The sequence below is a fragment of the Molossus molossus genome, unplaced genomic scaffold (assembly GCF_014108415.1).
Source record: "Molossus molossus isolate mMolMol1 unplaced genomic scaffold, mMolMol1.p scaffold_m16_p_17, whole genome shotgun sequence".
Lineage (NCBI taxonomy): Eukaryota > Metazoa > Chordata > Mammalia > Chiroptera > Molossidae > Molossus > Molossus molossus.
In genome coordinates this window covers 50,462,968-50,521,318 of record NW_023425352.1, presented here as the reverse complement: position 1 = coordinate 50,521,318, position 58,351 = coordinate 50,462,968, and the positions used below count along the sequence as shown (strand labels likewise).

At 39.4% G+C, this 58,351-nt stretch overlaps 1 protein-coding gene and 1 pseudogene across 1 annotated transcript; one reads left to right on the top strand and one right to left on the bottom strand.

Moving 5' to 3' along the window:
- Positions 1-1,440: 1,440 nt before the first annotated feature.
- Positions 1,441-40,170, bottom strand: VPS26A (VPS26, retromer complex component A). The gene is made up of 9 exons (XM_036265479.1): positions 40,073-40,170; positions 31,515-31,664; positions 16,483-16,558; positions 15,355-15,511; positions 14,581-14,745; positions 12,176-12,282; positions 6,564-6,632; positions 4,293-4,435; positions 1,441-1,877 (listed from the first exon to the last, which is right to left on the bottom strand). Exons 1-9 carry the CDS (start codon positions 40,073-40,075, stop codon positions 1,764-1,766), a joined length of 984 nt encoding a protein of 327 aa, XP_036121372.1. The 5' UTR covers positions 40,076-40,170; the 3' UTR covers positions 1,441-1,763.
- LOC118632400 lies at positions 21,642-21,892 on the top strand (annotated as a pseudogene).
- Positions 40,171-58,351: the final 18,181 nt, after the last annotated feature.

The following is a 58,351-nucleotide window of genomic DNA, read 5'->3' as shown; positions in this document are numbered from 1 at the left end:
TGCAACAAAGTCTCAAGCAGAGTGAATAAGCACCCAATTTATGACAGTATTTTAAGCCACCTAATTGTGTTATATAGCTGTTTAAAACTGAAACTGACAATATTTATGAAAATTTTCAATTGTCATAATTATAGCTTCCTGAACTGTTAAGCAATCCTGGCCTACATAAAACTGAAAATGAGAAGAGATCTGAGAATCGAATTATTTTAATTATTCAAAGCAAGCTCAGTATGTATTTCAAATTCTTTATTATATATCATGGTCACACAATTTGAGGCTAAATACAATTGGTTTATTTTTCTGTGAATATTTTCTAGATTACTACATGCAAGTGACCATGAAAATATTTGGCATTTTTAAAATTTGAAACTCTGAACAGGCACTTACATGAAAGGAAAACATTACTGTTCACAGGTATCCACGTTTAAAATAGATGCTCCAGCACATGGTACATGGAACCTTTTGCCAGTAGAGAAGTTGATTACTGACCATTTCATCAAAGTGCCACAGTAGTAAAATAAGTTTAAAGAAATAATGATTTGGGTTACTTAGCTTACTCATAAAGTAAACTGCTGAGACTTGCACTGAAGTGTATAAAAAATATTGGTACAAAAACCAATGAACCATGAGTGAGTGTAGTTTCACACAACAGGCTTCCTTGTTTTAGCTCCTACACCCCTCATTCAGTGTATCTGAGATCAGACCTTATGCACATGACTGCAGCCTTCTTTTTTACAGACATTGAACAAATGACTTGAATTTAGTATTAAAATTTAAACAGAGTAGGGAAAATTTTAAATTGAGTTTGAATGAGCCAAAGTTCCAATTTAACAAACACGATAGTGTCCAGGACTGGGTAACTACACGCTTATTAACAGGTCCTTCTGAATCACCCCCATCCTCCAATTTGCCTGAGAAGGGAAGACAATATCTGTGAAGTCAAGAAAATTATATTTGCATGTATATGATAAAAAGATTCTTTAAATTAAAAAACAATTTCAAAGTACTGATGGAAAAGTTAAATAGTTTTAACAACTTCTAAAATGCCAACACAGAGTCAACTCCACACTGCAGAAAACATACAGTGGACCTGCTGGATAGTAGCAGCAAAATGGTTCCTTAACATGACAGAAAAAGGAAAAAAAAAAAGGCTGTAATGATATGCCACATAATTACTTGGGGAGAAAAATGAATATTCTTACCACAGAAGACTTCAAAGAGAATAAAATTCAGGAAGCAATGAAATGGTAGACTCAGAAGCACCTACAGTGCAACATTCCATATGCATTTCTCAAATACATATGGAAGAACGTAAATGTACTCAAAATTAATTTGAACACAAAATATTTAATTTTGCACATAGAGAATAAGAGGTAATCATTAGCATGAAAAAGAAATGGATTTATAATCAACATTATGCAAAATAAAAGCAAAATTACAAATACCAGCCTACTCATATGAAAATCTTTAATGTTTATACTGACGCATACATGAGTGCTTACCATCCAAGTGTGCAATAAAAAACAACAAAAAACGGCAGCTTAAGAAAGTTCCAGTGTTTCAAAGAAAGCACTTTTTAAATGTAGTACATGAAGAATATTTAGTTATATCAGAAAATAAATGCAGTGCTATAAAATAAAGGAAGACTATTTATACATGGACTTTTGGCCTTTTCCCCCCTACATGCTGCAACCATCTTTATCCAGCTGAACTTAATCTCATCAGTTATAAGAGTTTGTTTTTCTCTTTTTCTCCTACTCAGTTCACATTTCAGGCTGTTCAGCAGATGCCTGTGATTCTGGTGATTCAAATCGCTGGTGAAAGTTTGTTCTCTGTTTCCTCAGTTTTTCAGGAGCTTTTCTCCATAAAATGATCTCCTAGTAAAAAAAAAAAAAAAAAAAAAAGGCAAGATATCAATAAATTATGCCTGAAATGCTGCCACTTCAATTTTAACCAAAACAAAATGAAATTCTTCCCTACTAAAGCCCTGATTGACCCACTTCCTTATAATTCTTATTTTGAAATGCCCTCTCTGCCATCTCTGCTTCCCGCCACCAGCACCCATTCACACCACCACCACCAATCCCATCTGTCACAAAATTCTAGCTATTATTGATTTAAATAAATCTGGCCTTTGGTTTGCTGTTCCACCACCCTCATCCAAGTTCAAGCCCTTGTCGTTTCAATCTTAGACACTAAAATACTTTCCTGATAGATGAATTCCTTACTTGCCTGAGGCTCCTTTCTAATCCATCCTTCCTATCACTACCAGATTAATCTAAAACAGTGCTTGGATTGCTCTTCAATAGTTCTCAGTGCCTACATGATAACCTACAAGCAGGCATCCAAGGCCCTCCAAAACCTTTATCCAAAGTAACAACATTACTCCCTTCCCTCCCTGAACCCCTTATCTCCCACCAGCCAAACTGAGTTACTCTCTGCCTCCAACACACTCCAAATAAACTTGCCCTACACATCTTCCCCTATATATTGACACTCTGTTCCTCAGCCTACCTAAATCTGACCCTAACCAATCTATCCTGATATCTCTTCTCTTCTGAAATCCTAAAATTATTCGCTTCATAAAATCATGACAGGCTGTTTTTGTTTGTTTTTTTAAACTTTGCAATTTTATTTTTTATTTATTTATTTTTATCCTCACCCGAGGACATTTTTCTATTTTTTGTTCAGATAGAGTGGGAGGGAGAGAGAGAGAAACATTGACATGAAAGGGACACATTGAGTGGTTGCCTCCAGCACGACCCAACCAGGGCCAGGGACAAACTGCAACCAAGGTACGTGGCCTTATCGGGAACCGAACCCGTGTCTCTGGACCGCAGGCCGACGCTCTAACCACTAAGCAAAACCAGCCAGGGCTTGTTTGTTTTTTTAACCAACATATCAGAATTTAAATATCCAAATGAATGCCATAGGAAGCAATATACTTATTCATTAGGGCTACAATCTGTAATTGATTTGGAAATTGTAAAATGTATATAATCTATTTTGAAGTTATAATTACACAGCATATGGCAGCTTAATGGAATAAATTTTCTCTCTTCTAAATTATTACCAAACTATTAAGTTTTCTGTTATTTAACTTATGTAATTTTTCTTTTTCCATATATGTGCAATATGAGAACCTTGAGGACAATCCATGTTTATAAAAGGTAGTTTTTGCAGGCTTCATAGTACTCAGCACAGAATAATTTCTAATTAGTTTTGAACACTTAACTGACATTCAAGTATTTATTAATCTGGTTTGGAATACCAAAAAAAATTCTAATCACAATCTTCATTCAAATTTCACTAAAGGCTTTGGTTTTTAAATGAGAACAAGGTTTATGTAAACATTTTATGTAAAAAAGTATTAGATTTGGGTCATTTCATGAACATTATAATAGAATTAAAAAGAAAAAAGGGAAACTCCAAAATCCATCAAGTTAATACCGTCATTTAAAATGTTAATGGAGCCCTGGCTAGTTTGGTTCAGCGGATGAGCATTGGCCTATGGACCAGAGAGTCCCGGGTTCGGTTCCTGCTAGAGGCAGGTACCACCAAAAAAAAAAAAAAAAAGTTAATGGAGCCTGGCCACTGTGGTTCAGTGGTTGAGCATGCACCAAGAGATCGCCGGTTCGATTCCCAGTCAGGGCACATGCCCAGGTTGTGGGCCAAATCTCTAGGGGGGGGTCATGCAGGAGGCGGCCAATCAATGTTCTCGCTCATCGATGTTTCCATCTCTCTCTCTCTCCCTTCCTTTCCCTCTAAAATCAATAAAGGAAAAAAATTTTTTTAAATGTTAATAGAAATTTATATTTGTTTCCATTAACAAATATAAATTTCTTGATAAAGAAAAGATATTCAAGACACTACTGAGTTAGAAAGTAAAGAATAACATGCATTATATGATCTAAATACACACAATTCTGTCTGAAAAATTAATCACAACCAAGGTGGAATTTTTGATGACCTTTACTTCAATTTGTTCTTTATTGCCTGATTTTTTTTTTTTTTTTTTTTTTTTACAAACAGCAGGTATTGCTTTTATAAAAAACAAAACTCTCAAGAGAAAAGTAAAAGCCCTGATAAACTGTAGCCCATTCTGGAGTCCAGAATGACTGAGAAGAGATCTATCACAGCACAATTCTATTCATGCCTATCTTCCCATACTTTCAGGTTCTCACTTACTTAGTAACCCCCTTGCTCAGTATAATAAAGCTTCAAAAAATGAGTTTGTCCAGGTGTTTTTAGAACTGTCACTGAACAAAATACCAGCCTGGGTGGCACCATACCTGCTGCTTGAAGTACCTTCTGTCTTCCTCATCAACAAGGACTAGATTCAAAAAGTATCTTACTGAAAATTTTTTGTTCACATCTCTCATTGTTGGAGTTGGGTCATATCCCGCTAAAAATAGTCTTATTGGAATTGATTCACCTGAAAGAAAAGCAATTTCCATTGAATTCTAAAAGATTATTAAATATAGTCACATAACTAGCACTAATCATGATAGAGAAGATACCAATGCTTCAGTTCCTCATGGGTGGGCAGCCTAACCAAAACTTTATAAACGAGGGTTTCTCAGCCTTGGCACTATTAACCTGTTAACCAGGAAATTTCCTTTTTACTGTATGCAACGTTTGATGTATTTATACGTCCCGCTCGGTTAACAGGTTAACATTTTGAGCTTGTTAATTCTTTGTTGTGGGTAAGGTCCTATGCTTTGTGAGAGGTTTAGCAGCATCCCTGGCCTCTACCAACTAGGTGCCAATAGCATTCCCCAGGTGACAAGCAAAAATGTCCCCAGTCACTGCCAAATCTCCTAGGGGTGGGGGTAGGGGGGTGGCAAAATTGCCCCTAGATGAGAACCACTGTTCTAAGAGCTAGAACGCCTGGATTCTAATCCCAGCTCTATGGTTTACTGGCTGTGTGACCTTGACTAAGTCACTTAACAATTCTTTTTCAAGTTCCTCATCTGTGAAATGAGGAAGACCAATAACACCCTTTTGTGGAGAATTTATAAGGACTATGGGGGTTAATACTAGATGTAAAAGGCTTAGAACAGTGCCAGCATGTAAGTGCTGCTTTAGTTTTGTTTTCTGATTTCATGAAGTTTACTGTCATTTCTAATCACATGTATAAATTCTTGAATACTTATTACTAATTTATCCAAAGCAACAAACATGTTCAGAATGATGACATTCCTTCATTACCAAAAAAACTGCTATTGAGATTCTTATGGCTTCTCTTTTCCTAGAGGTAACTGTTTGCATATCCTGTTTGGAATCTTTTTATATAATATTTTTCTTGTACATATCTATTTCCTAAGATATACAACCATTACTTTACATAAAAATTTGTGCTACTGGAATCTTACAAAGTAATACTGCATAATATAAGAGTACACACACCCAGGTCTTAGAGTCAGAAAGACCTGGGCTCAAACTCCAACTCTGCAATGATTCGCTATTGAAGGAAACCTGAATATGTCACCACAAAATGTGCCTCTCTGACATAAAAACTATTTTGAGCCGAAGGCAATTAAGATGCAGCAAAAGCAGAAAAGGCTCCCCCTTTTCTGCCTACAGGCAGGATGTAAATTCTTCTTTTACTGAAGACAGACTTATCAGCCAGGAATGGCACCAAAAGAATCATTAGTTTCCTCCCACGTATTTACCTTCCCCCAGTTTGCCAGCCTTTGAAGCCTAACTTTTCTCTGTCTAGTCATTGCTCTCCAAATTTACTGTTCTTTTGAAGATGCTATATAAGCTGAAATTCTAAGCCACTGCTTTGAGTTATTTTTGTTGGGGTTTCTCTTGCCCAATGTGCACTGCATGGATTAAATAAACTTCATTCTTCTATTAATCTCTCTTTTTGTTAAACAGTCCCAGCTAAAAAACTAAGATGGGTAAAAGTAAAGTTCTGCCTCCCCTAAACTGTATCACCTTTAACAGGGTTTTTAACCTCTTTGCATATTGGTTTCATCTGTAAAATAAGGGATACCACCACCTAACTCAAAGCGTGGTAGGGAACTTTAGAGCACCTAAGAGTAGTTGGCACTCAATAAATAGCTACTTTTTGAAGTAATTAATAACAGAGTGAGAAAAAACCAAAGACATACATTTAAAATGATAAAATTGGCTTTATTGTCTTACTGAAGATTATCTAGTAATAGAACTGCTTATTTTCTTGGGGGCTATAAGGACTCTAGAATCCCAAAGGAATTAATGCTCACCTATACTTCACCTTATGTTCGGCAAGAATAAAAAAGATTTACAGAGATGAACTATTATAACAGAAGACAATCAAAATATTACAAATTCAGAACTAGAGAAGAGATATACATGCCTTCTAATTCTAAATTTAAACAAAAAATTAAACCTTGTTTCAGACTAGGAAGTACTATTACAGTGTTCTCAGTATATATACAAAGATGATCTTCAAAACCATCATTAAGAATTCATAAATATTTTCACACTACAGAAATACTTGCAAACAAAATTGCCATGAACACTGCTGTTTGCACTACCTATAACACAAAAGAAACAAATGAAAAGTGTATTACCTTTGACTGGTGCACCATCCATTATTTCATATTTAGCAATTGTTTCTGTCTCTGTTGTGGTACTGGGTCCTAGTGCAATAATGTAAAATATATTAATTTAAACATTTCCAGAATATAATTTCCAGTTATATACCTCCTTCTTATTTTCCTACTATATTATTTGAGTACTAATTTATCTTTCTATTTTTGTGAAAATGTCGATCATTCTTTTTTATTTCCTGATCTACATGTAACATACTTAACACTCAACTGAATGTTTCACTCCCTTCCTCCCAAAGATAATATACAGTGCAAGAATCTTCTTCACAGAGTTCCTTCTATAGTTTCCAATATCTGATAAGTTGGAAACTAGCAACATACATCAGAACCAACCACTGACTTACTAGTTTTCTCTGCAATACCCAAACTGTCTTCTCTTGGAGTGTAAATTAACTTTAACATAAACAAAATATCAAACTGAATATTTGATTGACATGTACTTCTTTTAAATTTGGGGATTCACCCACTAAGGAATTACTGGAACCAGACATTTTTTAAAAGGTCAGTGATATGGTAAGTGAAAAAAGCATACCAAAACATATAGTAATGATTCCAAGGTTGTAAAATATACAACATGCAAAGATTAAAGTCTGATCTGAATTATGAGTACAGATAATTTTTTATTTAAAATTTTCTAAAATCAAAACGTTTCTATACTTAGAAAAAAATGTTTCAATAAACATTTTAAAAAAAATAACAAATAGGAACCTGAAGTTTGATTTTAATGTCTTTAAATCACTAAAACCTTTATTAGCAGCTGAAATATGGCAATTAAGAAATCACAGATGTTTATAATTATGACTACCAATGATAAATTCTTAAAATATGTTGCCTAAACTTATTTTCAGGAAAAAAAATCAACAAAGCTAAAGGAGACAAATTAAATCTATATATTAAAATTAAAAGGCAGTTTATGAACCAATAAATGATTTGGGGACAACTAGTCAGCTATATGGAAAAAATATATATTGGATTCATACTCATATCTTACATCAGGACAAATTCCAAATGATTTAAAAATTTACACAAGCCCTGGCTGGTTTGGCTCAGCGGTTAGAGCGTCGGCCTGCAGTCCAGAGAGACCCGGTTCAGTTCCTGCTAAGGGCACATATCCTGGTTGCAGTTTGTCCCCGGCCCTGGTTGGGTCCTGCGGGTGGCAGCCACTCGATGTGTCCCTTTCACGTCGATGTTTCTCTCTCTCTCTTTTCCTCTCTCTCCCTCCCACTCTATTGAACAAAAAATGAAAAAATGTCCTCGGGTGAGGATAAACAAAACAAAACAAAAAATTAAACAAAATCCCTAAACTACAAGTCTTTTTTTTTTTTTTTTTTTAATGAATTTTTATTTATTTTTTTTGTTACAGACATTTTACCTTTTTACCCGTTGGCACCCCCCCCCCCCACCCTGTCCCCAGCTTAGTTGTCCATGTCCATTGGTCATGCATACATGCATATAAGTTCTGTGGTTTATCTCTTCCCCCCCGCCCCACCCCCCATCCCCTCTTCTGAGGGATGTCAGTCTGTGCCCTACTTCCATGTGTCTGGGTCTACTGTATTCCTCAGACTGTTATGTTCATTATATTCCGTATATAAGTGAGATCATGTGGTATTTGTCTTTTTCTGCTTGGCTTCTTTCACTTAGGATAATACTTTCCAAGTCCCTCCATGTAGTCTCAAAGGATAAGAGATCTTTCTTTCTTACCGCTGCATAGTACTCCATTGTGTATATGTACCACTGCTTTTTTATCCATTCGTCTACTGGTGGACACTTGGGCTGTTTCCAGATTTTAGCTATTGTAAATAGTGCTGCTATGAACATGGGGGTACATATATCCTTCCTGATTGGTGTTTCAGGCTTCTTAGGATATATTCCCAGCAGTGGGATCACTGGGTCAAATGGAAGTTCAATTTTTAATTTTTTGAGGTAGCACCATATTGTTTTCCATAGCGGATGCACCAGTCTGCATTCCCACCAGCAGTGTATTAGAGTCCCCTTATCTCCACACCCTCGCCAACACTTGTTGTTTGATGATTTGTTGATGGCGGCCATTCTGACAGGTGTGAGGTGATACCTCATTGTTGTGTTAATTTGCATCTCTCTGATGATTAGTGATGTTGAGCATTTCTTCATATGTCTCTTGGCCATTTGTATGTCCTGTTTGGAGAGGTGTCTATTCAGCTCCTCTGCCCATTTTTTAATTGGGTTCTTTGTCTTCCTTTTGTGGAGTTGTATGAGCACTCTATATATATTGGAGATTAACCCCTTATCTGATACATCATTGGCAATGATGTTCTCCCATACAGTGGGTTGCCTTTCCATTTTGATGATTGTTTCTTTTGCTGTGCAGAAGCTTTTTAGTTTGATGTAGTCCCATGTGTTCATTTTCTCCTTTATTTCTGTTGCCTTAGGTGATGTATCAGTGAAAATTCTGCTCCGTATGATGTCCGAAATTTTGTTGCCTACATTTTCTTCTACTACAAGTCTTATTTTAGTAGAATAAAGCAAAAAAAAAGTATTCACATGTATGCATAACCAATGGACATAGACAACAATGCTGGGTGGGGTGGGGTGTGGGGGGGTGGGGAGGAGGGTGTGTGTGGGGGGAAACATCTGTAACAAAAATAAATTAATAAAAATTGAAAAAAAAAATTATTCTTAGAACCCCAGTATAAAAAAGTACTTTTTAACTGTGGCACAAAACCCAGAGTCCACAAAAAGAAAAACTAATAAACAATACAGAAATGGCAAGAACTTCCACATGGCATAAAGCACCACAGCAAGACAATCTGGGGCATTTTTTTTCCTGCTCTTAACAGAAAAGGATTGACTTTCCTATATATAAAGTTTCTTTTTTTTTTTTCTTTATCCTCATCCAAGGACATTTTTCCATATTTTGTTCAGATAGAGTAGGAGGAAGAGAGAGAGAGAGAGACATCAATGTGAAAGGGACACATCAAGTGGCTGCCACCCACACAACCCAACCAGGGCCGGGGACAAACTGCAACCAAGGTACATGCCCTTAGCGGGAACCGAACCCGGTCTCTCTGGACCGCAGGTCGATGCTCTAACCGCTGAGCCAAACCAGCCAGGGCTATATATAAAGTTTCTACAGATAAGAAAAGACTAATAATCCAACACAGATGGGGCAAAGGATATGGATAGGCAGTTTACAAGAAATACAAATGGCTTTTATACACATGAAAAGATGCTCACTCTCAACCAGAATGACAAAACTAAATTCAAATTACAATGGAGAACTTCTTCCCTCTACCCATCAGATCAGCTAAGTTTTGTAACCCTGTGCTGATTAGAACAGAGGAAAAAGAGGCATTCCCAACATTCATTGCCGGTACATGCAAATTGTTACAAATACTAAAGAGAACAAACTGGAATTAGTATCAAAATTAAAGATGAATATACCCTTTGAAACAGCAATTCCACTTCTAAGATTTTATCTTGCACACACAGGCAAAATAGTATTAACCGAAACACTTTTTGTAACAAGACTAGAAACAACCTATATGTGCACCTATTGCCAAGTGGTTCGATTCCAAAACATACATCAAAGGGAATAGTATAAAAAAAAAAGATGAGAAAGTGTTCTTTCTTATATATTGATATGAAAAGATCTCTAAGATATACTACTAAGTGAAAAAGCAAATCGGTATTGTAACCATTTAACTAAAAAGGAGAGAGGGTATAATATAGAGGTACTTGCATACACTATATGCATAAATAGAAGGGTTTTTTTAAATTTAATAAAGTCTTATTTTTCAAAACATATAGCTGGTGGGACAGACCTGCTGTTCATGCATCTTCACCAGCAGCTATGGCATTCCCACCTTTCATGTTTCTGGTGTAAATTACTTGAGCTCTGTGCTTTGAAACTAGTTCTTTTTTGTTGTTGATTTTTAGATATAGGGAGGGAGGGTGAGAGAGAGAAACATTGATTTGTTGTTCCACTTATGTATGCATTCATTGGTTGCTTCTTGTATGTGCCCTGACCGGACATCGAACCCACAATCTTGGCATATCACAACAATGATCTAACTAACAGCCACCCAGCCAGAGCAGGAAACTAGTTTAGTAAGTCCTTTACTAAGGAGCTCCTGAAGGGCTGCCCTGGACAGGCATTGTGGATCTTCAGTTTCTCAGAGACAAGAGTTGGGGTTATAAACTTATAGTTGTGAAATTCCTTACAGAGTTTGTCATACATTGCTTTGTCAAACAAGACTAGGTTATTGAGTGTGTCCTGAACTTTGCCTTTGGATATTTCTTTTTGGTCTTGTCCTTAGATTTATTCACTGGGTCTTTGTCTTTCTTGGCCAACTTTCCAGCATCTTTCTTCTTCTTGATGTCCTTGGGGGCCATAGCAAAACCCGAAGAGCAGCTACTACCACTGTTGCCTTGATAAGAAGTCTAGAAGAATTTTAAAACTTCTAAACATATTACCTATAAGCAGCTGGAGTACAGAAATAGGACATTTTTTACTGTATAATGTCTTATACTTTATTTTTGAATCATGTGAATTTATTACCTATATAACTCTCCCCTTATCCACATTTTCAGTTACATACAGTCAACTATGGTCCAAAAATATTAAATGAAAAATTCCAGAAATAATTAATGTTTTAAATTGCTCACTGTTCTAAATAGTGTGATGAAATCTTATGCCCTCCCGCACCCTTCTGCCTGAGATGTGAATCATCCTTCCTTTTTTTTTAATGTTTTTATTCACTGTTTTTATAAAGAGAGGGAGAGGGAGAGAGAGGAACATCAGTGAGAGAAAAATAACAATCAGCTGCCTCCTGCACACCCCCTACTGGGGACTGAGCCTAAAATCAGGCTACACCTGGGCTTGTGCCCTGACCAGAAATCGAACCAGCGACCTCTTGGTGCATGGGTCAACACTTAACCACTGAGCCACACCGACCAGGCTGAATCATCCTTTTGTCCAGTGTATCTGAACTATATAAGCTGCCTGTTCATCTCTTAGTAGTAAAGTCAGTTATCAGATCAACTGTCACAGTACTGCAGTGCTTGAGTTCAAGTAACCCTTATAGTAACCTAACGCTATGTCACCATGTGTACATCATTCACCGTACTTCATCTCATCACATAAGCACTGTATCATCTCTCATGATCTCGAGAAGGGTGAGGACAGTACAAGTTATTTTGAGAGAGAATGAGACCACATTCATATAATTTCATTAGAGTATAATGTTGTAATTGTTCTATTTTATTGTTAATTAATCTCTTACTGTGCCTAATTTATAAATTAAACTTTACCATAGGTCTGTATGTATAGGAAAAAAACAAAGATATATAGGGTCAGTACTATCTGTAGTTTCAGGCATCCACTGTGGGTCTTAAAATGTATACCCCATGGATAAGAGGGAACTACTGTATTCAAAATTCAAATTAAAGAAAAACATAAATGAGTAACGTACTGCCAGCAATATTAAGTATCAAAAGTTAGTATCTAATGTGAATATTTATGTTTAAATAATATTTTAAGATTTTAAAATTTCAACTATAACAGGAATTTTCATTCAAATACTCTTTCAACTTACCAATTCCTGTGATCTCTTTTTTGATCAGCTGTAACTCCATATGTTGGATTTTTATTCTTACTAATAAGAAGTAAATTTTTCCAACAATCACATCCTTTAAATGATACCTTTGGAGAAAGAATATATCTCACTTATACCAAATATTTAAAAACAAGAAAAAGAGAGAAATATGTCCTGAAAGGCTTTATTAGACATCTTTAGATTAGTAACTATTTAAGAATACCATTTTGACTATTTATATTGTTTACTGTTCCTCTTTTTCAAAAAATTATTACTCATAGTACAATATGCACTGCTTAATGACAGGGATACGTTCTGAAAAATGCATCATTAGCCCTGGCCGGTTTGGCTCAGCAGTTCGAGTGTCGGCCTGTGGTCCAGAGAGACCCAGGTTCAGTTCCTGCTAAGGGCATGTATCCTGGTTGCAGTTTGTCCCCGGCCCTGGTTGGGTCGTGCAGGAGTCAACCACTCGATGTGTCCCTTTCACATCGATGTTTCTCTCTCTCTCTCTCTTTTCCTCTCTCTCCCTCTCACTCTACCTGAACAAAAAATGGAAAAATGTCCTCGAGTGAGAATAAAAATAAATAAATAAATACATAAATAAATAAATAAAGCATCATTAGGCGATTAGATAATGTTGTTGTGTGAACATTATAGGGTACACTTACACAAACCTAGATGGTATAGCCTACTACTCACTGAGGCTTGTGGTATCCCACTGTTGTGTATGCGGTATGTTGCTGACTAAAATGTTATGTAGCACATTACTGTACTATAAAAAAAGGAAATCAAACTTTTGCCCAGTCGATGTAGCTCAGTGGTTGAGCATCGACCCATGCACCAGGAGGTTGCCGGTTCAATTCCTGGTCAGAGCACATGCCCAAGTTGTGGACCTGATCCCCAGTGAGGGGCATGCAGGAGGCAGCCAATCAATGTTCTCTCTCATCGATGTTTCTATCTCTCTCTTCCTCTCTCTCTAAAATCAATAAAGAAAAGAAATCAAACTTTTACTTGAGTATCAACATACCTCAGAATAATTAGCCTTATTGTTTGTTGATTCTTACTTAGAGGTTAATGTAGTTTCCAAAGAACTTAAGCATGGAAAATTAAGATTCTTATGCTTGAAATATTAATTTGGTATATGAAGATGTTTTGAACAATAAAAAGTCTACACAAGAGTCTAGTGTCATTATTACTCCAAGTGCTAGAACAGTGTAGCTAACAAATCACCTGCCTGGAAGAGAGACTCCCTACTTGAGTTTGTTGCTATAACATCTAATAATTAGAGACCTTTCTCAAGTACCTTGAAATGAAGTGGTGATACAAAATTCCTAAAATACCCAAAGGGCTTTTTAAGCCTTCTCCCAGGCTTGGAACTCAAAATAATATCCCAGGAGTTGATTAATTGCAATTAAGTCAGTCTGAAGCAAGGCTCCCAGCTGACAAGTATTTAGGTCCTAAACTATCTGATAATTTCATCAACAATATAATTTAAGACTCTGAAGGCATGTATATCACATTTTCAGTGATATAAAGTAGAGAGTAACAACTAATAAAAATAATGTAATAGAAGAAGGAGATAAAAGAGTGTGTACATTCATTTCTTCAACAAATAAACTTTAATGAAAAAATAGAGGGGGGAAACTATAAATTAGATTTAAAAGTCAAACAACAAATTGCAATGTGTTTAGATGCACTGGATCTGAACAAATCTTGTTTGAATACTGATCTGAACAAACCATGTATGAGACAATTTAGGAAAATGTGAACAATGACTGGATATTTGATGATATTAATTAATTATTAATATTTTTATATATAAGAGTATTGCCATATTAAAAATGATACCTAAGCCTGACTGGTATGGCTCAGCGGTTGAGCATCAACCCATGCACCAGGAGGTCGCCGGTTTGATTCCCAGTCAGGGAACATGCCCAGATTGTGGGCCAAATCCCCAGTGGGGGCATACACGAGGCAGCCAATCGATGTTCTCTCTCATCGATGTTTCTCTCTCTCTCTCCCTCTCCCTTCCTCTCTCTCTAAAATCAATAAAGAAAAAAAATAATTTTTAAAAGACAGTATTTTTGTTTAGTTTTAAAAAGACAATGTGATCCAGGCCAGTAAAATAAATTTTTAGACATAAGGGATTAGGGGCCTTCTTAGATGGTGAGATGCTCTATAAAAAATGATCAAGCAGAGACTTACCAGGAATAGAATATGAAAGACACTTGGATGGAGTCAAAAGTCAGAACAAACTCCTAAAAGTTTCTTCAACCCAGAGATTCTGTGGGTCTGTCAATATCAGATTGATGTCAATTCTATCCTCATTTTGACCAATTTACAAAAACCTGAAAAGCTTACTTCCCAATTCTCCTTGAACGTTTATGTTTGTGAAAAGTACTTACTTTGATTTATTATATTCAAATTCTATGTGTAGACAATCTTCAATGCCCACTTCCATCTTAATAGAGTTGTTAACATCGGGATAGGTAGCAAGCTGGTGAACAATAAGATCATATTCTTTTACCAAGTCTGTCAGTCTTCTTACTATTGTCACTTTAAGAAAATACCTACAAAGTTAATGGAAAGGTCAAGTTAAATCTCTTATGACAAATTCCAGTGTTTTTAAAAACCACACATTAACTGTTTACTCAGCTTTCTCTTTGCTGGAACTCTTTTTGGATCAACTTCATTTATTTCATGATGGAGTTCTAATTTTTAAATAAATGCCCCTACCATGAAATAAAAAAAAAAAAAGTTCCATTTTAAGAATAGTGTACATACTTTTTAGATGAATTTGGGGTACTATCATCAAGCCTAACTGGGGGAAATCACTCTAGATCACTCCTTAACCATAGAGTAAATGAGATTCTGTTGGGAAACAGATTTAGAGAGTAATTCCATTTACAGAACAAATAAAGTACCTAAGAGGCAATTTATACAAAGGAAGTATATGACTAAAACTTCTCATAATGAGGTTCTCTAAATCTATAATGATAGAAGGCTCTTATTACCTCAGATCAGCATTAGCCAGACAAAACAGTGTTTGACAAAATTTTTTTAAATCTTAAGTCTTCCAGTCCAGAATTATAATGAGAAGTTCTAACAAGATATTCAGTAGTAACAATTATTTTCTAGTTTTGACTCTGTCTACAGTTTGTAATACACCTAATTCATACCTCAAGCGGACATTGGCACCGATGTAAGATTCATATGGCTTTTCAACTTGCATAAATTCAAAATCATAACTTCTGCTCTGGGTCAGTTCTCCAGGTAAGGCTAGTTCTTTGACTAGGTTTACAAATTCATGAGTATTACTCTTGTCATTGAAAAGTTCTAAGAAATTTTAAAAAGCAAAAAGACCAATTATATTTCATATCATTTCATTAAAACCCAAACTTCTACCTCCAAAGCAAATAAAAATAAATTCATTCCTTTAACGTAGTTAGGGTTTGCCCAATATGAAACTGTTTTAAAAGACATATTGCCAGCAATTATTTGAACTTCCTCCCTTCAAGGCAAAAAAAAGTGTTTTATTCTTTTGTGTTAGACAAATATATTACTTGGATAAAATTATAATATGCCAAAAACTAAAATCAATTATTAATTACTATAATTTGCCCTTCAGGTATAATCTCATCTAGAATAGATATATAAATAAACATCTACCCATTCCAATTTTAATAATTTAAAAATGTAGTCAAACTTGGCTAGATGTTAAAGCCTAGTTATGTATATAGTATTATAAAGACATATATTCTCATTTCTGAATCTGCAGTACCAAAAAGATTTATACAGTTAAACACCTGCTAAATCAAGGATGTCTCTGAAAAACATGTATGGAAATGGACACAAGTTGATCTAAGTCAAGAAGAAATTACACCTTTTCCTTTTCACACAAAACTTTCAGTTGACAGGTAAGTGGTTACAGGCACACACTAGGTTAGGAAGACAAATGGCTGATGAAGGTGACATATAATTGTGAGTAAAGCTGGTGGGAAAATGTAGGCAGATGGAAATTTCAGTGAGTCAACTAATTTACCTGAATTATTTTTCAAGACTAGTAGCTTACATAACTCCTTTCATTTTTAGTAATTAATTTTAACAATAAAGGCAGGATAAGTCAAATATAATTTAAATACAATTAAAAGAAATATGATTTAATGTTTATAAAATAAATCCCTTTATTATGCAAAATCAATTCCTTCCACAAAGCTAAGCTCTAATTCAATTATTCAAGTGCTAAACCCAACCCTCTTCAAACTCAATTATCAAAGAAAAAAAAGTAATACTATTTTACAACTCACCAATTTGCCCTACAAATTCAATTCTAATTCCTTGGTGTTCTAGCCTCTTTCCAGGTTGCTTAAAGGCTAGGTTTACCTGCCAAAACATGAAATTGTAAGAAATGTTAATCCTTTGAGTGGGCCTACCAGTTGATTCCTTCCAGATGAATGCAATGTATACATATTTCAAATATTTATTTCTGAAGTTTGAGATACCCACATACCTAGATCATGACGACCTTTATAACACCAGAGAACGTATAACTTACTCACATATGATCACTAGTGAACTTATTACTTATACATACACTTAGAGCATCTCCTTTGTTAGGAAGGAATCCTTCTTATAGCTGGATAACTATAAATACTCAATTTAAAAAATTTAAAACTTTCAACTATTCAAATGTGTTTTCTGGCCAAATAGTTAAACAATCTTACAACAATAGTATATTTTCAAAAAAAATTTTCTTTATTGATATTAGAGAGGGAAAGAAAGGAAAAGGAAGAGAAAGATAGAAACATCAATGAGAGAGAACATGGATTAGCTGTCTCCTGCATGCCCCCCCAATGGGGATCAGGCCCACAACCTGGCATGTGCCCTGACCAGGAACGGCGACCTCTTGGTGCATGGGTCAATGCTCAACCACTGAGCCACATCGGCCAGGCAACAATAGCATTTTAATATAAGGTAATCACGAATTCCAAGAATTAATCTAAAAGATCACTTTCAGCATTTTGTAACTAAGACTATCTTGTTATAATTCCTATAAAGCAATGCTTTATAGGAATAAAGCAATGCTTATTGTCCTGAGTCTGCTACTAATCCTAAAAATGTAACTGCTAAAGATTTAAATTTTGAATATGATTTATTTTATAAACTTATGAAGTAAAATGTATAATCAGGGACTCAAAATCCCTGAATTCATATCTGCCAAATGAAAACCTTAAATTTTATAAATTTTTAATTTGACAAAATATCTGTAAAGTACACACATATTAAAAATAAAATTCCAGCCCTGGCCAGTTTGGCTCAGCAGTTAGAGCATCTGCCCGCAGACCAGAAAGTCCCAGGTTCGGTTTCCACTAAGGGCATGTATTTCTATTGCAGTTTGTCCCCGGCCCTGGTTGGGGTCGTGTGCGTGACAGCCGGTCGATGTGTCCTCTCACATGGATGTTTCTCTCTCTCTCTCCTCCCCCACCTTTCCCTCTCACTCTATCTGAAGATAAATGCAGAAATGTCCTCCGGTGAGGATAAACAAACAAACAAACAAACAAATAAACAATTCCAAATGTTTAAGCTAACAGCCAGGCTTGATGTGGCTGAGTGGTTGAGCATGGATCCATGCACCAAGAGGTCGCCAGTTCGATTCCCGGTCAGGGCACATGCCCAGGTTGTAGGCCAAATCCCCAGTGGGGGACATGCAGGAGATGGCAAATCTACGTTCTCTCTCATTGATGTTTCGATCTCTCTCTCTCTCTCTCTCCCTCCCTTCCTCTCTCCCTAAAATCAATAAAGAAAAATATTTTTTTAAAAGGATTAGCTAACAAAAAAATACTCTTTACTATAAAAAATATTGCTAATATAACTCTTAAAAACTTTTCTTCCCAACAGTGCTTCTCAAAAGATAATGGAAATCGAGGACCAATAAAAAAAGGGGGGGGGGAGTCTAATTACTTGTTATAAATTATATAAATTAAAATAATCAATCTTCTGCATCTTCCGTATTTATAACCAGGAGGAGTTAGTTACTTGCCTTCCAAATTAATATCTCAGAAAAAGAAGTAAATAATTAAATTGTGGTATATCATATAATGGAATATTATTAAATTTAAAAATATGGCCAAAGAATTTTTAATGATGTGGGAAGATGTGCATGATATGTTATATGAAGGAAGCATGGTCAAATTGTTTACAATTACAATGCCAATAATACTGTTTAAAAACTACAGAAAAAAATTCTCTTAATAGCAGTTACTTCAGGAATGTATAATTATGAGTAATTTTGTTTTCTTCTTGGTAGTTCTCAAGAATGGTTTTCTTTTCACTACACACACACACACACACACACACATTCATTCATATATGACAAGCAAATAATACTTTCAAAGTCAGAAGAACGCTTTTAAGAAAAAAAGGTAGTACTTAATTAAAGATGTTACACATACACTACTAACAAGTTAAATTTTAGGTCTGAACCACAAATAAAACAAGCATAACACCCAACTGTTTCGTTATGCCAGGCAGTAATTAGAGCTATTATCTAATTTGTACTAACAAAGCACACAGAAAATAGTATACTTCAAACAATATCTATTTGGCAACAGTTTATAATAATGTCTTTGTTTGAACATGGCTGTATCTGATGTTTTTAAAATTTACAGTACTTCAAAAAACACTTTGAAACCACACTATTAAGGTAGAAAAGCAAAGTTGTTCCATTTTCCCACCAAAATGCCTAAACTCTGAAATTTTCCTTGATTTCCACTGATGTTAAAATGTAGTTGCTTTTTAAGCCTAATTCAAACTACTCTGGAAAAATCCCAGGATAGGAAGGTATAATTGAGTATACTGGTTTAATAACTATTCTGCAAGGGAGCATAAAAAAATAAACAAATTGGGCCAGTGTGGCTCAGTGGACTGAGCAAAGTCCCATAGACTGAGAGGTCCTGGTTTGATTCCTGGTCAGGGCACATGGCCAGGTTTCAGACTTGATTCCCAGTAGGGGGCATGAAGAAGGTAGTGGATTGATGTTTCTCTCACATTGATGTTTCTGTCTCTCGCTTTCCCTCTCTCTAAAAAAAAAAGACAAGAACACATATATATATTTTTTTCTTTTAAAGTGAAATTATGATGGTGAACTGACTGGGTTAAATAATTTTAACACCAACTCAGTGATACTTTAGTAACTTTTATTATAACTTCAAACTGACATAAAAGTTGCAAGAATAGCACAAGGAAATCTCACATAAGCTTTACTCAGACCCATCAGTTATGTTTATATTTTGTCCCATATGCTTTATCATCTTCTCTATAAATACACATATGCATTCATGCATACACACTTTTTCACAACCAAGAATAAATTGAAGACATCATGCCCCTCCTACCCCAAAACACTTCATGTGTACCTGCTAAGAAAATGCGACTTTCTCTTACATAATCACAGTGCAATTATTAAAATCAGGGAAGTTAACATTCCATAGTCTATATTCAAATTCCATCAATCATCCCAATAATGTACTTCATATCCTTTTTTCCTCCTGTCCACCCTCCAATCTAGGATTATACATTACATATAGTTGTGTCTCTTTAGTCTCTTAATCTAGAACATTCCTCAGTCATTGCCTTTCTGGACCTTCATGTTTTTTTAAGAATACAGGTCAGTTACTTTGTAGAATGTCCCTCAATTTAGGGTTCTTTCATATTTTATCACAATTAGACTCGGCTTATACATTTTTGGCAAGACCACCACAGCAGTGAAGTTGCGTCCTCCTTCAGTGTATCTTGTTAGGAAGCACATGATGCCAGTTTGTCCTAATACTGGTGATGTTAACTTTGATCAATTGGTCAAGGTGACTCTCCAGGTTTCTCCAATTTAAAGTTACTATTTTTCCTTTTGCTGTTAATAAGTAATCACAGTAGAGAAACTTGAGACTATGTATATATGTTTAAAAGTACATGAAAAGAGAGGGTAGGAAAACAATCTATATATAAAACACATCTACTACTCTAACAAGCCAGTCTCAAAGCTCATTCTTCAATATATAATATTCTACAGATGTCTCAAATAATGCTGTCTTGAGGATCTATTTAAGGAGTGAAATTCATCTATTTTGTATTTAAGACAAATATATATCAGTGTACTACATGCCATTTATATAGGGTCATTTACAGAGGATACCAAGATACATTATTGTTGCTGAGATTGTGATTATCTAAGATTAGTTTCCAACTGCTGCTAGAAGAATATGGTACATATTGTGTTAACATGAGATACTACAATAATAGTCCTTGCTTAAAGATATAAACTATACACTTCTAGAATCTCGGACTTTGTTCATTTTTGCAATAAGGAATAGATGCACAGTTCACTATAGGTGGCTAGGCCCCGGTATCACCACTTCAAGAGAATTTACTCATCATCATTGCCACTTTACCACCTCCTTGAATCCTGAGATTCTAGGATACAATAAGAGACATCCCAAACTGACAGAAAATTCAATGAACAGTGTGTCAAAGAGGAAAAAGACATCTTTCTTATTCTTTTGTTTCAAAGGGCATAGCCAGACCAACAAACAGAAGCTATAAGGAGCCCTCCCCCCAAAAAATCTAAAAGTGTGTCCTGGTTAAGAAATTATAACTTATGATCCCGCCCCCCACAAAATCACCAGATAAATTAGGTCAAATTTTTCACAATTCAAAAAAAAAAAAGAGAGAAGTATCTCAACTATTAAATACACAGCAAAACTCCCTTAGTCAGAAGGTATAGTAATGCAGTCCAACTGTTCTAGACTTAAGGAAAACTTGTCACATTAGCCAAAGCAGTAAATATTCTAAGGATAAAAAGAACCTGAGTGAGTAGCTTTTAAGACTTTCCCTATTTATCTTGTGATAATATAAGTATTTCCAGTTGTGTTAAGGAATGCCTCAAAAAGTCTCCAAAACATTTTTGACAAAAAGCAACTAATTTTAACTCTAAAAAGTATATGCTATAACAGTCCCAAGACAATTCAATGTGGAAAGAATATTTTTCTCAGCAAACAGTGCTGGAACAACTAAATATCAACATACGAAAGAATAAAGTTAAATCCCTACCTCACACCATACACCAGAATTAACTCAAAATGGATCAAAGACCTAAATGTACAAGCTACAATTACAAAAGTCTTAGAAGAAAAGATAGGTGTATCTTCATTATGTTGGATAGGCAATGCTTTCTTAGATAATACCAAAAACATGCACAGCAAAATAAAAAAATAATAAACTGGATTTCATCAAAATTTAAAACTTTAATGCTTCAAAAGACAACATCAAGATAGTAAAAAGACAACTCACAGAATAAAAGAAAATATCTGTAAAACATAACTGACAAAGAACTGTATCCAAATTATATTAAGAACTTTTACAACTCAACAATAAAGAGACACCATTCCAATAGTAAAAACCTCTCCACAACAATATGCTTTTCACTAAAGATCTCCTTCATCCCTCTCCAGAAGAGAACAGGAACATAAGAAGAAGCTCCTGGTGCAGAGCCCCAATTCCTACATCATGGATGTGAAATGCCCAGGGTGCTATAAAATCATCACCATCTTCAGCCATGCACAAACAGTAGTTTTGTGTGTTGGCTGCTCCACTGTCCTCTGTCAGCCTACAGGAGAAAAAGCAAGGTTTACAAAAGGATGCTCCTTCAACAAGAAGTGGCACTGAAACTACCCTGAATCAAATCGACACATTTTGAATACAAAAAACACACACACAATAAAAAGACAAATAACTCAAATTTTTTTTAAAGTCAAAGAATAGGAATAGACTCTTCTCCAAAGAAGATATGTAAATGGCAATAAGCACACAAAAAACTGCTCAATGAGTCATTAAGAAAATGCAAATCAAAACCATAAGGAGATACCACTGCATACCCACCAAGATGGCCATAATAAAAAACACAATCATAAGTATTGCCAAGAATGTGAAGAAACTAGACCCCTCATACATTGCTGGAGAGAATGTAAAGTTTAGCATTTCCTCTAAAAGTTAAACATCAAGTTAACATATAACCCAGAGATTCTACTCCCAGGTGTACATTCAAGAGAAATGAAAACATACATTCACACAAAACTTATTCACAAAAGTATAACATTATTCATAAGAGTCAAAAAGTAAAAGCCCAAATATCTTCAACTGATTAATGAACAAAGAAATGTGGTATATCCATATATATCAGAATATTTTCTTTAAATATGTTTTTATTGATTTTTTAGGGAGAGACAGAACCGTCGATCAGCTGCCTCCTGCACGCTCCCTACTGGGGATCAAACCCACAACCGGGGCATGTGCCTTGACCAGGAATCAAACCAGGACCTGTCAGTCCATGGGACGATGTTCAATCCACTGAGCCACACCGGCCAAGCTATATTAGAATATTATTCAGGCCCGGCCGATGTGGCTCAGTGGTTGAGCATTGGCTCAGTGGTTGAACATCGACTCATGCACTAAGAGGTTGCCAGTTCTATCCCTGGTCAGGACACATGCCCTAGTTGTGGGCCCGATTCCAGTGGGGGGCATGTAGGTGGTGGCTGAGCAATGTTCTCTCTCATCAATGTTTTCTATCTCTCTCTCTCCTCCTCCCTTCCTCTCTCTCTAAAATCAACAAAGAAAAAAAATATATTAAAAAATATATCTCCCTGGCCGGTTTGGCTCAGTGGTTGGAGCGTCCGCCTGCGGTCCGGAGAGACCCGGGTTCGGTTCCCGCTAAGGGCATGTACCTCGGTTGCAGTTTGTCCCCGGCCCTGGTTGGTCGTGCGGGTGGCAGCCACTCGATGTGTCCCTTTCACATCGATGTTTCCCTCTCTCTCTCTTCCTCTCTCTCCCTCCCACTCTATCTGTGCAAAAAATTGAAAAGCGTCCTCGGGTGAGGATAAAAAAAATATATATATATATATATATATATATATATATATATATATTATTCAGCCATAAAAAAAGTATGGCATTTTGATACATGCTACAACATTAATGAACCTTGAAAATACGCTAAATGAAATAATACAGGCACAAAAGGACAAATCTTGTATGACCACTTATATGCAATGTCTAGGACAGGCAAATTTATAGAGTAAGAAAGTGGACTAGAGGTGTCCAGGAACCGGGAGAAAAGAGAAATGGGTAGTTATCACTTAATGGGTACAAAGTTTCTGCTTGGGTTAATAAAAAAATGTTGAGAACAGTGGTGACAGCTGTACAAAATTGTGAATATAATTAATGCCACTGAACTATACATTTAAAAATGGTAAAAAGGGCAAATTTTTTTTTTTTACCAAAATTTTTAAAAAGGTCTGAATCTTAAAAACATCATACACTAAGTGAAAGGAGCCAGACAAACATATTTTATGATTTCACTTACATAAAATGTCCAGAATAGGCAAATCCATAGTGAAAGAAAGCAGATTTGTAGATTAGTGGTTGATAGTTGTCTTAGTCCATTTGGGCTGCTATAACAAAATACCATAGACTAGGTGGTTTATAAAGAACAGAAATGTATTGCTCACAGTTCTGAAGGCTGAAAAGTTCAAAATCAGAGCGCCAGCAGATTTGGTGTCTGGTGAGAGCTCGCCTTCTGGTTCATAGACAGCTGTCTTTTCATTGTGTACTCACATGGCAGAAGGTGCAAGGGATTTCTTGGGAGTCTAAGGGCACTAATTCTATTCATGAGGGCTCTGTCATCATGGACTAATTACTTCCCAAAGTACCCACTTCCAAATATTATCACACTGGGGATTTGGTTTCAATACATGAATTGTATTAGGACACAAACATTCAGTCTCTGGTACGAAGGAAGTAATTGCTAATGATATAGTGTTTCTTTGGAGTGATGAAAATATTATGGAATTAGTAGTGATGGTTGCACAAATCTGCAAATACAGCAAAAATCATTGAGTTGTATAATAGGGTGGATTTTGTGGTATATAAATTAAAACTTAATAAGGCTGTTTTGTTTTATTTATTGGGGGGGGGGGGTATGTGCCCCTAGCGGGAACCAAACCTGGGACTCTCTGGTCCGCAGGCTGACGCTCCAACCGCTGAGCCAAACCGGCCAGGGCTGTTTTGTTTTGTTTTATTTTTTTTTTTTTTTTTTTTTTTTTTTTTTATTTTACTCACATAGAGCGGGAAGGAGAGAGAGGAAGAGAGAGAAACATCGATGTGAAAGGGACACATCGAGTGGCCGCCACCCACACGACCCAACCAGGGCCGGGGACAAACTGCAGCCAAGGTACATGCCCTTAGCGGGAACCGAACCCGGGTCTCTGTGGACCGCAGGCTGACGCTCTAACCGCTGAGCCAAACCGGCCAGGGCTGTTTTGTTTTGTTTTAAAGAAAAGAAAGTATGTCACAGATTACTGGAACAGAACAGAGAGAGGTTGAAATAGACCCACAAAACCTCTGATTTATGACAAAGGTGATACTGTAGTGAAGTGGGGAAAGAGTGGCTTTTTTCAATAAATGTCCTGGGTTAATTAGAAATCCATATGTACAAAAACAAAAACAAAAAACAAAACTAACCTTGATTCCTATGTCACACAGACAAAATCATTCCAAGCAAACTTGGAATGTCCAGGATCTAAATGTAAAATTTTTTAAAATTTATAGGAGACATAAAGCAAGAGACTACCTTCATGCCCATGACATAGGCAGATTCCTTAAACAGGATACCAAAAGCACTAACAGAAAGGAAACATAACATATGTAGTGTATTAAAATTAAGAACTGTTCATCAAAAGATATGATTAGGATAGTGAAAAGTTAAGCCAGAAAGTAGAAGATATTTACAATGCATATAAAGATCAATGACTCTATATTGAGAAACATAAAAGACTCATCAAGCATATACAAAAAAAAAAAAAAAAAAATCCTAAATATCAATGAGTAGAAAAATGAGCCCAGAAAATGCATGAATAGATATCAAATGGTCAATAAATATACGAAAAGTTGCTCAATCTCATTAGATGCCAGGGAAATAAAAATTAACACCATGTAACAATCAAGAAAACGAGACGATGAGGAAGACAGCCTTAGATGGGGAAAAAATATTTGCAAAAGACACATCTGATAAAGGATTGTTATCCAAAATAGACAAAGAACTCATAAAATTCAACAAGAAAACCACCCACCCAACTAAAAATTAGGCAAAAGATTTGAACAGGCACCTCACCAAAGATATACATTTGGCAAATATATAAAAAGATGCTCAAGCCCTGGCCAGTTTGGCTCAGCGGTTAGAGCATCGGCCTGTGGACCAGAGTCCCAGGTTTGATTCCGGCCAAGGGCATGTGCCTTGGTTGCGGTTCATCCCCGGTCCCAGTTGGGGTTGTGAGGGTGGCGGCCAGTCAATGTGTCTCTGTCACATGGATGTTTCACTCCCTCTCTCTCTCTCTTCCTCCCTACCTCCCTCCTTCCTTCCCACTCTGTCTGAGCATAAATGTAAAAATATCCTCAGGTGAGGATTAAAAAAAATAATAAAATAAATTAAAAAGATGCTCAACATCATGTTATTAGGGAATTGCATATTAAAACAAGATGTCACTGCCCACTTATTAGAGAAACTCTAAAATATTGACAACACCAAATGCTAGCAAGAATATGGAGCAACAGGAACTCTCATTACTGGTAGAAATGCAAAATGGTAACACTACTTTGTAAGACAGTTTGGCAGTTTTTCACAGAGCTAAAAACAGGCTTAACATATGACACAGCAAGTACACTTGTAGGTAGTATTTATCCAAACAAGTTGAAAATGTTATGTCCATACAAAAACCTATATACAGATGTTTACAGCAGCTTTATTCATAACTGCCAAAACTTGGGAGCAACCAAGATGTCCTTCAGTAGGTGAATGGATAAAACTGTGGTATATCCAGACAATGGAATATTATTCAGCACTAAAAAGATATGAGCTATCAAGCCATGAAAAGACACAGAGGAACCTTAAATGCATATTATTAAGTGAAAGAAGATAATCTGAAAAGGGTACATACTGTTATGATTCCAACTATATGGCATTCTAGAAAACGCAAAACTATGATGACAATGAAAAACATCATTGGTTTTGTGGGCAAGGGAGAGACAAATAGGCAAAACAAAGAGAACTTTTTAAAAAAATTTTTTTCTTTATTGATTTGAGAGAGAGAGAAAAGGAGAGATAGAAACATCAATGAGAGAGAACATAGACTGGCCACCTTCTGCATGCCCCCACTGGGGATCAGGTCCACAACCTGGGCATGTGCCCTGATTGGGAATCAAACCAGCAACCTCCTGGTGCATGGGTCAACGCTCAACCACTGAGCTACACCAGCCGGGCCAAAGAGGATTTTTTAGGACAATGAAAGTTCCCTGTATGACATTATAATGATGGATATATGTTATATATTTGTCCAAACCCACAGATACACCACCAAAAGTAGTATGATTATGATATGTCAATGTAGGTTCATTGTTGGTAAAAAATATATATATATATATATATTCTGGGGAATGATGTGTGGGGAGACGATGCATGTTAGGGGGTAGGGTGTAAATGGGAAATATCTGTATCTCCCTCTCAGTTTAGATGTAAACCTAAATCTGCTCTAAAAAAATTAAGTCTTGCCCTGGCCAGTTTGGCTCAGCAGTTAGAGTGTCGGCCTGCGGTCCGGAGAGACCTGGGTTCAGTTCCCACTAAGGGCACGTACTTCGGTTGCAGTTTGTCCCCGGCCCTGGTTGGTCGTGCGGGTGGCAGCCACTTGATGTGTCCCTTCACGTCGATGTTTCTCACTCTCTCTCCCTTCCTCTCTCTCCCTCCCACTCTATCTGTACAAAAAATGGAAAAATGTCCTTGGGTGAGGATAAAAAAAAAAAAAAAATTAAGTCTTTTTTTTTAATCTGAAAAAGAAAAAAAAGTGGGTTTACAGAAGCTCACGTCAGAAATATAAAAGGAATTTGTTCTTGTTTTGGGTGGGATGTCAGACCCCTCAAGTCTCCAAGATTATATCTAACATATGAAGGATTTTTATGCAGAGAACCCTACAATGAAAAGTCAAGTTTGGAAACCAATAATTCAGTCCAGCCTTCTCAATTTACAAGTGAGATCCAGAAAGTTAAATGACTGCCCAGAGTTATCTGCTAACACAGTGGTAAAATCAAGGCTAGGTCTCCCAACTCTATCCCAATGATCTTTTTATTATACTCAGACATTTCAGAAAGCCTAGATTGGTGTGGTAAGGCATGTTCTTAGTGACTCATGCTGGATCACAGATAACCAATGCTTGTTTTCTTCTTTTTCTGTTAAGCTTTCTTTTCAAAGTGCTCATAAAATCATATTTAGTAACCTGTTCTAGAGGTATGCCAGGAATAAATATTAACAACTGTTACAAGAGTTGCAAAAAAGAGAAAAAAGAAAGTGAAAACCAGATGACATGCAGTCCCTGATGAAAAAACACATCATCACCCGTATTTTTGTCAAAAGAAATCAAACTTGAATCTGATCAAGCCTCTAGATCCAGCTGCCAATTAACAGGCAATAACCGTATCATGAGCATGCAGTCAGAGAGAACTCTCCAGTTCAAATGGCCCAGGTTCTTCAACAGATAAATTATAAGGAAAAGAAAGGCATGAAGAGGGAACCTGAGATTAAAAGAGATTTAAACTTCCTATCAAATTTTTTTAAAGCAAGACTAAACAATTAAGAAACACAATTTAGCCCTGGCCGGTTTGGCTCAGCGGTTAGAGTGTTGGCCTGCGTTCCGGAGAGACCCGGGTTCGGTTCCCGCTAAGGGCATGTACCTTGGTTGCAGTTTGTCCCCGGCCCTGGTTGGTCGTGCGGGTGGCAGCCACTCGATGTGTCCCTTTCACATCGATGTTTCCCTCTCTCTCTCTTCCTCTCTCTCCCTCCCACTCTGTCTGTACAAAAAATGGAAAAATGTCCTCGGGTGAGGATAAAAAAGAAACACAATTTAGCTCAGCTGGTGTGGTTCAGTGGTTGAACGTCAACCCATGCACCAAGAGGATGCCAGTTCGATTCTCAGTCAGGACACATGCCCAGGTTGTGGGCCCGATCTCCAGTGGGGAGCATGCAGGAGGCAGCCAATTGATGTTCTCTCTCCTCGATGTTTCTATCTCTCTCTCTCCCTCTCCTTTCTTCTCTCTCTAAAATAAAAAAAAAAAAAAAATTTAAAACGAGACAGTTTATTATTTTAAATGTCAGCACAGGGTTACTTTTGAGGGGAAGACGCTGTGTTGGGATGGAATATATAGGGTAGCTAGCAAAGTTCCACTTGACTTGAATGGTGATTATAAGAAAATATGCCTTATAATTTATTTTTTTATGTGGTTTTCTATATGTGTTTTATTCACAGTAAAAAGGTTAAAAATGAAAAAAAAAATCAGGTAAATTAATAATCAGATTCCAGATATAACACCCTTTGAGCAAAATATTTACCTATAAGAGGTTTATCATTTTTTTAAATGTACTCTATAGTTATTGATTAGGCCTACATACGATCCCTAGCAATTCCAGAAATGTAATCTGAATGCCAACTATTTTTTTAAAAACCACACTGAGGTAGTTTTATCTCCTTAAACATTCCCTTTTTTCTTTATCCCATAAACATTAGCCTAATTGGCCCTGATGACATAAGATTTCTTTAAACCAGACAGGGAATGTTCCCTATTAGATTTAAAAATAGTAAAGAAACAAATCAAATAAATATTTAGTGAGAGCCTATTATATGAATAAATTATAACGTACTTTATGGAGACTGCAGAAGCACACACTGATTCTCTGATCTTAAAAAGCTTTTAACCTAGCCCTGGCCGGTTTGGCTCAGCGGTTAAGAGCGTGGGCCCATGGGCCAAAGCATCTTGGGTTCGATTCAGTCAAGGACAAGTACCTAGGTTGCGGTCCCCAGCTCCGATAGAGCTCATGCAGGAGACAACCAATTGATGTCTCTCTTTCACATCGATGTTTCTCTCTCTCTCCCCGCCTACCACTCTATCTGAAGATAAATAGAAAATTATCTTCAGGTGAAGATTAAAACAAAAAAATTTTTTTAAGCTTTTAACCTAGCAGGAGAGGTATTTATTTACTTGTCATATCTATAAAGTAAATATCTGAAATATTAGCAGGTTCAATCTCTCCTTAGAGAGACTAGGTTGGTATCCCTACCCCACCATAATGTCTTCTTTTCTATAAGCCAAATACTATTTCCTTTACTCTTTCTTATATTTGACATGTTCCATCCTTTTGATAATTTTGTCTGCTCTTTTTTAGGCCTCTTATCTTCCTCTCCATGTTTTTAAAGGAAGAGTACCAGAAAAGTAAAGTTGAAAAACAAAACATTTATTTCAGATATAACACTAAGACGGCAACAGAAGTAATTTGGCAAAGGACCAGATTAGGCAATGCAGTAAAATGGCTAATAAATCTAAGTTCAACCTATCTCGTAATCAAAGAAATGTTAATTATAAGAATGATATAATTTTGCCCGGCCGGTGTGGCTCAGTGGTTGAATGTCGACCCATGCTCCAAGAGGTCGCTGGTTCGATTCCCGGTCAGGGCACATGCCCAGGTTGTGGGCTAAATCCCCAATAGGGGACATGCAGGAGGCAGCCAATCGATGTTCTCTCTCATCAGTGTTTCTCTCTCTCTCTCCCTTCTCCTCTAAAATCAATAAAGAAAAAATTTTTAAAAAAAGAATATCATTTTACCTATCAAAATAGCAAAGATTAAAAAGTGATCATATTCAGTGCTACTTTGGATGAAACAAAACATTGTAAGTAGACATGATTTGATGCAAATTTTCCAGATTAATATGTATCAACATCCTTCTAATATTCATGTTTTCTGGTCCAACAACTCACTTCCAGGAATTCATTCTAAACAAATAATCTTGCCCTCGCTGGTGTGGCTTAGCTGGTTGAGCATCATCCTGTGCACCGAAAAGTCGTCAGTTCAATTCTTGGTCAGGGCACACGCCCAGATTTTGGGTTGGGTCCCCAGTTAGGGTGTACATAAGAGACGACTGATCAATGTTTCTCCCTCACATAGATGTTTCTCTCTTTCTCTCTCCCCGCCTCTCCTTCTTTTTCTCTCTCTAAAAGTAATGAAAATAGCCCTGGCCAGTTTGGCTCAGCGGTTAGAGCGTCGGCCTGCGGTCCGGAGAGACCCGGGTTCGGTTCCCGCTAAGGGCACGTACTTCGGTTGCAGTTTGTCCCCGGCCCTGGTTGGTCGTGCGGGTGGCAGCCACTCGATGTGTCCCTTCACATCGATGTTTCTCACTCTCTCTCCCTTCCTCTCTCTCCCTCCCACTCTATCTGTACAAAAAATGGAAAAATATCCTCGGGTGAGGATAAAAAAATAAATAAATAAATAAAAGTAATGAAAATATATATTTAAAAAAAGATATTATCATATCTTACAAAAGTTTGGAGAAAAATGTATGTATACAAATGTCAGTATTACCAAAGATATGGTGAGATATTACAAGCCATCTGAAAAATAAAAACTACTTAAATATCCAATAATAGGGGAAAAGTATGCTTAATATACTATATATACATAAACAAACATACCCAAATTTTAACAGTGAATTCTTTCCATATGATAGAATCGTGGGTAGTTATTTTATTTTTCCAAACTGTCTAACATGTGTCTATATTACTTTAACAAGCAGGGGAAAAAAACTCTATTTTATATTTAAAAAACTATTTCAAATGGTTTATGGCTTGACTTTGTCTATGGTATTACCATTCCTCAGTATCACAGACTAATGAATACAGATCATATTCCCTAAGGTATAACAATCTTATACATCATTTGATAAGGAAAAGGAGAGAAAGGGAAAACTTTTAGGAGGTATCATAAATATATCTGACCATGCAGAGACACATTCCAAACATAAGTCCTCTACAGGGTACCAAGAAATGACAGATACAATGGTGGTAGTAGTAGAGAAGATAAGCTACGAAGAATGAGGAAGAAACTTTTAAAAAGGTATACTAGAGAATTATCCTTAATCTCTATAACAACTTTATGTTATAGGAGAAACAAACTACATGACTGCAGCCCTATTGGCGCAACTGTCGGAGGCAGATAATCAGAAACACAAAATTTTGCACACAATTTAGACTCTGCCCCTGTAACCCTTCTAGTTTAAGAATCTTTCCTATAAATGTTCTAATAAATTAAAGAGTTTAGCTACCCCTCCAAAAGAATGAATTACATCTCTAAGAAAATCATTCAAATTTAGAAACAGCACATACCACTTTGATGACTAATTCTAGCATCCTACAAACTATTTACCTTTCCTGAAACAGATTCCCCATCATAGAAAAGATAGTGTTTTTCTACTTTGCCATCTTCAGTTTTCATTTCCGCCATTTTCCTGGTCTCCCCATCATTAAGGACAACATCGATCTCACAAATGGGACCAAAAAAGCCGCCAAGAAAACTCTGAAATATAAGAAAATGATCATGTTTTGTCAGTCACTATGTTTTGTAATTCAATTAATTGCCTATGACCTACAGTTAGAGACTGCAATCTATGAATTCATGGGAAATGAGAATTTAAATTTAATACAACGTAAATAGTTAATACTGTACACTAAATAATTTGTTAAGAGGATAAATTCATGTTAGATGTTTTTTACAATAAAAAAGACAAAAACTACACAAACTTAAACATGCTGTAATTTCGATCATTTCCATTGGTAACCACTATAAATAATTAAACAGATATACCAGAAATATAAAAAATTAATTCTTAACATCTGGATTTGAAAAGTTACCTTTGGTTATACTTCTAGAAGGTTCTTTCATTATAGCAGAACTCATAAATCCAAATTACTCATACAAATCCAAATGAATAATTACAATGTACTACTTCCTGTAAAATTTACTGCTATAGATCTGAACAGAATGTGTTACACTGTATAAGCCCATATATATAATAAAACTGGCTCTAATGAAAGAGCATAAATTTCTGTGAATTTTTCCAAAGAAAATGTATAAGCCTTGTTCTGTAAATCCTGGCTACGACAGATTATAAGAGACAAAGATCAATTGCTTATGAATGCCAAAGCATATTAGTAATACAGAATCCATTAGTAATTCAAATATCAGATATAGTTGTAGATTATTTTTGTCATTTATGAAAGTTAGTTTTCTAGTCTTTTTAAAAATTTATAGAGAACAGTCTCCTATCCTGGTGTCCTACATCCATTCTTATTCTTCCCTAAGAACAACCAGAGTGATTTCAGAGGGACTGAACTTCATCCCATGGACTTAGAGGTCGTGGTTTGATTCCCTGTCAGTGTACGTGCCTGGGTTACAGGCTCAATTGCTAGTAGGGGGCATGCAAGAGGCAGCTGATAGATGTTTCTCTCTCCCTTCCTCTCTTTTTAAAAAATCAATTAAAAACATTAAAAAAAAAATTTGATCATCATTCTGTTTAAAATCCTTCAATGTGCTGGTGATAGTATAAATGGGAACACCTATTTAGAAAATAAGTGGCATTATCTGTAAAGCTAAACATATCCCACAACCCAGCAATTACACCCCTAGGTATCTACCCAAATAGAAACTCTTATACACATGAACCAGGAAACAATGTAAGAATGTTCACAACATCTCCAAAAAGTTAACAACCCAAATATATATCAACAAGAGAATGGATGCATAACTTTTAGTCTTTATTCATACAGTGGGCAGTGGAACAAGATGCGACCACAAGCAAGAATGAATCTCACACACATAATGTCAAGTGAAAGCGGCCAGACACAGAAAGAATGCACACTGTATGACTCCATTTATTAAAAAGTAAAAAACAGCCCTGGCCAGTTTGGCTCAGTGGTTGGAGCGTTGGCCTGCAGACCAGCGTCCTGGGTTTGGTTCCTGCTAGGGGCATGTACCAAAAAAAGTAAAAAATATGCAACATACGTTAGTTTTAAAAGTCAGGGATTGGTGGGAGAAAGCACAAAGAGAACTTCTGGGTGCTGCTAGTCATGTTGTTTGTTTTTAGCTAAGTGCTTCATACACGGGTATTCACTTTGTGAAAATTCATCAAGCTATACAAGTATTTGTGCATTTTTATATAGCTAATGTTTACTTCAATGAAATGTTAAACACACACATTGTATTTCTTAAAATGGCCTTTATATTTGGCTCTATTCATCTCTCCAGCCACACCAGCCTCAAATGATCCAAGTTCATCAAATCTGCCAGTCTCCTTCTCGTCCTAAATCAAGTATCAAGTATCCTTACCCTAACTATTTCATCCTTTGAGTCTCAGTTGGACTCATGTCCATAAGAGGCTTTCCCTAACTTCCTAATCAAAACTGGATTCCCCAAATTTAGGTCTCACTACTCCAAATCGTTATACCTCATCCTTTATTATAATCTGTGTGCTCATTTAGTACCTGACTCCCTGACTGTAAATTCCATGAGGTCAGATACCTTACCCTTTGCTCATCACAGTGGCTAGGGGCAGTGTGTGGCATTTAGTGGAAGGCATTCAAATTCCTGTTCAATGTTAAATTAATTTTGAATGAAACACATACTGTCTTAATAACAATAAAACAAATAGATACACAAAAGAAATGAGCTAAAATCTGAAATATTTAGTAAAACTAGTCCTCCCCCCAAAAGTCAGCACTGTCGGTAGCAAAGTCTAGAGGAAGGATTTGGATTAAGTCTCAGTTCTGTCCTCAGGTGGGAGGGTAACGGCAAACAGGCTAATAATCTTCCTAAGGCTAGCTATGTAGGTCACAGGGTGACATGCTATGATCAAAGGAGACAGTGTTTTCCTAAATTCAGAGCTTGCTTCTTTTATTAATCCTGCATTAACAAAAGGATTATAATATCAAGACATCAACTAAAACAATTGTCAGTTAGTATTTTGGACATATTTCAAAGGCACAAACAGCAAATTTTCCTACTGACAAAATGTTTTCATCTTTCTTGGCAACAGTACAAACAAAATACTCAATCTCAACCAGAAAATTTCAATTAGAAAACTATTCTGAACAAATTTAGCGAATGAAAAACATCAATGATGGGTCACATGCATTGTCCTTTCCTAGTTAGCCTTTTTTTTTTTTTTTAAGATTAATTGATTTTTAAAGAGAGGAAGGGAGAGACAGAGACAGAGAGAGAAACATCGATCATCTGCTTCCTGCACAGCCTGACCAGGAATCGAACCAGCAATCTTTGTGGGCACAGGATGACGCCCAACCAACTGGGCCACACAGGCCAGGGATCCTAGCTTTCAGACCCCAAGTTTTAAACTCAAAACTTGCTCAAAATAGTGTATTTTGTCATATCTATAAAGTAAATATCTGAGCGCTACAGATATGAGAATGTACAGCATCTCAATATTAGTCATCTGATATTTACTAATAATCAACAATGTGCAAAGCACTGAGCCAAGGGTGTGTGGGGGTGTGTGTTTGCAATTATGACAGGGTAGAAGACAACAGCCTCATTTGAGTTATATTATAGAAGCAGGACAATAAATTTAATTTTATCATTCCCCCTTAATACTTTGCCAGAGCTACTTCCAGAAAAAAATGAGATTTAAAAACTATAAAATGTATATTACATATAAAAAGGAAATACAATGGTAACATTTTTCCACATACATATATTTAATACATAAGGCTGAATTTTGAATTTGAAGGCTGATATTAAAAGATCAAGTAATTAGCCCTGCCCAGTTTGGCTCAGCTGTTAGAGTGTCGGCCTGAGGACTAAAGAGTCTTGGGTTCGATGCCCAGTCAAGGACACATGCCTGGGTTGCAGGTTTGATCCCCGGCCCCAGTGGTGGTCATGCGGGAGACAACCAATAATGTGTCTCTCTCACATCCATGTTTCTCTCTTCCTCTCTCTCCCTTCCACTCCATCTAAAAAGCAATAGAAAAATATTCTCAGGTGAGGATTAAAAAAAAAAAAAAAAAAGACCAAGTAATCAAAAATAAGATATCAAAACTGCCCCTAATTAAAATGTTAAATAGACTTAGGAGTCTTATAAAACTTCACAATTAACTAATAATATAATTAAACAATGTCTTATTTTGACAATACATAAAAATAAAAAATTCCTACACATTTAAAATTTGTAAGAACTACCCTGGCTGGTTTTCTCAGTGATTAGAGCATCGGCCCACAAACCAGAGAGACCCAGGTTCGGTTCCCACTAAGGGTACATACTTCGGTTGTAGTTTGTCCCCAGCCTTGGTTGGGGTTGTGTGGATGGCAACCAGTCGATGTGTCTCTCTCTCTTCCTCCCTCTCTCCCTCCCACTCTATCTGATAAAATAAAAATAAAAATAAAAAGAGAAATACTTTAAAAACCTATTACTGTAGCGCTGGCCACTTTGGCTTAGCGGTCAGAGCATTGGCCCATGGACCTGTGTGTCCCGGGTTTGGTTCCCACTAAGGGCACATACCTCGGATGCAGTTTGTTCCTGGCCCCAGTTGAGGTCGTGTGGGTGGTGACCACTCGATGTGTCTCTCACATTGATGTTTCTTTCTCTCTCTTCCTCCCTCTCTCCCTCCTGCTCTATCTGAAGATAAATGCAAAAATGTCCTCGGGTGAGGATAAAAAACAAAAAACCTATTACTGCATATGCAGAATAATAGGCTGAGAAATAAACTATAACACTTTAACAAGGTTTAACTAATGACACCATGAGAATTTAGCACTGGGTTAACATCCAGCTTTTTACATTAGTATGTATCCAAAATGAATTTAGTCTTACTAAATGCCTCCATAAAATTTGGATGTCTTACATTTAACAAGTAGACAACAGAAAGAAAAAATTATCTGAGGAAAAAAGTCTATCTTTTTTGTTTTCCTTCTAAAAAGGGTTGAAAGATTTTCTACCCAAAGTCTTACTTTTGAAGTTTTTATTTCAAAATGGGCATCTTCTGTCATTTCAAACAAAAAGTCATAAAATTAAAATCATTCAGCCCTGGATGGTTGGAGCGTAATCTCCTACACCAAAAGTTTGCCCTGGCCGGTTTGGCTCAGCAGTTAGAACACCGCCCTTGGACCAATGAGTCGCAGGTTCAATTTCGGTCAAGGGCACATACTTCAGTTTCAGTTCATTCCAGCCCTGGTTGGGGTCATGCAGGAGGCAGCCACTCAATGTGTCTCTTTAACATTGATGTTTCTCTTTCCCTCTCTCTCCCTCTTCCTCCCTCCCACTCTATCGGAACAAAAATGAAAAACTGTCCTCAGGTGAAAATAAAAAAAAGTTTTCAGGTTCGATTCCTGGTCAGGGCACATACCTAGGTTGCAGGGTTTGATCCCCGGTCAGGGCCTGTATGGGAGGCAACAGTTCCATGCTCTCTCTCACACTGATATCTGTCTATGAATTTCTGTCTCTCTCTCTCTCCCCCCTCTCTAAAATAAAGAAAAACGTATCCTCAGGTGAAGGTTTAAAAAAAATTATCTAAAAAAATAAATAAATAGCCCTGGCCAGTTTGGCTCAGCGTTTAGAGCATCGGCCTGCGGTCCTGAGAGACCCGGGTTCGGTTCCCGCTAAGGGCATGTACCTCGGTTGCAGTTTGTCCCCGGCCCTGGTCGGTCGTGCGGGTGGCAGCCACTCGATATGTTCCTTTCACGTCGATGTTTCTCTCTCTCTCTCTCTCTGTTCCTCTCTCTCCCTCCCACTCTACCTGAACAAAAAATGGAAAAATGTCCTCGGGTGAGGATAAAAAAATAAATAAATAAAGTCTGGCTAGTGTGGCTCAATGGATTGAGCATTATCCCATGCACCAAGATGTCACTGGTTTGATTCAGGGTCAAGTCATATGCCAGGGTTGCAGGCTCAATCCCCAGTGGGGGGCACGCAGGAGGCAGCTGATCTGTTGTTCTCTCTCATCGATGTTTCTATCTCTCCCTCTCCCTTCCTCTCTGTCTAAAAAAAATCAATTAAAAATTAAAACGTTTAAAATAAATAAATAAATAAATAAAATCTTTTATTTATTCAAAATCAAATTAAAAAAGTAATTCTCCCTCCCTGGCCATTTTGGCTCAGCAGTTGGAATGTCAGCCCGTACCAAAGAATCGCAGGTTCAATTTCTGATCAGGAGCAAGTACCTCAGTTTCGGGTTCAATCCTCAGCCCCAGATGGGGTCATGGGGGAGGCAATCAACCTATGTGTCTTTCTCACACGGATGTTTGTTTTTCTCTCTCACCTCTCCCTCTCTCTTTCCTTCTTTCCCTCCCCCTCCCTCCCACTCTTTCTAAAAGAATTAATGAATAGCCACAGGTGAGGATTAAAAAAAAACAACTCCCAATATGTAAAGAGGAAACAAAATACAGAATTGTCAGGATGGTGAAGACTTGAAGAAGGAAAGGGAATAAAAACTGAAAAGAAGGTCAGGATACATTAACAGAGACTTTTGCTGAAACTACAGAAGGCAGTTTTGAGATCTTTAAAATCTGTTTTGGACATTCTCATAGATACAGAGAACATTTTGTTGGTTGCCAGTTGGGAGGGGGGTTGGGGGAATGGGTGAAAAAGGTGAAGGGATTAAGAAGCACAAATTCATTGCTAGACTGACAAACCTCAAAGGGAAAGGGGTTGGGGGGGTGGGAAGAGATAAACCAAAGAACTTATATGCATAACCAATGGACACGGACAATAGTTTGGGAAAAGGTGGGAGGGGGGCGGGATGTGGGAGGAGGGGGTCAATGGGGGAAAAATGTGGAACATCTGTAATACGTTTTACATCCAACAATAAAGATGTGAAAAAAATAAATAAATAAAATCTGTTTTGGAAAAGATATCTTCAAGTAAGCATTTAGAATATGAGATTTTCAGGAGCAATAGTAGGCAATTAATATACAAGTGACAACTCTTGTAGACTTTAAATAACCAGACTGAAATAAATGACTATTAAAACTTGATAGCAACTGTTTTTACAGTTTTCTAATCATGGCCTAAACCTGGTATCACTGACTTTAAGATAGTTCATATAATTTGTAAACCCAATATTAAGTATTATTACCATCTAGCAAAATTACACGTGGCTACATTAAAAGACAAACTTTTTAGCTCTCACTGAAGAAATTTAACTAGGTCCAGTGGCTGTAAAAAAAATGCAACTCAAGGTGAGTAGAAGGAAGGCCCTCAAAATTTATTCACTTAGCCCATACACATCAATGAAACAGCAATTTTCATACACACATTACATGTGTGCCCATTATAAGGTCATAAAGCCTTAGAATTTAGTTTGACGACTAACTTGAAAATAAAAATAGCCCTGGCCAGATTGGCTCAGCGGTTAGAGTATTTGCCGGCGGTCCAGAGAGACCCGGATTCGTTCCCGCTAGGGGCACATACCTGCAATCTGGCCCTGGCCCTGGTTGGGTCGTGTGGGTGGCAACCACTGGATGTGTCCCTTTCTCCTCGATGTTTCTCTCTCTCTCTCTCTCTCTCTCTCTCTCTCTCTCTCTCTTTATCTCCCTCCCACTCTATCTGAACAAAATATCAAAAAATGTCCTGGGGTGAGGATAAAAAAAAAAGAAATTGCTCATGAACATACTGTAATTCAAAAGCTTATTACACGTAACCATTTTAAATGTAAGCAAAAAAGGAAGGCCTTTTAAGTTTTCTTTGCAAATTATATTCAGTTAAAGAAGACTTCCCTAACTCCTGACTAGCAAGATCCCCAACACTTCCTTCTTAGTATTCATCACAACTGTTAATTCCCACGTTAAACACAAATAAGTATCTCCCTCCAGATTGTGAACTTCTCACGAGAAGAAGGGCTATTTCAGTCCCGCTCAGGCCCCTGAGCACACCAAAGTAACTATTTGCTGAAGGAAGGGAAAAAAAGTTTCCAAGTTTAAGAATAAACATGCCTGTTCTTTACTTGTATTTATTCAAAGTTAACTTTTAAAAATAAACCTAGCTTTGTCTTTAGCCAAGTGTCATGAACCGTTGAGCTTTGGGAAAGCAAGTAGTGTATGGAGAGTGCACAGTAGGCGCTCAACATATGCTCGCTACCTGAAACGACAAATGAATAGTAGCATAAAATGAGCCAAAGGAGATCAAATCCAGAGACTCCAGCACACCCAAGTTAAACACCACCGTACCCACGCTTGCCCTTCCCACAGTTTGGAGAACATACTCCGAATTTCCCTCCCCCTACTCCTTAGGCCATTTCAATATCCCAAAGCGTTAAGTTTCTAGAAAAGGCTTCGGGAAGGAAATGAAAGCCAGTCCTTAAATCAGCGGGCACGAAACTTGGTCCTCTGAGTTAAAGACGTCTCCCATTCCAACGTCTTTCTCTTCTTCTCCCTCATTCTACAAGTGTCAGTATCAGACGGAACTGGCGTCAGGAAATCTCAGAATGTCACCATATCCCGATTTTTAAAAAATCACGGAGTTATCAAGCTAGTGACCCTCTGGAAGAGACTGACCACGTCCTCTTCCCCCGAGTCCGGAACCGGGGGACTCACGCGTCACCCCACATGAAATAAACCAAAGCTGCCTGGGCAGAGCGAAGGGACTGACTCTACCTTGGAAGGGGAGGCGGCGGCGAGCCCCCGCAGAGGCGGGATCCGTGTACCCTGCCACGGCCCCCACAGCCGATCGAGGAACCCGGGCTCCGACATCGCCGGGAGAGCGCCGCCGCACGCAGGTCCCAGGGCCTTGCCAAGACTAGGAAGGGACGGCGCCGCCCGCACTTTCCAGACCCCGCGGTGGCCCGACCGGCCTAACCTGGCTCCCCGCCCCGCTAGCCTGCCCCCGGCGGCCGCTCCCTGCGGCCCCGGGCCCGCGGTTGGCCGTCCCACCGCGCACTCCCGAGCAAGACTGGAAGCAAGCGCGCGGGGTGCCGCGTACTCACCATTGTCAGCCCCGCGCCGCCACGTCCCCCCAACTTCGCTCCTCTTCCCTTAGGAGAACTCCCTGCCCCCGCGCTCCGTCACGTGACCTCAGGCCGTGGGCCGCACGTGACCCCTTCCTTCCTTTCCTCCCCTCCCCCTGCACCGGCCTCCTGCAGGTCTCTCGCCCCGCCCTACTGACCGGAGGGGTGGTGCGAGACAGGACGTTTGGGGCGGGGCTTCGCGCTCCACCCTGCGGCGGGGGCGGGGCCCTGCGATGTCGTAAAGTGGGAGGGGCCTGGGCGGTCGTAGGGTCCCTATGTCCCCTCGCCATTCTTGCCGTCACGTGACGGGTGGTTGCTGACCTCCCTCTTAGCCCGAACCGGTTCTTCTTTCCAGTTCAAGTTTGTAGTCCGGAAAAGAGGGAGGTTGGGAGGGTTCGTTCGGCAGGCGCTGTTCGCAGGGGGATATTGGCCCCCGAGGGGAAGGGAAGCAATTACTCGAGGCCCTGCTTCCTTAGGCCTCGAAAGAGACGTGCCCTCTAATAACCAGGGATGGGGCAGCCTTCCACCTTCTCGAACTCGACCCAGCTCTCCTTCCCTCTGAGGACTTGCAGGTTTTAAGACCTTGTTAACTTTGTTGCCTCTGAAGAGACGGCCGGTTGAAAACACTGGTAGGCTACCACCTACGTAGCTCCCTAAAGTACACGGGCCGTGAACGCTCCACCCTGGGCTGTGCGGGCTCTCGGATGGACCGGATCGACCGGATGGACCGGGCGGCGAGGGAGAGCCTTCCCAGCGTCCGCTGCTGCTGAAGCGTGCTCTGGCTGGACCCTCACCCAGTCTGTGTGTAAGCCTGAAGGACCCCCAGAAGGTGGAATACTGTTTTAGGATTTCAGAGCTAACCACCACAGTGCACGCTATATATGCATAGCCAAAGCAGGAATAAAAGTCTGCATGCACGATAATAATCCATCATAACAAAATCAAGTTTGTGAAGCAAGGCCATAAAGCAAGTCTCAAATTTAAGAGGCTTGAAATTAAGAGTATGGACACTAACCACAATAGAATTAAACTAGAAATACAAAGATAGCCAGAAAATCCACAAATACTTGGAATTCTAAACCTCTCTATCAAGATGTCAGTACAACTTTAAAAATAGTTTTAACTAAAAGATAATGAAAATATAACAATTTATGGGATGCACCTGAAGAAGTGTTAGAGGGAGATCCATCACTTTAAATACACATATGTGTAAAGAAGATTTAAAATCAGCAATTTAAGTTCACATGAGGAAGCTTTTAAACAGCATATTAGCATGTGGAGTGAGCAAGGGGTATATGGGAACTCCGTACTTTCTGCTCAATTTTTTTTAATTTAATTTATTTTATTTTTTAGGGAGAGGGAGAGAGAGATAGAAACATTGGTGAGAGAAAACATCAATTGGCCACCTCCTGCATTCCCCCCACTGGGGATTTGGCCCACAACTTGGGCATGTGCCCTGACTGGGAATCCAGCCTGTGACCTCTTGGTGCATGGGTTTATGCTCAACCACTGAGCCACACTGGCCAGACCTTTCTGCTCAATTTTGCTGTGAACTTAAAATTGCTCTAAAAAATAAAATATTAAAAAAATAAAAAGCCCTCACAAATATGATCAAATGATCTTCTATAAAGGTGCCATGATGACTCATTGGGAAAGGAAGTCTCTTCAACAAATAGTGAAAACTTGATATCCACATGCAGAAGAATGAATTTGGACCCTTCTCTTACACCATATACAAAAGTAACTCAAAATGGATTAAAGATCTAAACGTAAGACCTAAAACTATAAATCACCTAGAAGAAAACATGGGGAAAACCTTCATGATATATTGGATTTGGAAATGATTTTTTTTAATGAAGACCAAAACACAGGCAATAAGACCAAAGATAGATAAATGGGATTACATCAAACTTGTGCATCAAAGAATAAATGGAATGAGATAAAATATTAGTAAATCATATATCTGATAAGGTATCCAAAATATATAAAGAACTCCTACAACTCAATAACAAAACATCAAATACCCGATGAAACACAGAACTAGAATAGACATTTCTCCAAGATGATATGCAAATGTCCAACAAACATCTGAAAAGATTCTCAACATCACTAATCAGAGAAAGGCAAATAAAAACCACATATACCACCTCACATCCATTAGGATGGTTACTATAAAAAAAAACAAGTGTGAGTGAGGATGTGGAGAAATTGGATCCCTTATGCACTGTTGGTGGGATTGTAAAATGGTGCAGCCCATATGTAAAACAGAATGAAGGTTCTTTGAAAATTTGAGATTATAACTGCCATATGATCCAGCCATCCCACTCCAAAAGAATTGAAAGGAAGGTCTCAAAGAGATATTTGCATACACATATTTATAACATGCATGAACACTCATGTCCATTTATAATAGCCAAGATGTAGAAACAACCCCAATGTTCATAGACAAATGAATGGAATATTATCATATCTAAAAAGTAAGGAAATCTGCCCTGGCAGGTTTGTCTCAGCAGTTAGAGCATCAGCCCATGGACCAAAGAGTTACAGGTTTGATTCTGGTCAAGGGTACATACCTTGGTTGCAGTTCAGTCCCCGGCCCTGGTCCTGGTCAGGGTCATGCAGTAGGCAACCAGTCTATATGTCTCTGTTACATCAATGTTTCTCTCTCTCTCTTTCCCTCCCTCCCATCCTACCTGAAGATAAATGGAAAAAAAAAAAAAAAAGAGTATCCTTAGGTGAGGATTTAAAAAATAAAAAGGAAGGCCCTGGCTGGTTTGACTCAGCACTTAGAGCATCAGCCCATGGACCAATGAGTCGCGGGTTTGATTCCGGTCAAGGGCACGCACTTCAGTTGCAGTTTGTCCCCGGCCCTGGTCAGGTTGTGCAGGAGACAATCAGTCGATATGACTCTATCACATCAATGTTTCTTTCTGTCTCTCTCCCTCCCTCCCACTCTATCTGATAATAAATGGAAAAGTATCCTCTGGTGAGGAAAAAAAAAAAAAAAAGGAAGGAAATCCTGTCACATGCTAAAACATGGGTGAACCTTGAGGACATTATGCTAAGTAAAATAAGCCAGTCACAAAAAGACAAATACTGTACAATTCCCCTTGAATGAGGTAGCTAAAGTAGTCAAATTCATATAAACAGAATGTAGAATGGTGGTTACCAAAGATTTGGGGGTAGGAGGAAAGTGGAGTTGTTGTTTAATGGGTATAGACTCTTGGATTTGCAAAATGAAAAAGTTCTGGAGATCTGTTTCACAACAATGTGAATATACTTAATGCTACTGAACTTACAAATGGTTAAGATGGACCCTGGCCGGTTTGGCTCAGCGGTTAGAGCGTTGACCCGAGGACCAGAGAGTCCCGGGTTTGGTTTCCACTAAGGGCACATACCTCTGTTGTGGTTCGGCCCCAGCCCCAGTTGGGGTCTTGTGGGTGGCAACCAGTCGATGTGTTTCTCTCACATCGATGTTTCTCTCTCTCTCTCTTCCTCCCTCTCTCCTTCCCGCTCTATCTGAAGATAAATGCCAACATGTCCTTGGGTGAGGATAAAAAAATAATAATATTTAAAAAATGGTTAAGATGGTAAATTTTATGTTATGTATTCTTTACCACAATAAAAAAAAAAGCAAATTAATAAGAGGAGTAGAAGAAGGGAAAATAGTAAGAACAGAAAATAGGCAAACACAGGAGATCAAGAAATCCAAAAGTTGGGTTCTTTGAAAAGGTTAATATAATTAATAAGCCCTTAGCAATACTGATTAAGAAAATAAAGAGAAAACACAAATTAACAATATTAGGTATGAAAACGAGGATATCATTTCAGATCCTACAGATATCAAAAGAATCATAAGGAATATACGAACAACTTTTATGCCCCTAAGTTTGACAACTTAGAGGAAAAAGATATATTCCATTAAACACAACTTCTTGAAATGAACATAAGAGGAAATAGAAAAATCTGAGCAGTTCTATGTCAGTTAAAGAAACTGAACCTGCCCTGGCCATTTGGCTCAGCGGTTAGAGCGTTGGCCTGCGGTCCGGAGAGACCGGGATTCGGTTCCTGCTAAGGGCATGTACCTCGGTTGCAGTTTGTCCCCGGCCCTGGTTGGTCGTGTGGGTGGCAGCCACTCGATGTGTCCCTTTCACATCAATGTTTCTCTCTCTCTCTCTCTTCCTTTCTCTCCCTCCCACTCTGTCTGTACAAAAAATGGAAAAATGTCCTCGGGTGAGGATAAAAAAAAAAAAAAAGAAAGAAACTGAACCTTCCCACCCTCAAACACTTCTAGGCTGTAGAATTCACTGGTGACTTCTACCAACATGTAAGGAAGAAATAATACCAAACTTTTACACAAACGTTTACAGAGAGTATAGGAAGAAGGAACACAACTTTTTGAGGCCAGCATAACCCTGATACCAAAATCTGACAAGAAAAGAAAATTCCTTCTCAATATCCTTCATAAACTTAGCTGCAGAAATCCTAAATCCTAAACAAAGTTTATTTCACAGAAATTCTGTGAAAACAGTGATCTGTGGATTGGCCCCACATTGTGATTAAATGTGTTCCTTTGTGTACCTGTAAAATTCCTATTTACTAGCGTGGGACAACAACAAATTTTTAAATTTATCTTTAACGGTGGGGGCCACGTTATTTAGTTCCAGAAGCGTGGCGCTCGCGGGTGACCTTCCTACAAAAGATGAAAGGAGAGCTTCTGTCATCTGCAACTGTAGTTTAACTCAAATTATGTGTAACTGGTTGTAGACAGACAACTTGTTAATAATGCCTTTGTCTTACCAACCATCTGAGGTCCCTTCAAAAAGGGACCGAAATTGGATAGACTGTATAAATGTGTGTGAACCCTTTGAAGACACTGATTTTATTTCAAGTACAGTTTGTTTTGTTTAAATTTTAGCTTTTTATTAAAGAAATAAAAGTGATAGCATGAAGACAGATTTTTGGTAATCACAAACAGATAATGAGGACCATTTTTATGTACAGTGAGGAACCTGTATTAAAATATATTAGATATCCAAAAAAATAAAAAAAATTAAATTAAATTAATCTTCATTATTGCTGTTGCTCAGGTCAGCATTATATATAATATATAAATAAAATGTGAAATGAAACAAGTATAGAGCCCTTTTATCTAAGATTGTAAAGAAAACAAAAATAAATCAAAGGAGAAAGAATGTTTCTTGCTTTGCCCTTCTTAGATTGTGTTTATTATAGCAGTCTCTGTCAAGTAACTGAGAGTATTTACTGGAGGCAGATATTTGCATTCAGGGATCCTGACATTTATTCATTAAACACATATTTATTGAGTTCTCATTAAATGCCAGGTGTGGTAGGCTGTGCAGATAAAGCCAGTTACTACTACTAGTAGTAGTAGTAGTAGTAGTAATAATAATAAAGGTTCTTGCCCCCAAGGAGCTTAAATGTTAGTGTAGGACATAGTCAAAGAGACAAGTAATGAAATAAATATTTTCAGTTGGAAAAAAGCACTAAAAAGAAATAAACATGGGGACATAATGGGCTGAAAAGAGCTATTTTTAGATAGATGATAGGAAAGTGACATTTAAACTGAAATCTGAAAGGATGAGTCACCTATTAGAAGAACTGGAGGAAGAAGCCCATACCAAGCAGAAAGGACAGCTAATGCAAAGGTCCTGAACTAGGAAAAGGCTTGGCTCTTTCCAGGAACAGGAAAGACAGTGTAACTGATGCCTACTGAATGGCAGGGACAGTTAAGTAATACAGGATGAGGAGCAGTTAGAGAACAGTTAAGTATGAGATCCATAGATATTACTCTACTTATCTCCAGATCCAGGAAAATTGTTGGGTCAAATTCCTTTTTTTTTTAACCCTCACCAGAGGACACTGTTCGATATTTTGTTCAGATAGAGTGGGAGAGAGGGAGAGAGAGAAAGAAACATCAACGCGAAAGGGACACATCGAGTGGTTGCCACCCACATGACCCAACCAGGGCCGGGTGGGGTGGGAGGGACTGCAACCGAGGTATGTGCCCTTAGCGGGAACCAAATCCAGGTCTCTCTGGACCGCAGGCCAATGCTCTAACCACTGAGCAAAACTGGCCAGGGCCAGAATTTCATTTTTTTTTAATGCTTTCATTTAGTTAGTTAGTTAGTTAGTTAGTTAGTTAGTCAGTCTTCACCCGAGGATCTTTTTCCATTGATTTTTAGAGAGAGTGGAAGGGAGAGAGAGAAACATCAATGTGAGAGAGAGACATTAACTGGTTGCTTCCCACACGACCCCAACCAGGCTGGGGATTGAACCTACAACCCAAGTATGTGCCCTTGACCAGGAATCAAACCCAAGATCCTTTAGTCTGCAGGTGGGCGCTCTAACCACGGAGCCAAACTGTCCAGGGCTGGGTCAGAATTTTAAAGCAACACGTTCTAATTTTGCCTGTGTATCTCTTCACAACCATGAGGAGAACTGTTGTCTTCCATCCTCAGTCCTACAGAGCACCTCTCTGACGAACCATAACACTTAAAACTCAGTAAATGCACAATAAATATTTTGTTTTAATTTTTATTTATTTATTTTTGTTACAAATATTTCTCCTTTTTTACCCCCACCCCCGCCCCATCCCCGGCTTTGTTGTCCATGTCCATTGGTCATGCATACATGCATATAAGTTCTGTGGTTTAGCTCCTCCCACCCCCCCACCGCCTCTTCTGAGGGATGTCAGTCTGTGCCCTACTTCCATGTTTCTGGGTCTACCATATTCCTCAGACTGTTATGTTCATTATATTCCATATATAAGTGAGATCATGTGGTATTTGTCTTTTTCTGCTTGGCTTATTTCACTTAGGATATTACTTTCCAGGTCCCTCCATGTCGTCTCAAAGGATAAGAGATCTTTCTTTCTTACCGCTGCATAGTACTCCATTGTGTATATGTACCACAGCTTTCTTATCCATTCGTCTACTGATGGACACTTGGGTTGTTTCCAGATTTAAGCTATTGTAAATAGTGCTGCTACAAACATAGGGGTACATATATTCTTCCTGATTGGTATTTCAGGCTTCTTAGGGTATATTCCTAGAAGCGGGATCACTGGGTCAAATGGAAGTTCAATTTTTAATTTTTTGAGGTAATACCATACTGTTTTCCATAGTGGCAGCACCAGTCTGCATTCCCACCAGCAGTGTACTTGAGTCCCCTTTTCTCCACACCCTCGCCAACACTTGTTGTTTGATGATTTGTTGATGGCGGCCATTCTGACAGGTGTGAGGTGGTACCGCATTGTTGTCTTAATTTGCATCTCTCTGATGATTAGTGATGTTGAGCATTTCTTCATATGTCTCTTGGCCATTTGTATGTCCTGTTTGGAAAGGTGTCTATTCAGCTCCTCTGCCCATTTTTTAATTGGGTTCTTTGTCTTCCTTTTGTTGAGTTGTATGAGCAATCTATATATATATTGGAAATTAACCCCTTATCTGATATATCATTGGCAGTGATGTTCTCCCATACAGTGGGTTGCCTTTACATTTTGATGATTGTTTCTTTTGCTGTGCAGAAGCTTTTTAATTTGATGTAGTCCCATGTGTTCATTTTTTCCATTTTGAGTTTATTTTTGTGTATGGTGTAAGTTGATGGTCTAGTTTCATTTTTTTGCATGTAGCTGTCCAATTTTCCCAACACCATTTATTAAAGAGGCTGTCTTTACTCCACTGTATACTCTTGCCACCTTTGTCAAATATTAATTGAGCATATTGCCTTGGGTCCATTTCTGGGTTTTCAATTCTGTTCCACTGGTCTATATGCCTGTTCTTGTGCCAGTACCAGGCTGTTTTGATTACAGTCACTTTGTAGTATAACCTGATATCTGGTATTGTGATCCCACCTACTTTGTCCTTCTTTTTCAAAATGGCTGTGGCTATTCGGGGACTTTTTTGGTTCCATATGAACTTTTGAAGTATTTGTTCTAGTTCTGTGAAATATGTCGTTGGTATTTTGATGGGGATTGCATTGAATCTATAGATTGCTTTGGATAGTATGGACATTTTAATGATGTTAATTCTTCCAATCCATGAACAAGATATGTGCTTCCACTTTTTTATATCTTCCTCTATTTCTTTTTTCAATGTCCTGTAGTTTTCTGCAAATAGGTCCTTTACTTCTTTGGTTAAGTTTATTCCTAGGTACTTTAATTTTTTTTGGTGCGATGGTAAATGGGATTGTTTTCTCAGTTTCTCTATCTGTGATTTCATCATTGGTGTACAAGAATGCCATCGATTTCTTGACGTGAATTTTGTATCCTGCCACTTTGCCAAATTCATTTATTAAGTCTAGTAGATTTTTGATGGAGTCTTTAGGGTTTTCTATGTATAATATCATGTCATCTGCAAATAATGACAGTTTCACTTCCTCCTTTCCAATTTGGATCCCTTTTATTTTTTCTTCATGTCTGATTGCTGTGGCTAAGACTTCCAGTACTATGTTAAATAAGAGTGGCGAAAGTGGACATCCCTGTCTTGTTCCTGTTCTTAAGGGAAATGTTTTTAGTTTCTGCCCATTGAGTATGATGTTGGCTGTAGGTCTTTCATATATGGCCTTTATTATGTCAAGATATGATCCCTCTATTCCCACATTGCTGAGCGTTTTTATCAGAAATGGATGCTGGATTTTGTCGAATGCTTTTTCAGCATCTATTGATATGATCATATGGTTTTTATTCTTCATTTTGTTTATGTGGTCTATCACATTTATTGCTTTGCGAATATTGTACCAGCCTTGCATCCTTGGAATGAATCCCACTTGGTCATGGTGAATAATTTTTTTGATGTATTGCTGGATCCGATTTGCTAGTATTTTGTTCAGAATTTTGGCATCTATATTCATCAGGGATATTGGCCTGTAGTTTTCTTTCTTTGTAGTGTCTTTTTCTGGTTTTGGAATTAGAATTATGCTGGCCTCATAGAATGTGTTTGGAATTCTTCCTTCTTCTTGAATTTTTTGAAATAGTTTGTGGAGAATGGGTGTTAGTTCTTTTTTGAATGTTTGGTAAAACTCCCCCGTGAAGCCATCCAGGCCTGGGCTTTTGTTTGCTGGGAGAGTCTTGATTACCTCTTCAATTTCCTTAGTTGTTATTGGTCTGTTCAAGTTTTCTATCTCTTCCGGGAATAGTTTTGGGAGACTGTGTGTTTCTAGAAATTTGTCCATTTTGTGTAGATTGTCGAATTTGTTGCCATATAATTGTTCATAGTAGCTGTTAATGATCTTTTGTATTTCTGTGGTGTCAGTTGTTACTTCTCCTCTTTCATTTCTGATTTTGTGTATTTGGGTTCTCTCTCTCTTTGTTTCTTGGTGAGTCTAGCTAAGGGTCCATCAATCTTGTTTATCTTTTCAAAAAACCAGCTCTTTGTTTCATTGATTCTTTGAATTGTTTTTTTGGTCTCTATGTCATTTATTTCTGCTCTGATCTTTACTAGTTCCTTCCTTCTACTTGCTCTGGGGTTTTCTTTTTGTTTGCTTTCTAATTCTTTAAGTTGTGAGGTTAGGCAGTCAATTAGAAATTTTTCTTGTTTTTTTTTGAGGTAGGCCTGTAGTGCTATGAACTTCCCTCTCAGAACTGCTTTTGCTGCATCCCATAGATTTTGTGTTGTTGTGTGTTCATTTTCATTGGTTTCCAGGAAGTTTTTAATTTCTTCCTTGATCTCCTTGGTGACCCATTCATTGTTTAATAACATGCTATTTAGCCTCCATGTGTTGAAATGTCTTTGCATGTTCTTGTTGCAATTGATTTCTAGTTTCATGCCATTGTGATCTGAGAAGATGCTTGATATGATTTCAATCTTTTTGAACTTGTAGAGATTTAGTTTGTGTCCTATCATGTAGTCTATCTTTGAGAATGTCTCATGTGCACTTGAGAATAATGTGTATTCTGTAGTTTTGGGGTGCAATTCTCTGTAGATATCCATTAAATCCATTTGGTCTAGTGCTTCATTTAGAGTCTCTGTTTCCTTGTTAATTTTTTGTCTAGAGGATCTATCCAGTGGTGTCAACGGGGTGTTGAAGTCCCCTGCTATGATTGTATTGCTGTCGATTTCTCCTTGGAAGTCCTCCAGAAGGTTTTTAATATATTTTGGTGCTTCTATATTGGGTGCATGTATGTTTATCAAGGTTATATCTTCCTGTTAGATAGATCCTTTCAATATTATGTAGTGGCCTTCTTTGTCTCTAGTTTTGGCCTTCATTTTGAAATCTATTTTATCAGATATGAGTATTGCTACCCCAGCTTTTTTTTCTTTCCATTTGCTTGGAAGATCTTTTTCCATCCCTTCACTTTCAACCTATGTGAGTCTTTTGTTGTGAGGTGGGTCTCTTGTAAACAACATATAGATGAGTCATGCTTTCTTATCCAATCAGCTACTCTGTCTTTTTATGGGAGCATTCAATCCATTTACATTTAAGGCGATTATTGATATGTACTTATTTATTGCCATTTTTGTTTAGTGTGGTTCTATTTTTCTTCCCATTTCTCCTGCTAATTACAGCAGTTTGTGTTTTTTTTTAACATTTCTTGCAGTGCTGGTTTGGTGCTAATATATTCCCATAGCCTTTTTTTGTCTGGGAAGCTCTTTATTTGGCCTTCTATTTTGAATGATAGCCTTGTTAACATGCCTAACTGCTCTACATTGATCTCATCTTCGGTGGAGGTCTCTTGCTCTTTCATTTGTCTTCTGTTTCTGTGTTTCACCATTTTGGCTATCGCAGTGGGCTTTGGAGCCTGTCAAGTTTTCCCTGTGGGTGTTGGTGTTCTGCTGTTTGTGGCTCCCTCTCCTGGGTTTAGATGAGCGAGGGGGGACCCACGTTACACACCACTGTCAAGTCTTACTTTCCTGGTTAAAGTTGCTAGCCCAGGAAAGGCACTGTTATCCTCTAGCTTTTTGCCTGGAGGCTAGCAGTCGAGGTTACTTGATGAGTTTTGGGGTGTCAGTTGATCGAAAAACTCCCTCAGGTGCTCAGCTTAAGGGGATTTCCCGAGGGTGGGGCAGATGCTGGTTGTTACTGAGCTTCAATTAGCACTTCAATGGCCCACAGGGTGGGGTTGAATCTCCGAGGGAGGGGCTGCTGCCTCTCCCCAGAGCCCTGGGAAGGAGCAAGATGGCCACCGTCCTGCGTGGCTGCACTCAGCAAAAGTTCTGAGTGCCCTCCAAATCCCGAGTGTCCCGACACAGTTCCAGTCCAGTCTGCCCTCCCTCTGCCGGAGCCCAAGGTGAGTGGCTGTGGCTGTTTCAGCCTCTGTCCCGGCTGCGCTGTGGAGCCGCCTGGGAGTGTGACCCGAGGGCGCCGCTCCCAGCTGAGGCCGCTGCCGAGCTGCTGACCGTGGGCTCCCAGCCCCCGTCTCGCGCCTTCGCAAGCCTACCAGGATGGAGTCAGTGTCCCTCGTTGTATGGTCCTCGCAAGCTGCTTTTCTGTTGGTTTTTCCTGTCGATTTGTCTGTGTTATAGTTGTAATTCCAATTTGGTTCTGGGAGACGGTCTGTGTAGCTCCGTTCACTCCGCCGCCATTTTGGAATCCTCTCTGTTTTAATTTTTAATGAGAGCTGTAGATCTAATTGGAGATCAACTAGTCTAACTTTTTATTTTACTAGGATTAGAACCATATAGAACACCGATGTCCTGACTCCAAGTACAGAGTTCTTTTCAACTCTATCAGACTGCTTACTTGACATTAGTAAATAAGTGTAAGGTAGCCGGGCGCCGCCGGTGGGAGGTGGGAAGAAACAGAAGAGCCAAACAGCCGAATAAGCAGAAATCAGGCTTTATTGGGTACACTCGGGGCGGGTTCACAGACTCCAGGGGTCGAGTTCGAGAAGTCGCGCCCGATGGTGGGGTTTGTGATTTTTATATCTGCGCCTGTGGCAGTGGGAATTTGTTGTTAGGGTTAGGTCCTGAGGGGCTACGCATGGGGGCCCCTGGAATGTGAGTCTATTGTCCCGGAGCAAACAGTTCCTGGATTAGGACAGGAGAATGGGACAGGAGTTGATCTATGAGTTCGGGGCAAACAGTTCCTGAAACAGGGAGGGAGTTTAGGTTGGGTAAGCGAGGTAATGGCTGAACAGTTTGCCTGGTGCCAGTTCCCAGGCTATCGGACATTCCCGACTCTGTGATATAGGAATAGGGGCCAGGTCGTCTTTCTGACTACTTCCTGCTGGACGGGGGCGGCATCAGAGGTGGGGGGGGCGAGTCGGTGTGGTCCGAGTCTGGGGGACTGGTCAAAGGCTGGTAATGTTGTAGCATCATTTGGTGGACCTCTATTGTCCATGTGAGCTGTGCGAATCGGTCCAGACGACTGAGGGTGGTAGACCGCATGCAGTTTCCACTGTATATCGAGGGAGGTGGAGACAGCTTCTGTGATCTTGGAGATGAAGGCGGGCCCGTTGTCTGACTGGATGGAGGTAGGCAGGCCAAAGCGAGGGATGATGTCCCGGACCAGGTGGTCAGCTACAGTCCCCGCAGTTTCTGAGGTGGTGGGAAAGGCCTCAATCCATCCTGAAAAGGTATCAACCATAGTTAAAAGATATTTAAGATTTTTGTGTCTGGGCATGTGGGTAAAATCGACCTGCCAGTCCTGTCCGGGGAGATGGCCCCACATCTGGTGAAGTGGGCGACAGATGTGGCAGGCCCCCTGGCTGTTTGTCCTGGAACAGGTAGAGCAGGAGGAATGGACGGCTTGAATGGTTTGTTGGAGGTGGTTGGGGTGGAAGAGGGGGGGAGAGAGGAAATGGTAAAGAGCCTTAGGTCCAATATGTAGGGACTTGTGGATGTCAGAGATTATCTGGTATCTCTGAGAATCTTGGAGGATGAGGACGTTGTCCTTGAATGCCCATCCATCCTTGAGCTGGATCTCCGGGGAAGATTGAAAAAGGTCTTGTTCTGTGGAGGAATATTGTGGTCTGTATGTTTTTGAGAGAAAGCATATAGCAGAGGTGGGGTGTGTACGCGCTATGGAGCGAGCTGTCTCATCGGCGAAGGCATTTCCCTTAGCAACAGGGGAATTGGAGGTCTGGTGGCCCTTGCAATGCATAATGGCCACCTGCGAAGGGAGTTGGATGGCCTGAATGAGCCTAGAAATGAGTGTGCCATTGAGAACAGGTTTTCCCTTGGTCGGGAGGAAGCCTCGTTCCTTCCAAATCATACAGTGGGAGTGTGCGATGAGAAAGGCATATTTGGAGTCTGTGTATATGTTGACTGTCTTATTTTTGGCCCAGATGAGGGCCCAGGTCAGGGCGACTAGTTTGGCCTGTTGTGAGGTGGTCCCTAAGGGGAGGCTATTAGCTTCTATGACCTGGGTGTCAGAGACGATGGCATAGGCGGCCTGCCGGGGCCCCGGTGGTTCGGAGATTGAGCTGCCATCTATGTAAAGGGTATGTTGGGCTTCTGGCAGGGGATGGGTCATTAGGTCGGGTCAGGGAGATTTAGATTGCTCTAAGATTTCGAGGCAGGAGTGTGTAGAGACGGGCAGGTCAGAGACAGGAAGGAGGGTGGCTGGATTAAGAGGGCTACAGTTGGAGAGGGTGATAGAGGGGTTTTCTATAAAGAGAAGGTGGTACAGCTGGAGTCGGGAGGGCCCAAGATGGGCCAGAGCCTGGTGTGAGAGAAGGTCCGTAAGGCGATGGGGGGAGAAGACCTGTAATGGTTGTTGGAGGTTGGTTTTCAGAGCCTCGGTGGTGAGATCGGCTGCAGCTGCAAGAGCTCGGAGACAGGGTTGCCATCCGCGAACTGTGGGGTCCAGCTGTCTGGAGAGATAGGCTACCGGGACCAGAGTTGGACCCATCGGTTGGGCTAAGACTCCGAGAGCTAAGTGGTGTCTCTCTTCAGTACATAGGACGAAGGGTCGTGAGGGATTAGGTAAGGCCAGGGCCGATGCTGAGTAGAGGGCCTTCAGGAGAACCGAGAAGGCCTGGCGAACACCTTTGGGGGATGTCAAGGGTCCCTCGGGTGTTTCTTTGGCTGTCAGATAGAGGGGTTTGGCTAGAAGGGCAAAGCCTGGGACCCAGTGGCGAAAGAAGCCTACCAGTCCCAGAAATGACTGGATTTCAGCCTCCGAGTTAGGGGGCTGCAGGCCCCGAAGAGCCTGTAGCTTGTCGGTGGTAATGGCTCGATGGGTCAGGGTGACTAGGAGGCCAAGGTAAGTGACAGACGAGGTGGCTATTTGTGCCTTCTTGGCGGATACCTGATATCCCTTGCTGCAAAGGAAATTCAGTAGGAGGGTGGTGGCCGTGAGGCAATCGGCCTTGGTTGGTGAGCAGATCAGAAGATCGTCTACATATTGTAAAAGGGTGGAGGGAGTTAAATTGCAAGCAAGTAGGTCTGCAGCTAATGCTTGTCCAAATAGGTGAGGACTGTCCCAGAATCCTTGGGGGAGGACCGTCCAGGTCAGTTGTTGAGCGGTATTGGAAACAGGGTCCTCCCAGGTAAAGGCAAATAGGAAGTGGGAATCCGGGTGGAGGGGTATAGTGAAGAAGGCATCCTTGAGGTCAAGGACCGAAAAATGGGTGGTGGTAGGGGGAATGTGAGAGAGAAGGGTGTAGGGATTGGGGACTACTGGGGAAATGGGGACGACCGCTGCGTTGATGATGCGGAGGTCCTGAACAAGGCGGTACTGTCCTGAGGCCTTTTTAACGGGGAGAATGGGAGTATTACAAGGTGAATTGGTGGGGATCAGGAGGCCTTGTGTCCTAAGCCTGGTGATGATGGGCAGGAGTCCCATCCTATGAGCATGTGAGATGGGGAATTGCGGGCGATTAGGAAAAGAAGATGGGTCTTTGAGTTTAATTAAAACAGGAGTGTGGTGGGAAGCAATGGTGAGGGTATCAGTGTCCCAGACCTCAGGGTGGACTCCAGGTAGGAGCTGGACTTTGGGGTCTGGGTTAGGCTCAAGGTCGGGACCTGGCACCAGTGCCAGCAATAAGGTCTGTTTCGGGGAGAATGAGGACATGAGGGCATGACTAGGAAGGAGTGGGAGAACGGGTGACCCTCAAATAGGCAGTTAAGGAGGGTCGTCCGCTGTGGGGTCGAGGGTGATCCGTCAATTCCCATGACCGAGACCTGGAAAGGAACCGTAAGGCCCGAATGAGAGGGAAGGACAGAGTAGGTAGCCCCCGTGTCTACCAAAAAGGAGACAGACTTACCCGCTACCTGGAGCATGACCCTGGGCTCGGCGAGGGTAACCGGAGTCGAAGAGCCAGGGCCCCCTCAGTCGTCCATTAGCCCCAGCAGTTCTAGGGCCAGGAACGTCTGGTTCTCAGTCCCCCTGCATTGAGGTGCCGAGGGCTGAGCCAGGGTCGGGCAGTCCGATTTCCAGTGGCCCATTTGTTTGCATTGAGGGCAAGGCTTGGTGGGGGGCCTAGGCTGCGGACTGGCCTTCGCCCAGTGGCCTTCCTTCCCGCATTTGAAACAGGCGCCCGGGGGCATGCGCTGTCCTCCTTTGGAGGTCAGTCTTTGTGCCGGTTCCCCTGCCGGCCGGAGGGCCGCTACCAAGGCTTGGGTCTGGAGGCTAACTTTCTGTTGCAGCTGCGCCTGTCGGGCCGCTTCCGCCGTCTCCTCTCGGGCGTTAAAACTTTAAAAGCCACTTTTACCAGGTCTTGGATGGGAGTCTCAGGGCCCTCATCAGCCTTTTTTAGTTTTTTCCTGATATCTGGGGCGGACTGAGAGATAAAGTGAGATGCTAGGACTGTGGCCCCGTTGCGGGACCCTGGGTCTAGGCGGGTATAGCGAACCAGGGCCTCCTGCAGGCGGTTGAGAAAAAGGGCCGGGTTCTCTTCGGGGAGCTAATTTCTCTCAATTTGTCATAGTTAACTACCTTATTGGAGACTGCGTCCATACCCCGAAGGAGGTATCGGAGCATGAGGTTCCGGCGCGGAATATTAGATCCAGGGCCGGCCTGATAGTTCCATGCAGGATCGTCCTGGGGAACTGCTTCACTGCCGAGGGGGACAGTATTGTCTACCAGGTGGTCCCTGTCTGCCTGCTGCCTGGCGGCAGAGAGGATATGCTCATGTTCCTCAGGGGTGAGAGTGGAGGTGCAAATTACTGTGATGTCATGCCAGGTCAGGTCATAAGTCTGGGACAGGTATCGGAACTCTCTGATGTAGGTTGAGGGGTCAGCTGAGAAGGATCCTAACTGTTTTTCAATCTGAGAGAGGTCCTGGAGGGAGAAGGGGACATGTACCCGCACCAGTCCTTCTGCCCCAGCCACCTCGCGGAGAGGGGCCAGGACAGCAGGCGGGGATTGGGGAGTGCGAGATCGGGTATGGGCTGCTTCCGGAGAGCCCAGGGGGTCAGCGGGAGGTGGGGCAGCCGGAGCCCCGGTCAGGACCCGGGGGTCTTCTCTGAGGAGGGTTGGGGGCAGCGATAGGTGATCAGGGAGGTCATCGGGCAGAGAGTAAGGAGGGGGGTCTATAGGAGGTGCCTTTGGAGGAGGGGAAGTCTGGGCTCGGAGAATCTGGAGAGTGGAGCAGTGTGATAATTAATGATGTCAAGCAGTTTTTCATGTGCTTTGGGCCATTAGTATACCACCCTCTTGAAGTGTTTGTAAAACTTTTGCCAATCCTTTTTTTTCTTTATTGATTTGAGACAGAGAGGGAGAAAGAGGAACATCGATGAGAGAGAAGATCAATTGGCAGCCTCCTGCACGCCCCCCACTGGGGATCAGGCCCACAACCTGGACATGTGCCCTGACCAGGAATTGAACAGGCCACCTCTTGGTGCATGAGTTGATGCTCAACCACTGAGCCACACCAGCTGGACTGGTTGTTCTAAGTTCTTTGTATGTACACATACATTTTTGAATCGTTAATTTACTTCTACCAAAAAAAAAAAAATCTGCTGTGGTTTTTATTGATATTGAGTTGAATTTACAGCTCAATTTGGGGAAATCAACATTTTAACAGTATTGGGCTTTCCAATCCATGAACATGGTATATTTCTCTATTTATTTAGGTCTTTAATTTCTCTCATCAGTGTTTTGTAGTTTTGCGTGTAGAGGCCTTATAAATTTATCCCTAAGCATTTATGGTTTTGACACTTGTAAATAGAATTAAAAATTTTTATTTTCCAGCTGTTCAATGCTGGTGTATACGTATGTGTGTGTATGATTGATTCTCTGTATTGGCTTTGTATCTTGCAACCTTGCTAAATTTCTTTGATAATTTCTTCCTATCTCTTTTCTCTCCTTTGTCTTCCTGGATCTTTAATTAGTTATATTTGACTAATAACAATCGGATGCATCTAGGATTGATTGTATCGTTTTCTTACTTTTTCTTTTCTATTTTCCATCTATTTGTCTTTTTCTTCTCCTTTCTAGGTAATATTCTCCAATTTTAAGTTCCAACCCTTATAATTATTTTTTATTATTGTGTTATGGTAGCCAGTTTCTAGGATGGCCCCCAGTGATTCATACCTCTGTGTAGCCCCTTATCAAATTCTATCATAGTTGATCTGTGCATCCAACAGAATAAGGTGGAAGTGATAGTGTATGAATTTTAAGGCTGCTTCTGACTTGCTCTCTCTTGGATCACTTACTCTCAGAGAGGTCAGAAGCTGTCATGTAGCCCAATGGAATGGCCCACATAATGAGGAACTGAGGCTTTCTGTGAATAGTAGTACTAATTTGCCAAGCATGTAAATGAGCCATCTTGGAAAACTGATTTTCCCACCCCCATCATTTTCAGATGACTGTTGCCCAAGATAACATCCTAACTGCAATCTCATGAGAGACCCCTGTAACCAGAACCTCTTAGGTAATCCACTTCCAAATTTCTGACCAACAGAAACTATGAAATGATAAATGTTTATTGTTGTTTTAAGCCACTAAATTTGAGGTCATTTATTACACAACAATAGATAACTAATGAATGCTACTATATTTTTAATTTCCAAGAGCTCTTTCTTATTTTCTGAAAGTCCCATTTTATTAGCATTTTGTCCTTTTGAAGGTAAACAAAACATCCAGTATTCAACGTATAAACATCTAAAAATATATATTTGGCCCTGGCCAGTTTTGCTCAGCAGTTAGCACGTTGGCCTGCGGACCAGAGAGTCCTGGGTTAGGTTCCTGCTAAGGGCATGTATCTTGGTTGCAGTTTGGCCCTGGCCCTGGTTGGGGTTGTGTGGGTGGCAGCCACTCGAAGTGTCTCTCTCACATCAATGTTTCTCTCTCTCTCTTCCTCCCTCTCTCCCTCCTGCTCTATCTGAAGATAAACGCAAAAATGTCCTC

Excerpts from the sequence above, each read along its gene's own strand:
- VPS26A (XM_036265479.1), bottom strand. Across the intron at positions 14,746-15,354 it reads GGTGCCAATGTCCGCTTGAG|GTATTTTCTTAAAGTGACAA; the intron begins GTATGAATTAGG and ends TTAACTTTGTAG. Across the intron at positions 4,436-6,563 it reads GGATGGTGCACCAGTCAAAG|GTGAATCAATTCCAATAAGA; the intron begins GTAATACACTTT and ends CTTTTCTTTCAG.